Source organism: Cimex lectularius, unplaced genomic scaffold, assembly GCF_000648675.2.
Source record: "Cimex lectularius strain Harlan isolate CLEC.00 unplaced genomic scaffold, Clec_2.1 scaffold161, whole genome shotgun sequence".
NCBI lineage: Eukaryota > Metazoa > Arthropoda > Insecta > Hemiptera > Cimicidae > Cimex > Cimex lectularius.
Window position 1 is genome coordinate 563,458 of NW_019392739.1, and position 72,089 is coordinate 635,546.

The 72,089-nt window shown below is 34.0% G+C and overlaps 2 protein-coding genes across 2 annotated transcripts; one reads left to right on the forward strand and one right to left on the reverse strand.

Moving 5' to 3' along the window:
• The first annotated feature begins 8,668 nt into the window (after positions 1-8,668).
• On the forward strand, positions 8,669-41,341 carry LOC106672311 (toll-like receptor 6). The gene is made up of 2 exons (XM_014403637.2): positions 8,669-12,606; positions 40,374-41,341. Exon 1 carries the CDS (start codon positions 8,734-8,736, stop codon positions 12,601-12,603), a length of 3,870 nt encoding a protein of 1,289 aa, XP_014259123.1. The 5' UTR covers positions 8,669-8,733; the 3' UTR covers positions 12,604-12,606; positions 40,374-41,341.
• LOC112126958 lies at positions 27,566-28,758 on the reverse strand. Its single transcript, XM_024227071.1, has 2 exons — positions 28,668-28,758; positions 27,566-28,456 (listed from the first exon to the last, which is right to left on the reverse strand). Exons 1-2 carry the CDS (start codon positions 28,706-28,708, stop codon positions 28,102-28,104), a joined length of 396 nt encoding a protein of 131 aa, XP_024082839.1. The 5' UTR covers positions 28,709-28,758; the 3' UTR covers positions 27,566-28,101.
• Positions 41,342-72,089: the final 30,748 nt, after the last annotated feature.

Genomic DNA, 72,089 nt, shown 5'->3' on the forward strand with positions numbered 1-72,089 from the left:
CAATGGATTACTGTTAGATAGCAGTAGAATGATTATTGAGTTTATTCTAAGAAGGATTTCTATAATAACAGGAAGCTCGTCAAACATTTACTATTGTAGATGAAAGTTCGAAACCTACAATATAGTTACAAAATTGTAAAATAAAATAAAAACATTACAATTATCAAATTGCGTTACATTCTATGTTAATAATAATTTATTATTATTATTCAAATGGGAAACCTCTGGATGCGTACAACCACGAGCAAACTATGTAGTCAAAACATTTTATGAAATTGATGATTTTAACGTAACGATATTGGTTGTAAAATACAATTTTTATAACAGTGAAAAATGTTTTCGCTTAACAATTCGATATTGTATCATTCTCTTTCGGTTGATCGTTTCTGAGCCTGTTTTTCGATTTTTGATTATGTGGTTGGCTAATTGGTTTAAGCCTGTTTGTGCTAAAATAGGGAAGAAACAAAGATTGAAAGGACTCGGTTAAAGGATAGGACAAAATGAAAACAGGGAAGAAACAACTATTTTTATATATTCATAATATACATACACATAATACATATTTATAATGTATGAATAAAATTCTTACAGAACATTCTTAACGATAAAATAAAGATACACTTTTATTCTAGTACAATATGAAAATCAGGAAAAAACATTCATTTACATATTTAAAATAAGCCATCACCGGAATTGGAACGAAATTTAAATATAAGTATTCCAGGAAAAACCACAAGATGAGCTCCAAAGTTTCTGTCTGACGGGAAAACGTGCTTAAATGGAAATTTTGCGATAATTTTATTAATTGTTTTTCAATTAATTTTTTTATAGCATACATATTTTGAATAAGGTTTTTGGTGAAAGTTATTTTTTTCCTTTTTGAGCTTTAAATATGAGATAAATTTATGTAAAACATTTTATTATTTATAATTTTAACTAAAAAAAGATTAAATGTTTATTTTTTAAATTAAAAGATGAGTCAGATTTTGGAGTTTAACCAACAAAACCAAGCAATTAAATAAAAAATTATTCATTAAGTATTAAATTTACGAATATGCCAACCAATAACTGGTTTTCTCTTCTAGTAATCTAAACGAAATCGATAATCTTTTATCCAAATTTTATCTGTATCTGGGGGAGTTTGGATGTTGAACATTTCAAATAAAGTAGAAGATAAAACTTAAAGCAAAATGTGAAGTTTGAATATTTCAAAATGGTGCTTCAAATAAAAACAAAAAATATGAGAACTATTGAAAACTATATTAGTGATAATAAAAGAAAAAAGTGCTTGAGAGCAAACAGCAAAAAAATCATTTTGATAGACGTTATTCAACGCACTTTCGTATTTTTGTTCAATCAAATAAAGCAAAAATCAAATATAAAAGAAAAAACATCAGCTATAATCTAGTTTATTAATCTGGTAAAACGTTTGGGGAAATACCTTTCATTCATATTTCCTGAATTAAAAGAGAAAGTTATTAAACGGCTCAAGGGAAAAAATACCAAAAATACCGTATGTTCGTATTTGCAGGCCAAATAAGTAATGGACTGGCACAAATTGCATGTAAAATCGGAGGAGGTATGAAACATGTGGGAACATTAATCGTTGGAATAATACTTCTTTTTTTACAAAAAGATTATTATTATTTCATGCCAGAATTTGTAATTAATCGCTTAGATAAAGCAAGGGTTCCGCATTCAAAAGATAAAATTCTTAAAAGGCTAATGACTCGTTTTAAAAGTCTATTTGTTAAATTTATGGTTTGCATTTTTACATCTGAACTTTAAAATAAGCACTTAGGATTTTAAGTTATTCTTTTTCCTTTTCTGAAAAATTAAAATTTGGGTAGGGGAAGGATCCTTTTCTGCAATGTTCGGGAGAACAATATCCTTTTTTCACTGTTTATCGTTCCGGAGTGGATTGACAAATTATTAATCTCCGGTTAATTTCATCGAGATTTATCAGCATTAAAATAAAATGTTAAAAAGCCAAATAAAAACCCGGAAGTTGCATTGAAGGCCTGAAAAAAGGATAAATTGCTAAAAGGCTTCTTTGGTCCCTTTGATTCCCGAGCTTCCTAGGGTAAACACAAGATGGAGCTTGAAGGTTTGTTTCTAACGTAGGGGGAAAAAAGGGCCGAAATGTGGGTTCAATCGACAGGTAGGAAACAACGAAAAACGAGAATAGTAATACATTACATCATACTTGAAAATATAAAAATATAAATATACATGACTGCCTTGAAAAAAGATATAGTAAAATATTCCAGGTCGGTACACAAAATGGTTTATTCGTTATGGAGAGAATAATGGTTAAAATATGGATTCACTTTACGGGGGAACAAAATAAAAATTATGAATAAACATACATTCTATATTTAAAATATAAACACATATATTTCATTATTTTTATTAAACCGTCACGAAAAACCCAACGAAATACCTATTCGAGATTCTTGAAAGGGTCACAAAAAAGTAGTCCGATGGTTTATCCCAAGAGGAGGGTCTGAAATAAAATTTTAAATTGAAAATGAGGATACAATGATAATAAAGAATAATTACAAATATCTATATAATTGGTTTACTCTTTACGTAGAGGACCAGGGCTGAGATAAGGGCACACTTGGGCGTACAAACGGAAAATCAGTGATAACCATTCATTATTTATTTAAAAAAATAAGCCTATATATGTTTGTAAACCACCATGAAAAATCCGACATATCATGATAGATTCCAGGAAGCTTCACAAAGAAGTTGTTGAAAGAGAGAAATGGGCTAAATATGGGCTCACTTGAAGGATAGGACAAGACGAAAATAGGGAATAAACTTTTTTATGTATTTGGAGCCTGTATGTACGAGCTCGATGTTCATTCTTTTCGGAGAAGACAAGGACTGAAATAAGAATTCGGTTACAGGATAGAACACTATTCTGGTATATCTTGTTAGTTAATTGGTTCGTAGGTCTGTTTGTGCTAAAATAGGGAAGAAACAAGGATTGAAATATATCTGAAAGATAGTTGGTATGTGATGTGATATATTTGAAAGATATTTGAAATAAGACATCAAGTGAAATAGGGACAAAATTAAAATAGATTCCAGGAAGAACCACAAGATAGAGCTCCAAGGTCCAAGGCTGACGAGAAAACGTGCCTAAATTGAAATTTTGTAATAATTTTATTAACTAATTTTCAATTAATATTTTTATAACGTAGGTATTTTGAATATGGTTTTGGTTAACTTTTTTCTTTCTGAGCTTTAAATATGAGATAAAATTACGGAAAACGTTTTATTATTTATGGGAAAACGTGCCTAAATTGAAATTTTGTAATAATTTTATTAACTAATTTTCAATTAATATTTTTATAACGTAGGTATTTTGAATATGGTTTTGGTTAATTTTTTTCTTTCTGAGCTTTAAATATGAGATAAATTTACGGAAAACGTTTTATTATTTATGTGTGGTGTTTAGTGACCGTTAGTTAATGATTATTCGGAGATCGTGAGATGCGGTCTGGTGTGACGTAGGTTTTAGAAAAACATTTTCTTTATCGTGCCAATGTTTCGATCTTTTATTGAGATCATCTTCATGGCTCAAAGTGTTTGTTTTCTGTGTAGATGTGTCATTTTTATGTGTAGTGTTGAGACTGAGATATATTTATTTATTTTTTATAATTTTTAATAAAAAAAGTTTAAATTTTTAAAATTAAAATTAAAAGATGTGTCAGATTTTGGATTTTGAAAGCCAAAACAAGCAATTAAATAGAAAATTATTCATTGAGTTCATTTACGAATATGCCAACCAATAATTAGTCTTCTCTGGACGTAATCTTCACAAAATTGATCACCTTTCATCCATATTTTAACGTTACTGTATAAATATATTAACTTTACGCTTAAACGACTTCTTAAGTACTTGTACTTCGCGCAGTTATTCGTTCCGTAGTTAAAACTTCTGAAAAGTTTGTGAGTATATGTAACGTTTCTCACATATCAAAGTTGGCCATTTTACCATTAATTTAAGTCCGTATTTTCACAATTCACACACACACACACACACACACACACACACACACACACACACACACACACACACACACACACACACACATTAAAAAAAAGATAGTTCAGAGTTTATTCTACTCGCAATATTGAAGTAAAATTGAATATTCGCAATGGATAAAGGGTCTGTACAGACAAGTAATTCAAATAAATAGATTAAGGATAGGACACTTAGGAGCTTCCTAGAAAGATCACAAGGTAGAGCTGGACGGTTTATTCGCTTACAAGAGAAAACAGTAGAAAATTGTACAGTATTGCAAAGTGAGACCCGTGTTCTATTCTCTATTTTTCATTCCATAGTAGTTTTTGGATAAATTAAGAACAAATCTGACTCAATTTGCATTATTTTTGATAAAGGAATTCAGTTCGATAAATGTCATTTTTCAGTGGAAATTTAAAAATTTAGGAATACTGAGAACAGGAGCTCATAAAGAAGGCGTAGGTAGATCGATCATAAGATGATCAAAGGTTTTTTATAGATATTAATGCGGAAAGTGTTTACAGAAAAAAAAATTATCCGGCAATCTTAAACTGATCATACTTTGACACGAGATTAAACAAGAATTGATCAACCCTTCTCAACTTTGATCTTTTAGTAAGTTTAATGTCAGTCGAGTTTCTGATTACTAAAATTAGATTTCTGTTAAAGTAGATTATAAATTATACCTGCAACAATTTCCCTAAAAACTATTGAAAGATCCCTGTCTAGATACAAAATAATCACACGGTTCTGCAAAACAATCCATTTTTTGAAGACTTTGTTTTTCCTATGAACGTATATAAATTAGTCTATCTGCATAGATAATCCACTGAATAAGTAAGTATAAAATGGACACTAATGTAGGATTTTTATCATTTGTGTCTTGTGATTTTTTAACAGAACAATTTTAGGAATAGCTATTTATGTTTGGCCTAAAATAAATCTCCTTTCTTTCACAGCAGGTATCTGCTGAAGTACATTTTCTATATATGTAATAATTTTGATGATTACATTGAAAGCAGTTTAATCATCATATCGCATGTTATGTGATAATCTATATTTGCGTTTATGGGTGGCTGGGTGTAATTGAGGCCAAGGAGTTGATAGTGAATATTGAATTTCATGTTTCTAGATATGGTAGCGACAATTTTAGCTAAATTCTCGAATATATAATTGTGAAAAAAATTAATGATAATAATTACAACTTTACTTTCTAAAAACGCAGCTTGATAATTTTTTATTTATTTATAATTTAATTATCTATCGAGTTCTGCTATTTGACTGTTCATAATAATTAATTAAATTCAATTAGCCACACGTATTGCATAAAGCCAAGGGCTGTTTCATAATTAATCACCAATTTCACGGATTTCAATACTAAATTAGTTGAGTAAATAAATGAAATAATCGGCATTTAAGGGTTAGGCCTGTTTGGAACATTTTATAGAGGGCAAGGTAATGAATTAGTAATTAAGTTTAATACATGATCAGTCGAGTCTTTTAAGTTTAGTTTTTTGGGGTTTTGGCAAAATCAGGATTTTAATTGAATCATGCAAAAAATATTGTTTTTGTATATCTATGATTTATTGGAATTTATTAAATTGTCTGGAACGAAGAATGACTTTAAACAATTTTGTTGCTGTTATTGTTGTTATTGCTTCATATAACTGTATAATATAACATATCGATATCATTAATTTTTAAATCTGGCGAAATATACTTTTTAACGATTTCTCTGAAAGCATCATTGGAAAAATTCGCTAACCACAAAGCAAAACATTTGTATAACTCAATTTTTTTAAATTCATAAAATCTTACTGAAGGGTCAAAATTTTTGAATATTTGTAAAATACTTCATAAAACGTTTAGTTTATTTATTATTAAAAAGCAAACAAAATTTGTTAAATATAAATAAATTTTAAAACAGAACGATTGTTTTTGACTAATACAATTTTAATTTGTTAGATAATTTAATGGGCAGAAGGAAGGGAACTAAATTTTTCAAGAAAAATACAAAAGATGGTGGATAAAGAGGTTCAAATTTTCTTATTTATTGGACAGATATTTTATATTTTAAAATTTAAAAGTATCCACCTTGTACTTTGTCCTATTTGGAATATTTCCAGAATAAACTTCAAACTTTGTTATTATTATTATTATTATTCATTTTCAAATAAGCATATCTGTTGGTTGTAAATAGAAAATCATTCGTAGAAATTTTGAATTAATTGGTGAACAATTTTACTACTTAATTATCATCGCATTGAGCTAAAGCAATATTGCCCTGGGGTGTTTCTTGGTTCCCAAGCCTTTCGGCGGGTATATTACTCGGGACTGTTGTAGAAGCTCCAGCACACCCTGCTAACTTATTACCTTCCAGAATTACCACAAAACCTCACTATCTACTCTGTATTCAATTTTAGCAGGTTTCCTACAAGGTAGTATGCTCTTCACACTTTACACTCCCGGACATATCTCTAAAATCACCTGCATATTCTCGAAACCAGGCTAAGACAGTGGAATATCAAGGACAAAGAAACATTCACTCTAAACAAGAAAACCCTACTAGAAGTGCACTTCAACAATGTCCTAATCCCTGTTGCAAACCATTCACGATACCTCACAGAGGGTTGTAACGGAGTACGTCCTGACTTACGTTTATGGATGTGCTGAGGTGGTTGAGATAGTTTTGTTTAATTTGCAGTAACGAGAGCAGATTTGACCTTGAACGAAATGAATATTTAAGTACAGTTACATATATAGTTCCATTCGATACATAAAATGGAGCATCTAGGATTTTTCGTAGATTTAAGTATTGGAAGTTTTTATGAGGTAAATGTTTGACTGTACCTAGCTGGACTTCCAGATCGTTAGCCCATTTAATTATGGTGTTGTAAAGAAGCATTTTATTTTTAGGTGGTTTGTCAGAATGTTTGTCAAGAAGTCATACAAGAGGCCTGTATCGTGCCATAATTTTTGACGTTTCAGTGTCTGAGGAAACCCCTACCCAACCCTTAATTATAAAACCTTCTGAAAAAGGTCAAAGACGGATTTTAGGCTAACAACTCCACCAACCACACAGATGTACATATTCTCATTTAACCCATTCCCGCCGGAAAAGGTTGCATTCCAAATTATCCCATATACAAATCTCTCTATCAAAAAGCGTCCATCCACTGATTTACCCCGTAATCCTCACAGGAGACTGACTGAAGCGTCAGTGGCTCCACGCCAATCTGTTTAAACACCAAAACTGTTTGATATCGGTTTCGTAGAATGGAGCCCATCGATCATGCTGATGTACAAACGGCTTCCAACACTCGATGTTTGCTTTTCATATTTACATGCTATAGTTTGCACGTATAATATTTGTTTTACTTATTGCATCGATACTCCTAGGAATTTCCATGGATGGTTTCAAAAAAACGAAATATAATACTTAGCCATCACATTCGGTTGTTCTGTTAATAACCAAATTTAAAAATTAAACCTTTTTCTGGTGTGTTATATTCGAAATTTATTGGCATTTCGATCCCCTAACTCACTATCGGCTATTAGTTTTTTAAAACGAAATAAAAAAAAAAGTTAATTTCTATTTATGTGCATGTAAATAGTTGGATTACTCCCGCCTGCAAACAAATAAACAAATCGAAAGAAGGAAGCTTGACTATTGGGGTTAATTTTTCTCTGAACTTAGAAACAGGGAACAAGTTAAGTTTGATTATGGTTCATGGTTGGCATTATGGCAAAAGATGTAGACATAAAGTAGACATTATATATTAATGGCATTGTTACTTTGATAAAAACGAACAGACAACTATTGCTAAGAGATGGATCGACCTTGTGTAGATTTTTGTGTGTGATAACCAGTTATTAGGTCACAGAAACATAGAAACTCCCAACTTTATGCCAAGCTTTCGTTTAATTTGTAAACATCTTCAGGGCTGAGTTAGTTTACAATTTCTTTTTCAGGTACATATGTAAATGCTTATAAAGCCTTGATAATACATAAATAACATGTAAAAGCAGCAATTAAAATATCAAAATACGAAAAACGATTATAGATAAATTATTTTTCACCAATGTGGTTAATTTAATAAATAAAATAATTTTGATGATTGTCTAAAATATTGTCTATTCTATATTGTCTATTCTAAAATATTGTCCGATATTTTATCTTATGAATTAAACGAAAGCTCGGCATGAAGTTAGGAGTTTCTAAAGTTAAATGTTAAAGGAAATATTTTGCATGGTTGATTTGCCAAATTTTGCAAATTAGTTTCCATTTGTGCTTATTGAATACAGCGTTCCACTTTTTTTCTACATGTCTCTTTTTCGAAATTTTAATGTTTGATAAGGAGCAAGTTGTTAGTTCATTTTAATGGTATTTTTGAGCAATGATTAGCAATTTCTGATAAGTGGGTAATGATGGATGGCGATCGGAGTAGGATCCAAAAATTTCCCAATGGGAGGAACGTAAAAAGCCAAATCCACGTATATTAATATTTATAAAGGCAAAATATAGGAAAAGAGGGGTTTTGGTGGGGAGTAAGGACCGCCTACAGGTCCGGTCGGTGGCGCAGCCTATCGCGTCGGAAATGTAGTTGCCAGGAAGGGTGAAGGCACTAGTCGACGTCGAAAGTAGTCAGTTCTGTTAAGGCTGTCGAGCCGATCGGTTCGGTCCTGATGCCACCATGGCTTTCGTAGAGATCGCACTCTGTGCATTTATTTTTGCCGTGTCCTCGGCTATCGCGACCAACGAGCCCGACTGCGATTGGGAACGCGTGTTAAGTGTCGCCGACGAACCCGAAGTGACAGTGTCGTTGCAGTGCAAATTACGTACCATCGGAAATGCGGATAGCGTCTTGTCCAACTTGACCTCCGCGCAAATGGATATGATAACGACTCTCAAGTTAGAGTGTAGTGACGTACTTTTTTTCGAAAGCTCCCTCGAGCCGAACAGTTTTATGACCCAGCTTCACAGGTTGAGGGATTTGCGTTTAGAATTTTGTAAAATCCGTTATGTACCCGCGGGCGTGCTCACGACGTCGCGGGAATTGAAGAACCTCGTCTTGAGGACTCATAACACCGACTGGTCGGCAATGACGATGGAATTCCACTCCGACGCATTCAGAGGTTTGACACAATTGAAAACATTAGACCTTTCGGACAATAATATTTGGAACCTCCCAAACGAACTGTTTTGCCCGCTTTATTCTCTTACTCATCTCAACATGTCGCGTAACCGGCTTCAAAAAGTGCTCGAACTGGGTTTTTCCGACTGGGGAGCGGGTCCTACAGCGCCTGGAAAAACGTGCAACGTAGGCCTGGAAGAGTTGGATATATCCGCTAACGAAATCTCGGCGATACCCGATAACGCGTTCACCAGTTTGAGGTCGTTGCAAAAGTTATTGTTGCAAGATAATAACATCGAAACAATGGCGGATCGCGCGTTTGTCGGACTAGTATCGCTGCAATATTTGAACGCGTCCAGTAACCGACTTGTTGCTCTTCCGCCGGAACTGTTCCAGTCTACTCGCGACCTGCGCGAAATCTACCTTAACAACAACACCATCAACGTCCTCGCCCCCGGCTTGCTGGAAGGTTTAGACCAAGTTCTCGTGATCGATCTTTCTAAAAACGAACTGACGAGCTCCTGGGTGAACAGAGACACGTTTTCCGGACTCGTCCGTCTCGTTGTCCTGAATCTCGGTCACAACCAACTTTCAAAAATAGACGCCCAGATTTTTCAAGATTTGTACAGTTTGCAGATATTGAATTTGGAGCACAACCAAATCGAGTGCATCGCGGAAGGCGCTTTTGTCACCCTGAGCAATTTACACGCCCTCACACTTTCTCATAATAGGCTTACGACAATCGAGCCGTTCCACATGGCCGGCTTGTACGTCCTGAACCAGCTGTTTCTCGATCATAACAAAATCGACGAGATTGACGAAAAAGCCTTTAAGAACTGTTCTAATCTCCACGATCTCGGATTGAGTGGAAATTCGTTGAAAGAAGTCCCAGCGGGGATTTCGGAACTGAGATTTCTCGAGACACTAGACCTCGGAGAAAATAGAATCACAAACATTGTGGGCTCTTCGTTTCAAGGGTTGGACCAACTTTACGGGCTCAGGCTTATAGATAACCATATTGTGAATGTGACGAAAGACACTTTTTCTACGCTCCCCTCGCTACAAGTATTGAACTTGGCTTACAATAAAATCGAGCACGTCGATAAATCGGCGTTCGGTACGAGCTCGACGTTACACGCGATTAGACTCGATGGAAATCAATTGAAGGATATCAACGGGATGTTTATCAACTTGCCTGGTCTCGTTTGGCTAAATATTTCCGACAACCAATTACAGTGGTTCGATTATTCGCTTATTCCGCAGAGTTTGGAATGGCTGGACATGCACAAAAATAACGTGGCCGATTTGGGTAATTATTTTGGAAAAGGCGTTAATCTCGAGATAAAGATGTTGGACGCGAGTTTTAACAGATTGACGGAAATCAACGAGAATTCGATACCGGACAAAGTAGAAAGTCTTTTGTTAAACGACAATCTGATAAGAAAAGTCAAACCGGGCACTTTTCAAAAGAAAGCCAATTTAACTCGAGTGGTGCTATACGCAAATCAGATCCAGACGATTGATCTCGCGGCTTTGAGGCTGGATCCGGTGCCCGAAGGTAAAGAACTACCACAATTCTACATCGGAAACAATCCAATTCATTGTGATTGCACAATGGAATGGTTGCAGAGGATCAATCAGTTAAGCCATTTGAGACAACACCCTCGTGTTATGGATTTAGAATCTGTGACTTGTCAGTTGACGCACAGCCGTGGGAGCCCGACAAAACCGCTTATGGACCTCAAGCCCTCGCAGTTTTTGTGCCCGTACGAGACCCACTGTTTCGCCCTTTGTCACTGTTGTGACTTTGACGCATGTGATTGTGAGATGACGTGCCCTGCCAACTGTACCTGCTACCACGACCATACCTGGTCCGCCAACGTCGTCGATTGTTCCAACGCCGGTTACAATACCGTGCCGACCAAAATACCTATGGACGCGACGGAGATTTATCTCGACGGTAACGATCTCGGCGAGCTGGGAAGTCACGTATTCATAGGTAAGAAGAAATTGGAGGTTTTGTTTTTGAACAACAGTAATATCGATTCCTTACACAACAGAACTTTTAACGGAGTCACCTCACTCAGGGTCTTGCACATGGAAAACAACCATTTGCAAGAATTGAGAGGTTTCGAATTCGACCAACTAGAAAATCTGAACGAACTTTATTTGGACCACAACGAAATCAAACATTTGGGAAACAATACTTTCAAAGCCATGAAAACTCTAGAAATTTTAAAATTGGAAGCCAACAATATCGTCAATTTCGAACCTTGGGAACAACTCTCTTCCGAAACTCTCGCCACCGTTTCCTTGGAAGGAAACACATGGACTTGCGCGTGTAGCAACATCAATCACATGGAGGTATGGCTTAAAGAAAATACAAACACTCTCAATGCCGATAAACTGTTGTGTTCTGACGGTAAAACGACCGTATTAGACGCAATGAAAGCTTGTAGCGAGGCCAGAGATACTGCTGCGGCGACTTCCGCCGTACATCGAAATACGTTTTACAACACGGCTATACTCGGAGAAGACTATATACCGTTTGTAGCCGCCAGCCTAGTTGTTTTCATAATTATACTTATGCTTACGATTGTCGGTTTTATTTTCCGTAAAAACATGAGCCTCTGGATACATTCCAAATACGGCGTCAGAGTTTTCGGAGAGGGTTCGGATAGAGAAGACGACAGATTGTACGACGCGTACATGGTGTATAGCGTCAAGGACGAAGAATTCGTGAGCCAAGTGATAGCCTCGAGCCTCGAAAGATCGGGCTACTCCTTGTTTCTTCATTATAGAGATCTTCATGTTATGAGTCCTTCGTACCTCACTGACAGCATCTTAGGAGCTTCTGACGCGGCTCGAAGGATCGTTATCGTCCTGTCACTCTCCTTCCTTCAAAACGAATGGGAGAGGCCACCGTTCAGAGCGGCTCTTCAAGCCTGCTTAGAAAGGACTCGTTCGAGAAGGAGTAAAGTCATACTCCTCCTGACGACCGACGTCGGACCCGATCCGGAACTGCAGCTCCTTCTCAAAGCCTGCAAAGTCATCTCCTGGGGAGAGAAGAGGTTTTGGGAAAAGCTGAGGTACGCCATGCCTGACGTACAACGGAAGAGTCAGGAAGGGCTTAAGAAAGTCGTCGTCGAAGGGAAAGGGCCCGGCGGCGCGAGGTACACCGCAGCACCGACATCGCAAGAAACGTGGTACCGGATGTCGCCGGCTTCCTTGACCCAATCTTCCGCCCCGACGCAGTCGACTTGTGTCTCCGAAGAGTCTTCCCAAAGGACGACCGACGAAGAAGAAGAGCCCCATAGTTACGTTTCTATCGACTACCAACAGCGGCCTCCTCCTAAGGTCCATCATCACGTCTATAGCTGTATACCGGACCCCCAGTGTCCACAAGGCGGCAGGACGTATTTTGTTTAACAGGTCAGTAAAAATATTTCATTTTTGACAAAGGGTGGCCACAAACACCGAAATATTTATTTTTTGAGCGTTACTTTAATCAAATTGTATACGTTTTCCCTAAACAAATTTCATAATAATATAAAATATACAAACATTTTCACTATTAACAGTTAGTTCTTTCTAAAACATTTCCCATTTTTCTAAAACATTTAAAAACGCGAATAAAATTATGTGGCCACTCTGTTGAATACTAATTTCTTTTAGAGTTTTATGGTTTCCTCCTAGAAATGTCCAATCTTGGCCTGGGTTGTTATCCCTGCCTCGTCTAGGTAGTGGTTAAGGGTATTCTTAACTGTCCCTTTCTACGGGCGGTTAATACTTTTCCTTTTATGTTTTTTCAGCCCCCTTTTCTAGTTAACAAAAAAAAAGTTTTCCCACATCTCTAGACGAACACGGACCAGGACCTTGATTTTCAAAAAAAAAAAAAAAAATAAAAATAAAGATAGAAATCGCCAGTTAACGATGATAAAAATCCCAAACTCCCTCGGATTTTAAAATAAACTCAGAATGTGTCCCATGCACACAATATGTAACAACTGTTGTGGCATGGGATGGGATTTGCTGTCTAATGGAGCAAATGATTGATGATCGGTCGGCGGCAGGGGACCTCAGAGGAGAGCCTACACCATATCCACTAGACCGGTATTAATACTCCGTCATACTTTATACATCTTTTATTAATAATCCAATCGGAATCCAGGCAATGATTTTACAAGAATCTTATTACGTTTTGTACCCGCTTCATTAGAGGGCTTTTTTTTACCGATATCGGGAAGGAAACTATAAATCTTAATCTCGAACTATCTACATATTTACTCTTTTTTTTTATCTTAACGAAACAATTTTCATTGTTGAACACGCCACTTAAGGGCTTAGGGTTAAAATGCTGGGGTGGTCTGGGACGAAAATATGATTATAATGTGTGTGGTGAATAGAGAGGGGTCTATGGCATGTATTAGAACAATGGCCTCAGGTTCTCCAAGGCTGTAATTATCGGGAACGGCTCGAAGACTGGAGTCTGTATAGGCCCCTCTATATTGATTGACCTCTCCTTTTGTATACACTAAAGTTTCCCTTTCTGTTTTAAAACAAACAAGTGCTTTATTTCATTGATGAATGCGTGAATAATGAGTTTGCTCATGCGACAATGTCACCTAGCTTTTGACAAAGCTCCACGGCGAGGCCGTTTATTCTTAGATCGTGGGGTACAAGGTTTTAAAAGAATTATAGGAAAGTCGCTCCGGGGTGAATGTACATTCTCGCCTGATTACTCACGTTTTTATTTTTTATTGATCAATCGCGTTTGTATATACTCATTTGCTCTTGAAACATTATAACGCCCTAAAAATCAATGTTTCTGCATAAAAACGTATCAAAAATATACAAAAAATGCTGAAAAATAACTATTGGTAATTAGAAACGTCTTTTATAATTACTAAAATTGGATTATTTTATTCCACCCGCTCTACGAATAAATCGTTCAGTAATTTTGACCCATTGATTATTTCATTCAAATAAATATTTTAAATTAAAAAAGTCGATCTCATTTAAGTTTTTGACCCTTGCTAAAGTCGCACCATGATAAAAGGATTATCAGGTGTAAAAATGCTCTATATTTTGCAGAAATTGGCGTTTAATTTTTTCACTCTTAACTTTCCCTGTTGTTAAGACTTTCAAGACGTAAAATTCACCTCGGAAGTATAAGTATTAATTAAATCCATTAGAGTTCGTGGTCCGATTGATCAAATAAATTCTGAAGTTCTTTTCAGAGGATCTTCGGAAGAGGAAGATCTTGCATCTGGAACCTAAATTTAACCTCTGCCGAAGATCCTCTGAAAAGAACTTCTTGTATCCAGCAGGTCGATAATCTATTTTCATCGTTACAAATAAATTCTTTCAATTAATTAATCTTTATGTAAGGGATTGGTTAAGATAAAAAGTCAGTATCACGAGCGGGATTCGAACCTACGGCCTTCGGCTATTAAATACTTTACCACTTGAGCTATTGTGACTTCGATCTATAAGTATTAATGTGCCTAATTTTATTGTTAGTTTAATATTTATTATGATCATGAGAACTTTCTTGTGAGTGATATGCACAATTCGATTTTTGAAACGAATATCGATGTCAGGCTGTCAAACAACCGGCGTTTCTAGGTTACATCGTTGATAATTTAAAATCCGGCAGGTTTTCTAATAGTCGGATCCTTCCTATCTTGTAAAACATAAATAACACAGAAGCGTCCGCCAGGTAAAAAAGGCCATTCCGGTAACAGTAAATTGGCTGACATGGGAAAGGGCAGGGAGAAAAAGAGGAACCCGACCGGTCTAATAACTCAGCATCTTATAACTTTTTCTTTTTTAGACATTAACCTAGGTGAGGCCGGTTTTAATTATAAAAATCTCAAAAGGACAGTGTTCAGCAATGGCTTAAGAAAGTGAAAAATTACAAGGAAAGAAGAGACAGGTTTTGCCATTGTTTTAGAAGATGAGCCTTTATATTAGTTTGTAGCTTGTGAACAAAGAACTTACCACTTGGGTCCACTCCTAACTTGATCCCGTGCCAAACTTACATCTTAAGGCCTTGATGGTTTAACTTTGGCCTCAAAGTGTATAGCCGGGCTAGATTCCAACCCCTCCCCCGACCAAGGACGAGCGCTTCAACCCCCGATATTTTTACGTGACCAAAATTGCATTTTCCCCTGAGCTACCCCTATAAGGATGGAGGGAGGCCGGGCTCAGAAAATACCCCTTGTGGGTCTTATGAAACACATAAAGTTACCTCCCTTCTTGTATGCTCGTAGTGTTTCGTCCATAAGTCACATTTCAAGTAAATGCTCTTTATGCACTTATATTGTCAAATAGGTTTAAAACAGTTTGTACACTTCACATTTGTTTTTCGCTTGGTTTATTTGAAAACCTTTTTCCAATTTGTCAATTCAGGTAAGACTATGAAGGTGAGGTTGTATTGCGTCTAAGAAGGTCACAATTTATTGAAGTAACAAATAAACACAAAAAACATCTATAGCAAAAGAGATGATCTATTTATTATTAAATAATACTAAGCCATAATGAACAAAACATGTGAAAAATGAACGATATAATTTCCCTTACTAATATTTACAATTTAAAATGAAATAAAGCCATATTTTATTTTTTTGAAAACGATAGTTACTTAAGTTGATGAAATGATTATTAAAATAGATAATCGTGATGATGGAACAGCAGAGTTGCTCCTCCTTCGATTGATGAGCTAGAGAGATGAAATTATCGACTGCGATCGATAATTGTGTTTATTGGTGGGTGAAGATAAATTAAAAAAATGAATGTAGTTGAGACGTTTTGAATGAGATAGACCAACAAAAATGTAAAATTGAACTGAAAGTAATGCAAATAACCAAAAGAAACGAGCGACTAATAATTTATTTACGACCCGGCACACAACAAGTTTTTCTGTCTAAAATGTAATATCGGATTTGAAGGAGAGTCTTAATATCATGAAAGTTTTCTATCGATTAAGTTTTTAGCGAACAAAAAGTCAAAGACTGTGACCAACAAGAATCGAAATAGTGTTGACACGGGTTCGTTGGTATCATCTGGACAATGATCAAACAATCTTGATTCGGAGTCAGTGAGATATCGGCATCGATAAACCCAGACCCCATGAGTAATTAACAACTTCCCATTTGGATTGTAATGTAAGAAAACAACTGGGTTGGCGGTTTAAATCACTGGAGATATCGTTACGTTGAGACATTCTATGAAATCTTACACCTTTATCACAGCACTTTGGAAAATGAATGTTCGAATCGATTATAAAGATAGACTGCAGTAATTTCTTAGTTTTAGGGCCAGAACGAGTTGCGGTTATAAGTTTTAACTCTTAAATTATTTATTCAATAAAGCATGTAATAACACGATTTAGAACAATATATCGATCTTTTTAATTTCGGTCTGTAAATAAAAGTACTGTTTGAAAAGACATGTCAAGAAAGGGGCTATATTTATTTTACTCCTTCACAAAACTGGGGACAACCTGCCTACCGGGTCAATACTGGCATGACTTGGCACTCGAACCCAGCTCACTTCACTTTCTTATGGAACGTGCATTGTCATGTCGAATGACAATCAGGACAGAAGAAGGTACACAGTATGTATGATGATTTCAAAAGACAGAAGGTGTTTAGATTGATTCAAAAACAACCGACACCCATAGGTACATTGGCGAAGAAACATCTGTAATTAAGAATAATTAATGATCACAACCTCACTTTTAATATAAAAATGTGTTCTATGACAAAATATATGATCAAGCAGCGAAGATAGGCAGGCCAGAATGGCCGGAAACGTTTAAAATTTACGTTCATCACCCCGCCGACCTCAGAAAAATATATTAAAAAATTGGCTTTAGGATAGAAAAATCACTGAAAGAAGAGGATAATCCCACAATTTTCACGATTCACAAACCACAATATAATAAAGAAACAGGAAAAAACATTCCAACCAAAATTTTGTACTACAATTAAAATTAACAATTTTGGATGAGTTCTAATCTTGTAGATGCTTCTTATGACAGGTCGTTACCATCTATTGGGCTTCCCATTAGACCTTCATTCAGCGACAATACATGCTCTACTAATGACAACATAAAAATTTAATTTGATGTCATATCCAAAAGAATCAGTAAATGCATCCAAAATCTTCAAAATCTGGGCAAACACAACCTGTCAATATCTTGGGTGCCAGGACATAAAGGAGTTCTGGATAATGAAAAGCAGACCAACTGGCCAGATCAGGATTTGCAACACAGACTGTTCCATCACAAAATGAGCCCACAAAAATCAAAATGAGAAGGTAAGCCTAGAGGTGCCAACTCGTGGTTAACACGTTCACTGCGGATGACGCCATGTTGGCGTCAAAAATAACTTGCTTCACCAGACATGTGACGGTGGCGTCAAGTTTTAATTTTTTTCAAATGTCTCAGAAAATATCCCCCTAATAAACAAGTCAACAACTATATAGATTCTATAGTAAATATGTTAAACAACCCCCACCATACTTGGAAACACAGTAATACAGTTTGATAGAATCAGTGGCATCTGAGAAAACACAAACAACAAGGGTATATTCAATTATTATAGATTATGTCATTTGTAAGCTATGCAATGCGTAGGAAAAAACTTCCACTCATATTAACTTCGAATGTGAAGCAATCGCTTTTAGAAGAGATAACGTAGGGTACCAAGAATACCCGGGAAAAAGAATTGCAGTGATGACCCAATGACTTAAGAGAAGTATCATACATTGACATGAACTAAGGTACTAAGAAAGTTACAATAAGCCAAAAAGGTTACAGTAGTTGGTGAATCCAAAACCAACGCTTCCTAGCATTTCTTTATCTTTAACCAGACTTTAGACTCAGGTCTAATCCAATTTGTATGTGCACCTTATGACAGACTTGTTGGCCTTCCCATAGCCAGGACCTTTCGCACGTTCAGCGAGAATGGACGGCCCTACAACGGCAACGAAAAGTTTAATTTCAAAATTGATTATAGTTTGTTGTTTTAACACTTTTAGTACACATTCAGACCGGGAAATTGAAAACATTCAACTTTCTTCTTGTGAAAGCGAGAATTACGAATTAAAGAGTATGTTGAAGATTAATCAAGGTGATAGTAGATTTCCTTGTCATGTGTTTATGTTGCGAATGTTTACTTTGGAGAATTAGAAGTTAAATCAACGTATTTCGTTTCACGTATGAAAGTTCCTTACAGCGAGCCGCCGGGTTGCAGAGGAGTTGGAAATTAAGGTCCAATTACTTTACGGTTTGTTGACAAACGCATGAAAGTGAAGCCGGCGGCGGATTCAAAGAAGAGGCTTTATAGTGTAGAAATAAAGACGAAAGAAATACGAAGGGTGGAATTATTGTTTTTTTTTTTTTTTTTTTTTTGGTCTGAGGTCTCCGGTTCCAATAAATTGCGGCCGATCGCTCGAGGCGACACGCAAAAAACTTAACTGTGGCCTGGTGACTGTGCAGAAGGGGGAGCCTCGGAGNGCGGCGGATTCAAAGAAGAGGCTTTATAGTGTAGAAATAAAGACGAAAGAAATACGAAGGGTGGAATTATATTTTTTTTTTTTTTTTTTTTTTTTTTTTGATCCGAGGTCTCCGGTTCCAATAAATTGCGGCCGATCGCTCGAGGCGACACGCAAAAAACTTAACTGTGGCCTGGTGACTGTGCAGAAGGGGGAGCCTCGGAGTGATTTCCGCCCACATTTCATGGACCGCCGCTCCCGTGCGCCTTGTGGCGCGCCTGCCATCCGCACAAATACACCAAGGAAATTAAACAGATAACGGCCTCCTACCGATTCCGACAATATTGTTGTCAGTTTTCAACAGGGCAGATCCGGTCGGAGATATCTCGGAGATCACGGTGACATAGGCTATGCCGAGTCATGATGCCCGCTGCCCAATCGTGTCGCCCCCTTAGGGCGAACCAGACCCACCTTCCTGGGAAACACTGTCTCTATTAGAATACGGCATAGAACAATTGTTCTCGAGATATATCTGCTAGAACGAGTTCTCGACTCGGCTAGAACCGGTCTAACTAGGATGAAACTCTAAAGATGGCCATGTGTCATGTTACCAAAACGAAGCCGAACCCGAACGGCTAGTTTTGGGAAAAACTGTCATTGGGTTTCTCGGATATGTGTAAAGACATAAATGTCCGATTGTACGGATATTCTAAAAGGCAGCTTGACGTGTCTAATCATTCAAACTAATTTTGAGTCATAACTATGTAACTGGATTTGCTTCTCATATGTGGAACAATAGGTAGTTTAGGATGGCTGTCGGCAGGTATGTGGAGATGAACACACATGAACAACGGGGATAATAGGTAGACTTGGGTAACCTATGACAAAGTTATAATTTATTTTAAGGCCTTCAGTTTTCACATTATAAAATGTACTGTAGTAAATGGATAAAATTACCAAGTGCCATACAATTCCAATGGCAAATCTTGTGACAAATAAAGACCAATAAGACATATACCAGGGTCACCTCGGCCCAAAAACATATACTAATTTTGATTGTTATCAGAAACAGAGGTATGATTTTTAGATAGATTTTTAGATTTTTAGTACTACATTATCATTGTTTTCCCTCGGTTATCAATTATCGTTCTTTTGCTCCCATTTCTTCCTGGAGTTCTGCCACGCATGTTCGCACTCGCTGGCCTATTTTCCTCCTTCACCTTCACCGGCCATTTAACTTGGGACATGTCTTATATGCATACCACCTTAATTTAGTCTAATGATCCTTTCCAACGGTTTCTTCAATTTCCATTTCTTTCTTGACTTATTTCGCTTTTGGCCCGGCCATGTCTTTTTAATGTACCTTAACCAAAATTCCATCTCAACAGCACCGATTTTGGAAAATATTTTGTTAGATGTCCAAGTTACTGCTGTATAAGTTATGATATTAATTAACGCTTATTGGTTAATGTAATTTCTTTATTTTTAGGTAGTTCATTTTGTCTATTTTTGATAGGAGGTCCATAATCTTATTAAAGACTGGAAGGAAATTTTACCAAGTATTTATTTAGAATAAGTTAGATAGATTATATGTGGTAAAATATTGTCATATATTTACAGGAAATGATGAGGATTTTTTGATTCATAAAATGATCATTAATGATTATTTTTGAAGTTTTTGTGGCCTATTTCAATCTTGCGTTCTTTTAATATGTACTAAAGCCAGACATGAAAATGCAATGCGTGTTACATCCGGTAGTGGCCGAACGTGAGAATTCATTATATCCCACTAGAAACGAAATGTAACTTCATGCAGAAAATCAACAAATCAAAAGCCTGTTTATAAAACTTGAATAATATTATCTTTGTTTAATATATTCCAAAAGTTATGTGAGCAGTACCCAGTGAAGGATCCCTTTGTAATACGTTGGCTTCCAGTCGACCGTTACACGAAACCATGGCTTATCCAGTTCGTGAGTCGGATCATTCTAATCCGGATTCTGAGTAAAGATTTTGATGTTGAGTCGGGATGTTGCTAAAGTGAAACGTTTAGAGGGCCAGGCTGCTGGTATGTTAAGTGGAGGTTGCCTTGGATTATTGTTATTAAGGGGTCCCGGGGAGGTGGTCTGGCTTGTTGGTATTTCAGCCCCCACTCTGATCTCTTCCACCTCTACTCCCATTACTAATCGACAACAAAAAACGTAATGAAAGTGTGTTTCAACAAGGAGATCCTCCAACAAATGCCTTTGATACCCGATGGACACCAATTATGGATGAGTCATTCTATAATCTGACCTGGAAAACTCTCGGGCGCCAGTTCTTAGGAGGTAGTTTTGTCCTTTGAAACCAGTAACGTTGAAAATAAAATTTTTCCTCGAGGAGATTGCATATAATTTTCGTACAAAGATGTAGCTTAAAAAATGCTTGTGCCAATTTAACAATTTGACATGACATCCTGTCGAATACCGCTCGTCCCCGATACGAAATACCACAGGACAATGATGGCCACTAACCTATATCGCGGTCTCGGATGTAAACATACTTTCTCGGGGAAAACTTCATACTAAAAGACAATATAAGTGGAACACCTTACCTACATACACCAGCTTAAATATTAAATCTGGGTAACTTTTTGATTTAGTTGGTGATCAAGCCATACCATAAGGCATATGAATATAAGACGGTTATGGTGCACAAAATGACAATATTAATCAAAGGTCTCCTATCTTTATGTGGTTAATTGTTAACAAATTTTATCTCCTTAATTTTTAATTAGAAACAAATTTTTTAATCTTTACAAATAAAACTTTATAAAATAGCAAAACCTCCATTTATTATCAACATTTACATTGCACTTACGTGATAATCGTTGAGTTTTTGTTATGACATAAGAAAAACAAAAAGTTGAATGGAGCTTAATTACATAATATCAAACATTCACATCGGTTCAAATTATTATTTCATAGGGAATTGATGATAATCAAGCGGATTTTTCAATTAAAATATACACGTTTCAGTTAATTGCTCGATCTCGTATCACTTTGATATCGAGAATTTTTATTTCTATTTCACCGTTTGACTGATCAAAAACTGTAATTTGATGAAATGTAATGAATGTTTACATTTTTATTTTTGAACGCATAGTACGAGTTGATTGGATAGATAGTGATTAGTACAATACATGCAAAGATGCTCTTGCCCACTCATAAATGTGTGAACTTTCTATCTGACTTTTTTTTAATGTTGAACTTATTGATTTTTTTATTTTTAAATTTGAGTGATAAAAGAAAGGTCAACCGATGTAAATATTTAAAACCGAATTGATCAAATTTTATTAATTAAGAATAAACATATGTTGAAAAGCAGGCTGTTTTTAAAAACTTTTTTTTAATTACCGATAGTGTAATTAATTTCTGCAAGCGTTTCTGGCGCCGGTTTTGCTTTTTTTATTAATACAGGTTGTTGAAACAAATTACGATTGGGAGCAAACATTGCCTCATTCTAATCCGGTTAAGGCTATAGTTATGCTGTCCAATTATTTAGCCCAATCAATTTTGAAGGCTTCATTCGATCCGCGTAGATTAATATGCTGTGAACGGATAAAAATAAATATTTTAATTTTCATTCCGTAAAATAAATCGATCATTTTGTATATATCTCGGAGTCACTTGATATTCAAGTACTTCTAGAAAACGATGCTCTAGACTATACAGGATCGGGGGCATAATTAAAATCGCATTACAGGCCTTAATCAAAAGTCAGGCGATTAAAGTTTTTATACCGCTCTCACAATCGCCGTTATACCGGTCCCGTCTTCGCCCTGATAGCCTTAACTTTAATTTAAAGGATTTATTACAATAAATTAATAAATCTAATTTAATTTGTAGTATAAGCCCGGTACGGATGGTGTGATAAGATCCAGTAAAGTCAGCCAGAAACAGGATGTTTTATTGCTGGGTCGGCTTTAACTGCAAAAATGCACGAAACTCGGCGAATCTCTCGTTTTAAATTTACAAAGTGGTTTTAGCCGTGGGGATTTGTAAAGTAGACCGTCTGCTAATCGGTGACCGAGCAATCATTATGTTAATGTAACATCATTTAAACAGGTAACGTAAAAGTAAACGAATTATTTTAATTTGCTTTTTAGTTTCGCCTCTGATCGAACAGAATTCAGATTAGAACAGTTAATTTCTCTTTCATTAATGCTTTACACGACTTTTCAATTCTCTAATTTCCTTAATTTATTTGCTTATATCTGAATGTTCAAAAATTATATGATGTTAATTAATAAAACCAACGATGGGCTGGGGTTTTGGATTAATCTTGGAAACAGGAAAACAAACTCATTGTCGAAAGTATTTCTATATCCTCAAAAGAGAGATTTACTCAGATATAGTAATTATAATATCAGTGTGTGTCTAGGCTTTCTCATTAATGGTTCATCTTTACGTGACTTCCAAATTCTCCGTAATTAACAGCGGAGGGCTGCTCTTATCTCGCCAATTATTGCGTTTGTTGATATTAACGGGTATGCCGGTACGTGGGATAATTAAGTGTATAGGCTCTTTAAACGTATACTTGTTTGTGTGTTATCTTGTATTAGATAAGAGACATGGTTGGTACGGGATGGGATGAAAAAAAAAAAACTAGCCTTCCTCCCTGGGAGGAGGACTGGTTCCGACCCACTCTTTCCTCATTATAACCGAGCCGGGTCCGTAGTTAGCTGAAAATTAATATTAAGCCGGGCCTCGTGTTCTTGAGTAATTGTCTCCTCGGGCTTCTATTTAAACATGGCTTTTTTATGAGAGGGCAAAGGAGAGAATATTATTAATATTTGCGTTAAGGCCCTCAAATTATCTGCATTTGTCAAACGGGACTCCCACTCGCACCAATATCGAAAAGTTGTTTAAAAAACAGTTCACTTTCTTTCTGATTAAAAATAAAAATTATAAAAACCGGACCAATTATGTGTTTTGATGTGGATATGGTAATCATAATCATACACTTATTAGCATATATAAAAAATAAGATCTTATATATGGTTTCCTGGGTATAAGATTATTTCATTAAAGATAGCTGATCACTCATTAGCTTGTATAATTTATGCTTGTCACAATTAGGTTCTACATATAATTAAAAAAAAAATAAATAATATAGACCTGATATTTACAAGTGTGAACAATGAATGATCAGATAATTACTAAGGATTAGCCCTATTGTTTTTAAAAAGCTCTTGTCAAATGATTTTTATCTATGCAAGAATCAGAGATCAATCATTTTCTGGATAGGCTTTGGATTTATATAAGTTGTAACAGGTTACTCAGGTATGCGCTGCTCAAGCCAAGAAATTTCACCCCTCAATAAGATAAGACACTTTGAGCAACCTTTCTCTGTATGCCGGACACATACGCGGGCTTTGGCAAAAAACTAAGTGTCCGTGCAAACCTCGCATGGCCTATCCTTAGTCGGGTGTGGATGATACTTCAACGGGTCATATCCTCACCTAGCGAAAATGCTCTTGATTCGCGAGCTTTCTGGATGGGGAAAATTGCAGAAATCGTGAATATTTATTAAACTAAGAAAACAAAGACAATATTCATTCATTAGTTTGATCGAATTATGTCGAATGATTAAATTTAAATTGTGTAATTGTTTTTAGTTGAATGGATTTATTGTAAATTGTTCCAATCTGATTTGTCCAAAACTTATCTTTACGTTGATTCCACAGTCCACAATGGAAAACTTTGTGGTTCTTTAGCCCTATCCATAATTTGTGGGTGTAATTTCAATAAATCTACATGTCGGCGGGCTGACTTTTATCCCAAAGTCCGTCATACATTTTTATGAAGTAATTTTTTATTTATTGCAGAAGGTACGATTGACTCTTATGAGAATTATTTATAGCGGGCGTATGTCTTGAACCGAATTTTCAAAGCGTTTAATTCGGTTCAAGATGGATTCTCGTGATAGGAGAAATTATTTTTCAACGTACACCCACGTTTTTAAGCCCGAACAAAGCCCTTTCTCACAATAATTAATATTATTCGGGATACGTGTTCCCACCTGGGTTTTGAGCTTTAATAGCTTTTCTTTTAAAAGTCTAATTGAGTTTTACTAATACCTTTTTCGAGGACAAACGGCGGCAGGTACGATGACAGTTCGTAACTGTAAAATCCACATACTGCACCTGATATACGAGTGAAGCTAAGTCAAGTATTGACAAGATAATTTCCCATGGTAAATTGTGTTGGGCCGTAGGCGAAGTCTTCCCTAATGCCCGTCGCTCTTTATCACTGGACCCATTTATCAATCTCAGCTCATCCACCCACTACCTCCAGCGCATAATTAACCCTAACAAAATGTTTTAATTATACAGCTGGAGTGAAATTAATATATATTCATTACAGAGATCCTAGCCCAGATTGCAAATGAGTGAATGTCCAAGGATATCAATGTTTAGTCTCAATCTCATACAATTAATGGTTTAAAATACGGAACGATTATGTGATTTCTAGTTTAGTCGTTTGAAAACATTTTGGTCCCCTAATCTTCTATGTTTTGGTTAAAGAAAGGGTCGGCTAGGAATCAAAATACATCTGACCAAAATATTCCTGAAACGACATAATTTCAGGTTCATCACCCCGCAGACCTCTAGATCAAATCTCACAATTTAAAACCTAATCCTTCGCCTTTTTGTTAAAAAAATAAATAATAAATTCTCACTGTAGGAATTTTGACAGATTCATAAAGTGAAAACATAATGGGAGGAAACGTTGTTTTACCTGCATTCCAAAGAAAAAAAATAGAAGGAACATCAACTAACCCTCGCTAATAAATTGCGAAATTATGCTGGGTGGTCTGCGAGTCGATCGATGCTGATAATCACCGGTCCTGTTGCCTTTAGACGGACACGTTCGTCTGTGCGCCTTCACCAGGAAAAAGACCTCGGACCAAGGACCAAAAGTGATAATAGGCTGACCCAGTTGGATGTACTAGTAACCACTGACAAAAAAATGATTTTCCGTTGACATTGAACAAACCTCTCGTTGACAAGGGAACGTCACGTTTGTTCGTAGAAGAAAACCTTATTAAACGACACGTGTTAATATTATTCAACAGAGCTTTTAGCGAGTACAATTTATTAAATTAATCATTAAAGCAATGAGATTAATTATTTATTAGATGGCCAATTGCACAGTTTTTAAGAGACAGCGAAGATGTTTTAATTTTTCTTATGCAATATGATATTCATACATGCCAGTGTACAGAAACGCTGATAAATATATATGAACTTTTATTATTCTTACTTCTACAATTTTACAATACAGTTGAATAGGAGAATTTAATTGATACCAAATTTTACTGCTTTACTAGAATCAATACTCACAAAAAATGTAGCTGCTTGTTTTTTAAGTTTTCTAGATTTATTTTGCATTACGGAATGCCGTAACATTTTAAATTTCAGACTTTTCTTTAGAAATATTTTCAAATTAGATATCAACACAAAAAATGCCAAAATGGATTATTCGATAATCTTTGGATTGTTTATTCAGCTGGAAAGGTTATACCAATGATGTGCAGTACAAATTAACGTAAATTTTTGTAATAACCGATCACGACATTGATTTTTAAGTAAGTTTTTGAATAAGTAAAAACGATTATTATAAAATGGCTTAAACATAGCTTTTCATAAATAGCGAGAAATACTGATATACTTCTAATACAAGTCCAAAAAACAATAATATTAACAAAAACAGTCTACATAAATAGAAAAACGGGGAGGAACAATGAAAATTCGATTCTTTCATAGTGTTGGCTATGTATTCCCAATTTAAATTGGATTTTTAAAAAGAAAAACTCAAAAAATAACATAATAGAATAAAATATTCGTACGTGGTATACATTTTTTACTATAGTGAAAGACCATACTATTAAATATAATATACACTAAAAGACAAAAAAAAGTTGTTTATTTCAAACTATACTATACGCTAACTATCGCTATATTAATCGTTATACGACATATTTATTGTAGTGTAAATTTAAAAAAAAACGAGATCAGAAATACGTGAGTTTCAATAAAAGTGATTTAATTATGATGGTTTGAAAAAAAAAAAAAAATCAAAACACCGAAAAATCATTTAATGATAGATTAAAATTTAATATAACAATTTATTTTAGCACTAAATGATTTCCCTATGTTTTAGTGAATTTCGTTTCAAGTTATCGTAAGTAAATATTTTTATTAAAACTCATTAAATTCATGAATGAAATATCTAATGATTGATAACATATAGTTTTTAATAAACAAGAAAATACGAGTGCCTGGTTTTTTGTCTTTTTGTATACAAAACCAATCAATAACTTACATTGTCGTTATCGTCAAATATTTGTCAAATGTACACCTGAGTGGTTAGGTTATTATTTTCAAATTCAGTTGAAATCAAAAGTGTTTTCTACTTCTATGTTTAAAGTGTGTATTGACTGAATTAACCTTTTCATTCCTACAATTAATTTATCTCTGTATGAACATCAACATTGGTAGGTTATTCTAAGCAAGCATATTTATTGAGATTGCAACTAATATTTAGATAGTAACTCAATAATTGTATAGTTTTTGTTTGTTTTGTTTGTGTAAGTTACAATATTAATGATAAAAGTTTTGATTTATTTATGTTCAAATTGAAGGAAATTTTAAGTAGATCAATATTTCCCCAACTGTGTAAATACATGACAATGTCTTTAAGATATTAGATAATAATGTTATTTTATATCATGTTAAAATGATAATAAATATAATAAATCATGAAAATAAAGTCCTTAAAATAAAATTACCTGACCATGTAAATGGAAAGGAGTAAGGAAAATGCAATAAAGATTTCTTAATTTTTTAATTTATGTCTTTTGAAGTGCGTTTTTGCGTAAGTTGACGCCATTAGAACTGCAAAAGATTTGATTTAAATCAGATTAAAGTGAATTTAACGATCTTATGATGATTTCTGACCCCTACTACGAAATTATCCAGTTAGTTTTAAAGGACTTGTTTCCGGGCGTACAGATTAGCATAATTCTGTAATTTAGTAAAAAAACCAAAACTCTACTTCAAAGACATTTAATCAGATTGGTACTAAGTACAAATAGTCGAGGTCGTCCTTTTTTCAACCATTTAAAGGCTCTCACATAAGCATTGTTCCAGTTAATAACCGTGTTCACACTTACAAATTAAACCGGAGAACAATTAAACCTTTCGGTGGTCCCTGTTATTTTATGAGGAAAAGAGCGCATTTACAACTATATATAGTATAGAATAAGGGGTCGTTTAGTGGGTAATAATTTAATTTTCCCATTTCATATGTGTCGGCTAATGCGTCGGAATGCCCTGATTGCAGGAAACGGGTTCCGTTACGGGCGGCTCACATGGTCTCAGCCGGTGGTTTCCACAAGTTTTTGCCTTTGGCAAAATCCCGGGAGACGGTCGAACACGTGTTCGAGCAGAACACATCCCTGACTAATTACAAGAGTGGAGACAGGCTCCGGGACTTCGGATAGGCGCGACACAAACACAAAAGGGCCGCCGACCCACTCGACATCCTTGATCTCGACGTACAGACAATTGACTCTGAAAATACCGTCGCCTCTCGACCTTTTCGAGCCTTGCCTTCTCCTTGAAAGCAACATCGTATTAAACAATGGAGTATTCTGTATAATTCTCCTCGGTGATAACCACTCGAGATATTCATCCACGTATCTACAAAACACTTCAACACCGACAAAGAACCTTAAAACAAAAATTCAAATGTAAACAAAAATTATGATCCAACAATATTTTTTTAAAAATACGTGAAGGCACAATTTATTGACAAAATAGTACAAATTATCCATAAAAATACATGAATGACTAGCGATTTTATATACCAATATATTTCTTTACATATTTCCATATTTCTTTATAATAAACATATGTAAAACTTATGTTAATTTAAACTTACTGTATTTTCTGGGGAAAGTTTAAAACGTAAAAAAACCACATTCCTCAGATACAGTGATATGGTATATAGATGGCTCCAAAACAAACGAAGGAACCGGATCGGGTGTTTTTTGTACAAGCCCAAGGTATGAGCAATCAAACTCATCAGGAAAGTACACTTTGGTCTTTCAAGCAGAAATACATGCCATGAACGCTTGTACCCTAGAAAACCTTAAAAGAGGTTACACTGACAACAAAAACCTCGTAACATCTGACAGCCAAGCAGCTATTAAAGCATTTGCATGTGAAAAAATCACGTCGATAAGAGTCAGTGAATCCATCCCAAATCTCCAAAATCTTGGGAAACACAACAACCTAATGATATATTGGGTGCCAGGGCACAAAGGAATTTTGGGCAACGAAAAAGCAGACACACTGGCCAGAAGAGGACATACATATACCCCGAACCTATACTGAAAGGATCCAAATAAAACAAATAGGGAAATGGATAAAACGGCGCTATACACAGTAAATTTATGTTAAAACAACCCTCGCCAAATTCACTGCTGTAGTTGGAGAGGGCTAGACTCAGAGAAGTGTTAGTATTATTAAACCCGTCAATGGCATCTGAGAAAAAAACTACACAACATGGACATATATAACGATGATCCTAACTGCAATTATGAAATGAGAAGGAGGAAACAGCCATCCGTATCATTTACGAATCCGAAGCAACGGCTCAATGGTGATTTAACCTAGCATACAGTAAAAACCTAGGAATAAAATTGTAGCAGCAACAGTGAATGACCTAATACTTCTGAGAAGAAGGATTGGGGATGGTTAGTTAACTAGTTAACCCTAACCATCCCTAAACGCAATAAAAATTATGCGTAGATACAGAGTACGAGAGTAAAATATTTTCTTTTCGTGTGTTTTTGAAGATTTTCTGCATGTGAATCTTGGTATGCCTATTCTCGCCGAGTTGATCTGTCAATAAATTTCGTCATCTTCAATGTGTCTGTGATTATGTTAAGCCTCTTTATTGATATTATTGTGGAAGCAGGGTATCGGTTTTTCTTTTTTTATTAATTATTTTGGTAGTGTAAGTCGATTTTTGTTGTTTGTCATCCCTCTGAACAGGAGGACATTTCACTATTGTAGATGTGTTGGTACTAAACCTTTGGCACATATCAACCCATACTTCTCCAACCCGAAAAAAAGGTCCATTCCTGTTACACAACATGAACGAAGATTGCGTATTGGATAACCATTTTCGATGCCACTTTACTACGCGATATCCTCTTTTGCCAATTGCTTTAAGTTGGACTCTGTTTGCCAAAAGCTGTTAACGAAATTGTCTTGTTTTTTCAGCAGTTGAGGTGGGTGGCTCTGACGATTTTATGCGTTTAAATGAAACGTGTTGGTATAAAGAGCATTTTATTTTTAAAATATTAAACTAAACACTCTCAATTTTCAGTCTATAAATATAAATTTATTATCCTTAAACAAAACGAAAAATCTGTTTCGAATTCATAAAACACGCAGAACTAGCCAATGAAAAGCAAAAATATTTAGTTTTTCTGGAAAATTTTAAATATTCAGCGGTTCAGGTTAAATTGAATAAGCCAAACAAGTTACTACCTGTATTGGCTTTTAACTTAATTAAACATAATCAAAATATACCCTAGTTATGAAAAAAATTACCTTGCTTGAACATCGTGTTCGTAAAAATAATAAACATCCAAATATGGTTGATTTTATTTACAATTACCGAACGTTGTAAGTGTATAATCACTAATTTAAATTTTTTGCAAAAAAAAACCCTAAAAAACCATGTAATATTAGTTACGAAATATTTCGGGATCGTCCAGCTTGCGAAACGTAGCAGATAATTGCTGTTTGAACGTCGAAACCAGTTCCAGTTCAATATCACTTCTATGTAATTTTAATAAATAAACAACAAAAGATAATAATCAGGTATGAGGATTGTTTGCTTTTTTTTCTTATTAATATTTGTTGCAATATTTATTTTTAATTACGGACTGTAAAACTGTTTCAGCAAACTGGTTTGTCTTTAAATTTCAGTTATAATTGTTTACTGTGCTCTATATAATATATGTTGGAAAATAAACATTCACATTGGTTTTCGGGCAAAGGTTCATATATTACACAAACTTATTATATAACTATGTTATTATTATAATTATTAATTGGTTATTTTTAAGATATACAGTGAAATTGTTTGTAAGTTAAAGCTCTAAACAGAAATATTATTTTAGTATTAAAATGGGGCTAACAGGGCGGCATTCTTTTAAAGTAGGGAGGAACTGATTGGCATTCCTAAAAAAAAAAGAAAATATAAGGGCAAATGATCTGAAGTTTTTAATCTTTAATGCGCCTTAAAACATTATATCGAGCTAAAAGAGGTTGAAATGAAGAACAGTCTGTGTGTTTTTTAAAAGAATTATAATAACCCAAAGTAATTATAATTAATAAGGAATACGGCCTTGGTCTGGGCAATTGCTCGTGCCTTCGATTCTTTCCTGTTCGCGGTATGCAGCTGGTCATCGGAACGCCTTTATTATAGTGCTGGGATGTTTATTTTAGATTAGCATCTTTTTCCTATTGTTGGTCTGTTGCAATAAGTTTTTTCACATTTTAACTCTCATGTTATTTTATGTTTTGCCTTGTTTGCCTTGTTTTGCCTTGTTCTCGGGGTAGTTGTTGTGCAGGGCACTTAGCATGCTGTTAGTAGAACCTCAGTCAATATGGCTTGCAGAATGGTTTTTTTTATGGTCATATAAAATTTAATTGCTGACTTTGCTTAAGAAACTCATCCATAGAAGTGAATTAAACTATCATAGAAAAACAAAAATGCTACGATTTGCATTTCATTTAACAACGGGATATGATGTGGACGAATAAACATTTATTTAGATAATGGACTTATAGTAAAATAACTTTAAAAAAAACACATATTGGAAAAATTTTGTTTCAGTTACAATGCACTATTATAAATTTCATTAATCTAAAAGTTTTAATGTTAAAAATCTAACTATAAGAATAATTTACAATATCAGCAAAAAATAAAGTTAAACGAAAAAATTTAATGTTCTTATATAATAAAATCGATTACCTGTATATTTGAAAATTCAAGTCAAACGTTGCATTTTCCGTTTAGAAAGAGATATTTGGTTTGTTGATGTTGCAACTGTTGTATTTATTTATGAGTTATCTTGTTACGAAAAGAAGATAGGGTCATACAATTAGGCCTTGTCAAACGTATTCAAAACACGATACCCTTTCAAATGCAAAGTGATATTGAAAATTACATTTTACCGTTATAATAAACATAAAGAAGTTGTTCGATTAATGTTCAAAGAACGATTTTTTTTAATTTACCGTCAGAATAGCTGCAGTTTCAAAGGATAAAATTAAATCTTCCAAACCATATTGGGCATTTGGCATTCGATATTGATTTAAAGGGAACTGGATTTTTATTGGCAGGTTGTTCATTTCTTTTTTCCTAATCCAAGTTTGGTGAAAGATTGACGAAAGAAATGACGAGGAAAATGTTATAAAGTTTGTATAAGTTAAGAGAAATTATTCTTTAAATAATTTTAACGGACAAGTAGGTTTGGGGAGTTGAGTATGCAGTTATACGAAATGCATGCAATATGTCGTATGCTAAAAATTGAAAAATGTGTAGAACAAACAGCTATTACCACAGGGCCGATGATGAAAAATTCTTCAACGATAGGAAACTATAAAGCTGTCATTATTTAAAAATAAAAAATATGCCAAGGGGGCTATACAAGGTTTAGTGGAGACCCGAGAAGAGTAATCTTTCCGTCGGGGGAAAGATGTTGAAAAATTCGCCCGGACGATGGGATACGATTAAGGCTGTCAATAGTTGATGTTTTCTCCCTTATCAAAGGTCGGCTTCCTACTGGATAAACCATACGACCTGATCTGATCTGGCTGGAGACTAATTGCTTGTAAATGTAATACTGGAACCGACGGCGGTACTGCTCCCACCGAGATAGCCTCCTATTATCCAGCGATAAACGACCAGACACGGGAAATAACACCAAATTATATTCCTGGATAAACATCCATGCTCGGGTTCAAACGGTCTCGTCCGAGATGAGTGGATGATGAACTCCCGGGCCATAAAATAATATCTAATCCAACGAATTTATTCGAATTCCTTTCTTCAATCGTAAACGTTCACCTGTCGGAGAATATCACTTTTGCTTATTGATCCTTTCAAACGGAGAATTCTATACCCTTACTGAAATTGGGTCTCGTTCCAATAGGACTCCGATTACCTCAGAATGGAAACTTCTCTATAAAACTATTAGCTAGTTGAGATTGACTGTGTATGGTATTAAACCGATTTTGTTCGGAGAATCAAAATTAAAGAGCACAACCTTTTGAAATTGAATTTCTGGATGAGAAGGCAAGAAAACAGATCCAATTTTCACTGAAATTTATCTGCACGTAATGTAGTTTTTGTTGTTAATATTTTATAGCATTGTGTTTCGTACCATCGATCGATAGTCGTGTCTATCTATCATTATTGGAATGGTTGTTTGGTTGATTAGGTGAAACCTAGCGTTATCAATAAAAGAATCACTTGTGAGTCTCCTCTTATGGTTTGCGAGGTAATAAAGATGTAATTTAGTCGTTTACAATCATTTTTGTATGCACAATAGTGGACATTCTGTGTGTCAGATTTATTTTCGCCACCCCTCGAAATGTCCAGAGTTTCACAGCTATATCCAAACCTATCTTGGCTTTATTCCTCCTTCCATACGAAATATTTCCTAGGCAACTTCCTTTACTAGTCCATAAATTCTCCTCGACCTTACTCACTATATTTTACAGCTACTTCAATTCAAATCGTCTGTCGACTCTCTTAACACCCGCTCATCTCCCAAAGACCTACACCTTCCTCGTCGTAACACCTCAACATTTGAACGATCCTTCCTAGCTCGAGCCACAAATCTCTGGAATTCTCTCATTTGCCAATCCGCAAAGTCGCCTCCCGTACCTCTTTTAATTCCCTCCTGTACCAACACCTCATCTCCCTCCAAACAGAGCCAACATAATCTTTAATATTATTAGGTCCTTTTATGACATAACAAAGCTTGTTTCCTTCATTTTCGTACCTTTTAAGTTTGTGCTTAAAATCTCACAAGACCGCAGAGTATTCTTTATTACTATTATTTTCCCTAAATAATTATTATTATATTTTGTATTATGTGTTTTATGTCAATTTATTTCACTATATGTTAATGTCAAACCATTAATTCATGTGTCATATTTATAAAAATATTTGTAGCCTTATTGTTATTTTTATGGGACTCTAGACCCAGAATAAAGTATTCTCTCTCTCTCTCTCTCTCTCTCTCTCTCTCTCTCTCTCTCTCTTCTCTCTCTCTCTCTCTCTCTCTCTCTCTCTCTCTCTCTCTCTCTCTTTCTCTCTCTCTCTCTCTCTCTCTCTCTCTCTCTCTCTTGCTTTCTTTTTCTACTGTCTCTCTTTCTTTCTCTCTAGCTTCTCCTTTCTCATTGTGTTGAGTGTTTACAAGCAAATGTCTAAATATCAATCGTTTACCAAAATCAAATTCATCATTAGTCGCTTTTGTCTTTTTCATATCTGATTGAAATAGCACATTTTACGAGATCGTACCTATATCCTACACTATATTAAACAGTTTGATTCTTTCTTCAAATTTAGTCTGATTAGATTATTTTATTAGAAAATTCATTTTCAGCAATGTATTTTTCATTTTCTAACAATGTTGATTTTTCCGAACATAACCACCGGTCGTTTTCTTTTATAACAATATCAGTGATGTTTGGGAAGTATTATTTTCGTCAATAAGCGCTTTTATAATGGTACCAACGTAGCAACTTGTTCAAATCAGACGAGAACAGCATAAAATATTTGGTCGAGTCGTTCCTTTGCAACTGTATTAACATTAATGATGTAATTAATAAATAATTATCAATTCCTGTAATGGAATTTCTCGAGTTTGTTTTCTATTTATGAATCCCCTTTATCTGTTCCAATTATAAAATGGCATATCGCCAATAATTAAAAGACCAAGACGAGGAAGGGAATCGATATGTTATTAGTGTCCTATTTTCATATTGTCTAGGAATTTTCGTTGGGTTCAGATTATTTTTTGTTGTGATTGGATAAGATGGATAAAATAAAGAAATATAAAAAAGGATATGATTAAGGAGTTAAGATGGAATTAAACAACTTTTACGACGGTCGTAACATCTTGTCTTTTAGATATCCCTTATCGATCGTCTTAATTTGTGAAAAAGAGATACCGAAAGCTATAAAAGCTTTTACATCCATTGAATATCGGGAGAAATGCTATATTTTATTTTAACTAGATGGAATATTCCCAACACCGTAAGCGTTTTATTTAGATATAGATAGAAAGCACCAACAGCATTAAAACCAAAGTTAGTCTGAAAAAGGAAAGTTTACCCTGTCGCAGAAGGGTAAAGTATTCGGTCTTTTCGCTGAGACAATGAACAATTCAACAATCTTCTTTATTCATGATCATTTTCCTTGGAATGAGAGTAATGTAAAAGGTTTCTCAATTTTTAAACAGTAAGCACGATTGTATTAAAAGGCTAATCGAGCACGGTGTGTGTAATGCGATACTGCTCATTTTGTTTGTCACTGCCAAAATTGGTCTCAGGCCAAATTGGGTTGAGAAAAGCTCCATTGTTAGCTTGTTGCCTGTTGCACTGGAGGTTTCTTTTTCTATTAAGCAGAAAGAATATTTTTGGTTAAAAAAGACATAATGGCATGGTTGGTTTTCTTATCTTGAACAATTTGAAACGATAATCCGCAAACTGATTATCCCCTCCTTGTTGAACTCTTTTCAATTACGGTCCGCGACCTTTTTTCTTGCATGTACCTAATTGGTTCACCTTTCGACCAATCCTCCTTTGGGGATACGACGTCATTAACAAAACAGGAGGCGGGACCGGATATCAGCTCGCTGTTTCCTGTTGCCCTCACCAAAATACACACCTAGAACAATGGCGTTTAGTTATTAAGATCCCTATCTGGGCTTTTGTCATTAGATCTGGAGAATCCTGGCAGCCAGTTAAGTCTTTCCCACCGAAAAAAGATGGATCGCCCCCTAACGGCCTGCTTCATTCTTTAAGTCATTTTTGCTTTAATTGCGCACTCGGAGAGCTTAGGGAGAGAGCATTAATTATTTTGTAATTGAATACTTCACCGTGTTTTTCCTTCACCGCCTCTCCCTATATTTAGTTTTGTAAGAAAAGACCGAAGATGATTTTTTTCTTAATTTGAAACCACTCACACGCTTCGCGAAATTATTTTCGATGATGAAAAATTATTCAATCGTGATTTGAAGAACCATTTAGGTACAATATAAATTTAACGAACGCGTCAGATTCTCTAGGATTTATATGAAACAAACAAAATGTCCATGTAAGTTGATGGATCCTCGTCGCTTCCGTAATTTATCTTTTATCTTATCTTCATGACATTTATCATCGGACTTCTCCCAAGTATAGTTGTTTTCATGTTAAAACTGGAGGTACTGTATTCACTTATTTCTTTTATACAAAGAAACTCCCATTATAAATATTAACCCAATATACTACACGATTTTCTGAAAGCTTTTTAATATGATTTTCGAAGTGAGAGTTTTCCACTTTCGATTCCTGTTTTTTTTCTCTCTCCAGAAATTTGAAAACATTCATGCTCCATTTAAGGATTACGTCACACTCCAAATTGTGGGAAAGTTGTTCTCTTTGAAACCTGCGCCGCCCGTTGTTTTAAAAGCATCAACTCTTCCACTCGGTTGAAAATGTTTCTTAAACTATTTTTACATTATTTGTTGTTGTTGTTGTTGTTAAGGATTATCGTTTTAGATTAATGCACCTTGGTAATTGAAGAATATTTCTCCGTTTTCATTGGATGTTTGTTGTGACGATTATCTTTTTCACGTTTATCTAAAGTTTTACAAATATTTATTTTTTAATTAATGTAGTTTACTTTCGAATTATCTTTAGTAAAGAGGTTATTGCGATGGTGAAAACACTGAATAAAAAATAATTAAAGAGTGTGTTGTAATTGCAAAGGAATGGAGAGTGTTGGTTTCTAAGGGCTATCATGTGTTTTCTCTCTATTCCGATAATCACTGATTTAAGATAAATCCTTCAAAGGATTTGTTTCACTCTTAACATTTAAAAGCCCGTCCTCACAGAAACCTTTTAAACAGTTCGATTTTAAATAAAATGGCTATTAGAAAGGACTGGCTAGGAAATAAAATAAATTAACCCCCGTGGGGCTGTTTTCTGGAAAGAGGGTTTCGATAACTCACCTGAAGAAACGGCCCGGATCTTGTAAATTCGCGTACCCCCGAACTACCCGAGGGGTTAACCGGACCAATTATACAGGATATTAATCTATAAGAGTGGTCGGGGGAAGTTATTTCATGGGATCCGGCCATATTACCCTCCATGTCCCGCTTCATAAATTCCGCTTCCCCTTCGTTTTCAATTTTGATTACATAAGGACCTAAACAGGTTAGTGGTAAACTTTACCTATTAGACAGTTTATATCGGGCTTAAGTAAAGCCGGGTCCTTCCCATCGCCGATTCCGACATAAATGCGTTATTGCAAATGAACCTCGTTACTTACCTGGCTGTTTCCCTTCATAATGGACATTTAATGATAATGAGTGAATAAACTATTTCACATCAAGTGTAAATCAAGCTTGATCTATGTTCAATATTTTTGGAGTTAGCCAGGTACGGGTATGAAAATTTGTCATTTCCTAACATTTCAGGGTTTGTCAGTTTGTATAATTGTTTGCAAATATGTAGTAAATATGCACGTAGGTTTGATATTGTAGTCAATAAATCCGTTGAAAGTATTGAAATTGGATCGCTCCACGTGGTTTCGTTTGAACGCTAATCGGCGTTTCCTGTTTAATGATTGCCCCTGCATTCTGTTCGTCCGCCGAAGCTGGATCCCTGTAATAATTACTCGCCCCAGGGCCTGGAAAAAATCGTTACATGAGATATTCGAAAGTCGCATGAGCTGAGATTAAACAGTATTACGCTTTCATTCAGATTTTTTCCTCTTTGTAATGGATCGTCCCGAGTTAAATCGGTGGTTAACCGGTTAATTACTCATCCGTTGATGCTATTCCGGGCAAATTCCGTAGGGAATCGGGAGCGTGAAATTAAACTTGGCGCTCGATTACGGACGTCGAATATAGAACGTTATTGATGACAAATCCGGATTGTTATTCCTTTTGTTCTCCGTTCGGTGTAACGAAGTAGGGAGTTTTTAATCGATGAGCCCGACTATTACAAACAGTCCCGGACGAGATCAAAAGGTGGCCGGCCGGTTTTTGGTCCTAGTCCTAATTGGTCACACGGATGGTAAGGAATCAATAAATAACGGAATGTAATGCAATAAAAGTGGTTCGACGGAGGGAGTAGAGAATGTAAGGCGAAAGAGGCGATTTCTCAAGGTTTGGAAGCTAAGTCTGTGCTATTAGTAACTGTGTAGGGCCTTAGGGCTTAGCGCCAGATTCCCTCTGTCTTCCTCCACGGTAACGCAATAAAACTCGGGCCCACCACTACACATTATTCCTCGACGGAGCCTCCGGCCATTTGCCCAACGAATTGATGGTAAAGGGATCCCACCACGCCCATGCTCTCCTACATAAATTATATATATTTCGCTCTCATAAATAATATATTAATAAATATCCTGTGCGACCGCACCGCCGTCGTACCGGCTGTCTAGTTGATGGAACCCTTGAAAGGGAAAGAGAGTACTTTCAGGTTAAATTATATTTCCTACTCCACACTCGCTTCTGCTCTTGTAAATTAAACTTGCCCTCCACATTTACTCTTAATTTAATAACCGGCCTTTTAATTAACGTCCTTTCTTGGATTTATTAAAATTCCTGCAGCCACCCGAACGCAATTTCAAGAAAATTGTTGTGATCTGGAAGTTTCAATCATGAGAGGTGTAAAGAAACCATGACTATTCGTTTAGCATTCTGTGCACTTTTTTTAATCATCAGCCCTCTAAATGTAAATAATAAAACCTTATAATATAAAAAAATGCCAAAAAGACTTATTGTGGGATTTCTTCTTTGAGTATGCTGGGTGATGAACCTGTTGCTTGGTTGTTTCATCATCGGCTTGGTTACAAATACACAATGCGACAATATTTATATTATTATTTTCACATTATTGGCTTCTTTTTGTAAAACTTGTTATAGAACACAAACAAGACTATACGTTAGAGTTAATATATTATGCAGTTACTCTTATTAAAACTTGAACAGAATAGGAATAAAATGTGGTTATTTATTCAAACAATCAATAAAATCCCATTAGGACTGTGAAAAATGGAAAACAATAAAAAATTGAGAATACTATCAGATGTACCATTTTAACCCAATAGGATGTAGCCAATGTAGTAATGAATCTTTATTACGAAATGTGTGGTGATTAGTGACCGTTAGTCGATGATTATTCGGAAATCGTGAGATGCGGTCTGGTGTGATGTAGGTTTCAGAAAAACATTTTCTTTATCGTGCCAACGTTTCGATCTTTATTGAGATCATCTTCAGTGCCTGGGATTTACAAACATTGTTTACATTTAACAAATACATGCAGGATGTGGAGAAAAGTGAATTTATACAATACAAAAATTATTTTTCATATTCAATCCAAGAATTTATTTATTTAGATTTATTACGACCTCTACTTTCTACTACTCTTTGCATTACTCTGTTAGATGCAATTTGAAAATCCATTAACTTTTCTAGTATTCTCTATCCGATCCAATTTATAGCTTCTTTTCTCTTCTTCCAGTACTCCCTCCTTCTTATTTCGTCTCGTATTACCGTCGCTAACCTGCTGTCGTGCTTCCTGTTTAATATAATTATATATTTATGTCTGTGAAAGCGTTAAAATGATCGTTAAATACGTTGATAAATTATTATTATCAACACCGCCTTGAAGTTATATGATTTGGGATATGTAAGTTTTTCAAAAATGAATTTATAAATAAAATTAAGTACAAAACGGTTATGGTTTCATAGTTAACTACTTTGGATTAATCGATAAATTTATGTAGTACGATACCTGTACTTTGTTGTTTTAATACTTGAATATGAAAGATAATCGAGTATTCTTGAGTAGTATCAACTTGATAATCTAACTATTCTTGATATTCCCATGTCTGCATACTTTAAACCTAAATTTAGATCTTTTAGTTGAAACGTGTTCATAAAGTAATTGTTGTAAGTGCAACGTTCATTTTAACATTTGCCACGGTTAAACAAATGCGAACGGAGGCATAAAATTATGTTGACACCGGGCGAATGAAGGCGCGCAGCCGGCAGTCGAACAATTTCCAGGCGACATCTGACCCTGGCAAGCCGTAGCAGGAAATTAAGCCTGAACCCTTCTCGTCGTGTTCCCTGTCGTTTGTCCTTTCCACCTCCTAGTGTTAATCGTATTGTAAATAATGCCAGGAGTTGAAGTAAAACCACAAAAATGGGGAGGCTTTGACAAAATATCTTATCACTCGCGTTACAATTTTATTATACTTGTTACAGTAAATGCTGATTATATTAAACAAATCTGTTTTGAAGTTATTAACGTGTCTTTTGTTTGATTTCAGGTGTGCTGTGAACTGAACTTCAGTACTGTTCGTGCTTGGCATTTGTGATTATTTAGCCTGTGTAAGTTTCCGCTTCTAAATAGTGATATGTTAACGAATTAGACGACTGTAAATAATCTATTTGTCTAGAAGGTAAAAGCCTTGTTATGAGATGAAAAATATAATATTTAAGAAAAAGGAAGGATTCAAGAAAATGATAAACTAAAGATTACCAGTGATTTTTTGTGTGTATATATGTAATTTTTTTGTTATTAATTTATTATTTATAATTTCCCTTGGACTGTGTATATTGTCATCTTAATATATTTTTGTCAAATGTACAACCTAAAGTTTCTCGATATGTATAATATTTCTTTTTTACACTTTTTACCGCTACTATGTACTTTTTATTTTATTCATGTAAGCTTTCATAAGACTGATAAACCTACCTTTTGGTACTCGCCTCTCAACCTTCCACATGTCGTTTTATTATTGTTTATTAATTTTAATATCTAATTGCAAAATTTTGTAGACTCGTCTAGTTGTTAAAAATAGTCGACAGACCTAAGTTTTTGGGTGGTCGTCTTTCAAAACCCTTCCGCAAGTCGTTTTTTATTTTTATTACTTTTTAATAATTTTTAATGTGATTACAAAATTTGGTAGACTTATCTAGCTGTAAAGAAAGGCAGTCATCTCTGGGGCCGTTTTCGACCGGCCGTTGAATTGTTCCTATAGTTTGCCTACTCCCAAATATATTTTTCACTTTTTCACTCAATTTGCGCTTTCGTCTATTTCGCAGTGTTATTAACGACTATTGTACAATAGAATACAAACCAATCAGAAAAAAATATTAAACCGTGTGGAACATGGCCACAATTGGTTATAATCGAATTATAATATATTTTGAGGTAGGTTACTATGAGGAAGGAGATGTTTAAATGTTTAGGTTGTACACTAGTCTCATTGTATAGAAACAAATTGTAAAGTATTGTATAACAAAAAAAAAGTGAAATTGATTATTATTCTCTCTGTTAAAATTTGGAAATTGTCGTTCTTTATTAATTAACATATTAATAAAAATTAAAAAGACTGAATGGAGTTTTCTTGTGAAAGAATAATAATATTATTAATAATAAATAATAAATAAAAGATTTCCAGAAAGAGGGTCTTAGTACTTTAAACTATATGAATAACGAAATGCGCTGTGCTCAATTCAAAATTATATTATTTTTGCTTCCCTTCCTATGATACTTTGAAAAAAAAATATATATAGAAATTATCAATTAAAAAATAAATCTTTTTTAATTGGTGCTCTTTGTCGAAAAGATAGAAAAGTGCAGTTATATGTATTATATTGGCAAATTTGATTTGTTGTTGTAAATTTATATTTATTATAATAAATTGTCGATTTATGTAAATAAATTATTTCCAATTGTACATAATATGTTATAATTTAAACGAAAAAAATTGATGAACAAATGATAAAAGAGCATGCAAACTCGAAATAAAATATTTTCTATTGAATTGAACTAATTTTGTTATGATTTTTCCTGCCTTTCTCTTATTTTTAGCTTTTGTGGGGAAAAAATAATTTGGGGCTCGGCAACATTTGGCCCTTGCAGCTCGCTCCATACAAAGAAGATTACTTAGAAAAATAGAACGATTCATAATTATTCTGAAATACTCATAACTGATAACTTGTAAAGTTCAATTAATCAGAAGAATTATATCTTTTCCAAATTAATTTAGCCGTAACAATTGAAAAAAAAAAAAGATTTTATCCATGTAAAATAGAAATGTTCTAGTAAATAAAGAAATTAAAGTGAAGTCCTCCGAACCTGACAACCGCGATCCGGTGCTCTGACGCTAAAAATGTAATTAAAAACATGATTAAAAAGAAATGGAATCGTTGGTGCGAGGGGTCGGTAGAGAAGCTGTAGCGTATCGAGACCTCGGTCGATAGGTTGCCCTCGGAGGACCTAAATCAAATAAGAAGGATCATATTCACCCGACTAAGAATAAACCAAGTTGACGTACGGACCCTTATGAGCCAAAGCCCCCGTTTTGTCCGGCTTGCAGAGGTTGCTCGATATGAACTGAAGTGTGCCATTTTTTTGGCTTTATATAGATTGCGAGTCGAAATACCACTTGATATGAGAATTGTCCTTGGCCATGTTTTCAATTATTGGAGGAAACAGGGCTATCAACATAATAAATTTTTTTTATGTAAAGAGTCTCATGAAATTGAATGTATTTATTAGCATGATTCTATTGTGAGCGAAGCGGTCTATTGAGTAGTCATCAACCCTAGTAGTTATGTAATTTTTGCTGTTTGCTTATAAGTTGATACATAAGTACTCATAAAGTATTCATTGAAATAGGTTTACTGTTTACATGTTTATAAATATTTATAGATCCATTAGAGTTCGTGGTCCGATTAAAGAATTCACTTTTTTCAATTAATTATTCTTTATGTAAGTATTGGTTGAGATAAAAAAGTCAATGTCAGGAGCGGGATTCGAACTCACGACCTTCGGCTAGATACACCGCTGCTCTACAACTTGAGCTATCGTGACTTCGATCCACTAACTTCCCACCTCAACCCACCTTTCGAATTTTTCCTCTTTTGTGCATTTGTCGCCGAGAATCAAATAGATTACACGACATTTGACAAATGGCAAAAAGGAGGGAAAATTCGAAAGGTGGGGATCGAAATCACGATAGCTCAAGTGATGGAGCAGCGGCGTATCTAGCCGAAGGTCGTGGGTTCGAATCCCGCTCGTAACACTGACTTTTTTATCTCAACCAATACATTACATAAAGATTATTTAATTGAAAAATATTTATAGATATAAAGTAAATTTAATTCCTGTCAAACAAAATGGCTTAACGTTCAACTATCCGTTGGGATGAGTAGCGAGCATTTCGGTGTTTTATTTTGTATTGTATTGATTGATATCTTGTTTTGTGTACATTGGGAGTGATTTGATTTATTAGAGTGAATGTATAGTGTGAACGAGATGATGTTTGATATTGAGTACTCGTAGGTAAATAAGAAAGATTATATTTAATAATAAGTGAGAGTGGACTATAAAAATTATACGATGGGGGGCTAGTTAAAATGACCTAGTTATCCACAGCCCCTGGAGCCGACGAAGGGACGGGTTAGACTTAGGTCACACCCTGGAATAACAAAATCCGAAGTAGGTTTGTACAGCTATTTGTGCTATAATGAAATTACTCTTAACATTTTTACAAATTAAATTTCATCACTGTTTCCAAATGTATGTGTATTTACCAAAAGGATTGATCAATTGTTAAAAAATTTGACATTTCCGATTGAATTGTATATTAAATAATCGAATAAAATCTATTCTGCTTGTTTTATCAAAAAGCTTGTTGCACACCTTATCAGAACGGCATTCCGGACTGTTGTGAACGGAATAAATCAAGCCGGACAAGGCAAGATAAAAAAGGCGAACCATAAGCGAAGTGTCAAGGCCCATTCTAAGATGCAACATGATCCTCGTATGACGACGACATACGAGAGCTTAGTAACAATTCTGACATTTGAAAAACTCGCCCTGTATCATTTTTCCCTATAGTATTTTTCATGTCAAGACGCATATATTTATTTTGGCCGTCTTTGTTTGAAATTTATTTCGCGAAAAATCTTTTTGAAGGCAATATATTTTTGTAATCTGATTAAAATTCTAATGCAATCTAGGATTTTAACAGCTCATTTTCACATTACATGGCTGTTTTAACTATTAAACTTTTTGTTCGTAAATTTATTAACCTATTATCATTTAAAAGGGGACTGTAGGAAAATGTTAATTTGTATTTTAATGTCCCATAAACGTCACATATGATAAATATTTCAGTAAAATTGAAAAGTCAATTCACTTAAAAAAAACGTATCTGGAATATAATTGAAAATACTCTCCCATGCGAAAAAATCATACATCATGATTAATCTACATGCAATGTGTATATAAGGATTTTGGCAGATTTTAACGTAATCAGAATTTATTGGGTTTAAAAAACGGGGAATATGAAAATTGTTGCGCCCACAACAATTACAAAATTCAAAGGGTTACTTTAAAAGCGGCTAGAGCAATTATATCAATTTTACTTCCTCAGAATGCCAAATTATACAAAATTAAAAAAAAATTTTTCGGATTTTCGAAAAAGCCGGAGGATATTAGATTCAACCATACTGAACATAAGGTAAATTATTAATTCCTAAGGGGAAATTTTTTTGGATGGAATATATATAATTTAATTATGAGCTAATTAGAAGATTTTTATTTGGATTAAATTTGGCTAGCTATAAAAGGCTAGTTATTTTGTAAATGAAATCTTTATTATATAATGGAAGAAAATGAGTGTTTTGTTATTATTTTTTAATACGCTCACAAACAAAAAATTAATTAAAAACCGGACACTTTTTTATTTGTTTATTTTCCGTAATAACTACGTATAAAGATGAACAGTTGACTTAAAAGGTAAACACAACAATAATAACGAGTGTGAGTGGGACTTGTAAATACAGTTTGAACGTATTTATTAGTGTGAAAGACAGGAGGCCGCAAGATCACGATAATCTTCCGACCTCCAATTTAGTTGTCGTATAGGTTAGTAAATTAGTATGAATGTGAATTATGAAAATGTGTAAATATTATATCTATTTATTTTAATTTATCACGTGTGGGAGGGAAACAACAAACAAGATAACGAATCCCCTTTTAGGTGAATCGGAAGGCAACTGTTGTTTAGTTGAGGCATAAGAAGACTCAGAAAAGAATATACACATAAGATAGATAAGAAGAAAATGCGAGAAGGTTTATATGTGAGGAGCCGGCGATGACCAAGGTAGTTAGCCGGGGGGGGGGAAGGGGGAAAAAAAATAACTTGTTGTTTACCATTATTTCACCCTCTTTACATTAAAAGTTAAGAAAATAAGTTCAATTTCATCCCTTCCAGACCCAACATGTAGGTTGAGTTGTGTTTTTACTTGGTTTTCTTTTATGAAGCAATAAATTTGAGTAAAATAATTATTTTTCTTAATAGCATGGTTCTAAGTCGAGATCACGCCCGGGCTGTTGCTTTGGCCTTAGTTGGACACATAGCACATAGCCTGGGTATGCCGCGTTCTCCAAGATAGCGTTAGCGGTTTAGGGACACCGGAAGTCTCGATCGAAGAAAAGGTTGTGATCGACAGCGAAATAACGGCTACAGACGATCGTTTTGTTGCTCTTTCCGCACTACGGAACCGACATTAACGGCTTCCTTGATCGGTAGTCAACTCAAATGGTCCGTAATGTAAGGGTGAGCTCTGAAACAGAGATCAGAAGGATTCTCTAGTCTGTAAAAGTGCGGTTCTCTTTACTTAAGATGCAGCGAGTAGAAAGGCGACTATTCGCAAATCAGCATCTCGTTTGGACACTTGAATAATAGGGGTTTGTTAACTTCTTAGATGACTGCTGGTTTGGTTTGTGGCTATCATAATACCGTGCGTGGATAAAGCCAGGAACACACTTACCCGATGCTATCCGACGCCTTGCCACGTTTTGGTGGGGTGTGCACATCTATCCGACGCAAGCACACGTCGCGTACAGTCCACAGCGTTTATCACAATAATAACTATCACAATCGCAACGCATCTTTTGTCCTTAATGCACTATATTGTAATAAATTGTTAGTTAAATTTTATGAGCACAACCATCTAATAAATTGTTTGTTAAACTTAATTGTTTTAAATAAAGTTACTCCTAACCATCATAATTAAACGCTGTTTATAAAAACTTATGCATTTTTTGTCTCGTTTAATTTGGTTTACCTTAAAATAACATGTAATTAATATGACGACAAAATTACATGTACTTAGTTTGAAATAAACTAAAAAAAATATGAGTGTCCTGTTCTGATGCTACCCGACATTACAAAATGGTGTAATTTTACGAGCAAAACTATGAAATAAATTGTTAATTAAATTTTATGAGCAAAACCGTGTAATAAATTGTTCCAATTTTAGTATATTACGCCAATATATTGTTAGTTAAATTCATTATATCAAAAAATCGTATTCCGGTGTTTTGATTAATTTTCTACCAAACCATTAAAATTAATTTTTTAAATAAAAACTAATTAATTTTTAATCACAGTTAATTTGGTTTATATTAAAATAGGTATGTTGTAATTAATATAACGACAATAATGCATGTAGTTTGAATAAAAATATGAGTGTCCGGTTCTTTTGTTTTCGACTGTACTCGATGCGCCCGACGAAAATCTGGACACTGGGGATCGCAGAGCGTCGGGTAGATGTGCACGGGGGTAATGTAACCTTATGGAAAATCGGAGTTTGAATTTGCGTCGGGTAGCATCGGGTAGCGTCGCATGGCGTAGCATCGGATAAGTGTGTTTCTGGCTTAAGACGGGGAGAACATTTTGCTTCACGCGCCAAGCTTGATTCACGGCCTTTTTAGACATCCAGTTATACTATGGGGTCGAATCGACATCCATGCCCTTACCGAATTGATTATGATACAGAGTGAATCTTTCACTGTACAAACATACATAGAGGAAGTTCTTCCCATTCGCTCCATTTTTTGGGGACAACTTAGTGTAATGCTTGATAATGCTCGACCGCATTTTGCTCGAGTTATCACCGATTAATTGGACGATGATAGACCACAATTGGCCAGCACGTTTTTTGAGAACCTATAGAATACTTATGGGACATGGTGATGAGACGGGTTAGACATTTGCTGCCTCCAACAAGCGTAGAACAGCTTTAAATGGCTTTTGTGATAAAATAGGATTCTGTTTCACAAGACGAAGCCCGGTCGCTTATTTATTTGATGCCTAGGAGACTAGTCCTCCGCGAGACCAGAGGATGTAATACGCGTCATTAAGAGCAAAACGAGATAATAAATGGTTAGTTAAATTTTGATATTATATATATATATACACATATATATATATAATGATAATCAAAATACGATTGTTTTGGTAATAAAAGTTATAGCTTTATACTGAAAGGAAATATAAAAATTATAGTAAGTATATGCGTCTAAAAATAACTAAATTTATTATGATATTTGGTTTGTAATTTCCTCCCAACTTTTATTACCCGTTCATTTTTGTAAGCAAATGATACAAAACGTTTGGTGGTATTTCGAATTTATTTTTGAAAATAATTCCTCATTGTGGCAATTGTTTATTTCTTTTCTGTTATACAAGTTGTTACGATATGAAATAATATGGTGTTTTTTTGCAATTATGAATAAGGTCGCACCGAGGTGACGAGCAAACACAGCATATCCTAAGTTTAGAAAATGAATACAAGGAGAAGACCTTATACCTCCTTAGAGTAAAATATTGAATTTCATGAGGCCTCTTGAATATTTTAAGTCCAAAACACCCGAGCTCTGATCCAGGCTTTGTTTCCTGGGATCCATGCCAAGGACATTTTCCTAAATCATCATGATGTGAATCCTACAAGTGAGACAGTTAAGTCATCCTTGTGGTTGAGTCGTGTGGAAATTTGTTATTCCGAAAATAATTTCTAGCTTATAAATAAAAAAGACCCTCCATGAAAGATAAACTTGTTTGAACTATTTCCGGTTGTTGTACCAAACAATTTTTCACACATGAGATGCCAGCCGTTAAAAAACCCGACGAACAATCCCATCTTGGACAATTCTTGTCAACAAAACTGACGTCAAAAGCTAAGACAGTTCAATAGAATTTTTTTCTTGAGAGGTTACAACAGACATTATAATCACGTGTTATGTATTGTGTAAATACAGCTACAATTTTACTTTGAAGGTGATTTGATATTTGAATGTAAATAAATGTAATTAGCCTTGAGATATCCTGTTGATGTTTACTGGGTGATTAACCTATAATTTGATCCTTAGCGATCATCTTAGTCTGCCTATCCTCGCTCAGTTGGTCGGTCAGTCGCACTTCAGCATTGCGCCACTTTCAGTGACTAGTCAAGCTAATAATCGGGGCGAGGCAATACGAAAAATACGTCAGTCCTATTTCTTACTAATATAACACTAGGCTAGCCCAGCGTATGTCAGATGTCCTAACTAAAAAATAAAAGACGCTGAAGATGAGGAAATGCCGAAACGCTTCTGACCGAGGATAGGCGGACCAATATGTAAGAATCCAAATCATGTAATACATATATGTTTTATTTATTCTATTGCTTTACAAATTTCTAAATATCTCAATAATGCACATTTCATAAACTCAATCTTAATTTTAAATAAATAAAAGTAAATTAACACCAGTGCTGACGAGCAACCTCGTAGTTGGATTATAGATAATTATGGAAATTAGTTAAGGTACACTGAACTGCTCACGCACGCGACAGTGTCCGTTGACGTCTTTTAGACTGTTAATTGTTTTATTCTTCGTTCTCAGCTGATAGAAGATCAATACATCATAAATATAAAAAAAAACTTTTGATCATATTTTCATTGGTTACACTTCTATCTATCTATATATTATACTTGTTTTCCAGGTTAAACTTTCTATTTTAATTGGCTTTTATCAAATGGGGGGCAGGCATTCCTAGAAAGATTTGTGATACGAATTATAAATATCTTGCAGATCTTGCTAACTTTTTTAAATTTGTAGGAAGTTCCTAGACAGTTTCCATCCAACAAGGTATTCAATTATTATTAGTATTATTTATTCAATGTCCTTTCGGTTTCTAGTTTTCCCATACTAAGGATGACTCAACTATTTCTGGATCTTCCAGTACTTAAGATCGTTGAAATTCCTCATTAAACATATTTTCTTGTTTCATGTTCGTTCAATTTTATTTTTGTGTTATCTATCCTTTTCCTTTCCATCATGTTTGTCATTGTCAGAAAATGATTCGTTAACAAAACATACAATCAAACTATATTTTTTATAACTGTTTCAGAATTTACTTTAACAGTCATTTCATTTCAATTTACTCAATTAGAAAGTTACAAATTAATAATATTTTAACCGTATTAAAAGAAATGGCACTTTTTTAGAAGGATTTCAGCATGAATAACTTTGTAATGTTTATCACTGAATTTTCAATACCCAATACCAATTTTTTTTCTCTTCAAAATTGAATATCAAAGATGAAAAAATGCACGTGGGAAAATTACTTCATGCCTAATGAATCTTTTAATAAGCATGTAGTGATGTGAATGGCAGCCGTTGATAGAAGATGGCCGCAGGATTGTTCAGCAGTGTGGGAAATGCTTTAAATTCCATCTCTTAACATTTTACTTTAAAAACTCAAATATGCTGTCTGGAGTCGTGTTATATACAATATTTTTTTGCAATTTTTGCAGGAGTCACAGCTTGTCCGTTTGTTGGTTTGAGTACGACCAATGCCCAAAAGTCTCTGGTTAACAATGAAAGTACTCGTACACAAATGACCATCGGATCAGAAACATGTGATTTATTATAACGAGCACACTCGACGAGAAATATCATTGAAATCAATCAAGCTCTCGGCTTGTGCAGGTCACAGTTGCGGCTATGCTCACTCAGAATTTCGCAACGCCTTGCGTCGATTTTCTTCGATCGAAGATCGTAGTTGGCTGTTCTATAAAATAAGTTCCACGGCCTTGAAGCTCACGAACTTCAAACCTATCAAGAAAACCCTCATTTATATGCTCCCCGTGTACTTTTTGTATTATATGTATTAACGTTGCACATTCGACTAATGAATTTATCACATGATAAATAGATCTAATAGTTATGACATGTTACTTTTAATTAGGTTAGCTTAACTTTAAGGGTGCCCCCTCTTAGAATGAAATACTTATTGCACTTCGGACCTCGGTGGCTGACCAGGGTGACCGAATCGTTTTGTCACGCTAGAGGTTCTGGGTTCAAATCCTGGCACAGCCCATGAAATTCTAATTGGTAATAATGTGCACAAATGTTGTAAAGTGGTTCTAACCACTCCCTAAAATCCGATGGGTAGTAGGATGTTAAACCATCCTGTGTGACTGGAATGACGATTTTTTTTTTCAATAAATATTTTATAAACAACCTTACTGGGAGTATTTTACATTCTTGTATCACCTTTATATAAAATATAAATAACTGTAAATAATATTACTACCAGGGTCTGCCTTTCACTCCCTCCCATTACACACTCATGCTAAGAAATACATTCACTTTTACAAAACAATTACCAAACTATTTATAGACAAGTTAATACATGCATAGTTATTTCTTCAAAGAACATAAATAAACAAAATAATTAAGGAACAAGGTACTGTGCGCAAGAAAAGAGTCCTATGCTTAGTCCCGTCTGCTGAAATTATAAAATAATTGTACAAAAAAATAGTTTTCTATGGTACAGATTAATTACTTATGTTTAAAATAAAATTATTGTGAGAGGAGGATGCATCAAATATTCGGATATATTCGGGCCAACAACATCTTTCAATCTCAAGACATTTGACACCATAATATTTTTGATATAAGGAAAGCTTGTTATTTTTAAAAAAATCGAGATCGGTCGTCTAGAACTTTTTTTAAAATAAACACAGTTTTTTTTATTGTGTATAGTCTCTTTATGTAATCTTTTTTTGCGATTACCTGGTTGATTGGCATGCCTATTTGCTCTCTGAACAGAATCAAGGCATATCACGATTCTTCAATATATGAGTACATTGAGCTTAATAGGTTGAGGTTAATACTTTACTTTCACATGAAGAACTGATCGAGAGTGACCAATTTACAGAATCCGTCTATCCTCGCTAGTTTAAGTTTTGATCATTCGGGTTTCGCTCAATGAAGTAATTAATCAACCCATACTCACACAGTTCTCACCAATCAACACTAAAGCATTCATTCAATCCACTTAACTGTACGCAATTTTGACCAATGAAAAACGGCGAACTCATCAAATTCTGACCAATGAACACTAATTTATTCATTACTGCTGATCAATAAACAGCGATGTATTCATCAACTTCTGACCAATCAACACCAATGTACTCATCCACTTCTGACAAACGAACTCCAATATATTCATCTACTTCTGACCAATCAACACTAATAAATTCACCCACTTTTTAACAACCAATTCCAATGTACTCATTCAATTCTAACCAATGAACTCCAGCGTACACATCCAATTCTGACCAATGAACACTAATGTATTCATTACTGCTGACTAATCCACACCAATGTACTCATCTACTTCTGACCAATGAACACCAATAAATTCAACCACTTTTTAACACCAAATCCAATGTACTTATCGAATTCTAACCAATGAACTCCAGCGTATACATCAAATTCTGACCAATGAACACTAATGTATTCATTACTTCTGACCAATGAACACCAATGGATTCAACCACTTGTTAACAATCAAATCCAATGTGTTCACCCAATTGTGACCAATTTACCCTAAATTTAAATCCATCAGATACAATTAAAACTATAATTATACCTTAAGATTTGTTCTATTTCATTATTTTAAAGTTAATACATCGCGTATTACAATGTATATTCAATAAATTCTCATTTAGTAATGATGGAAAGTTTAACAGAACGTTTTTTTCATTTTAGTTTTTCCTTGTAATACCTAACTTGGAAGATGTGAAAAAAATTTGTTTTATTCTCGTCCAATGACAAACTACGATTCTGGGATAGAAATAAATGACAAGCTAATTACAGATCAGAGATGGAGTTTATTTTTTGCGTATAGAATACCCTAAACCTACCTGAACATAACAGGAAACATAACAAGAAGATTGCGCTTAATAGAAACCTTGAAAATAAAAGGCATTATGTCCCGGAATAACTCCGCGCCGAGTATTATTTGAAATTCGCCGGGATGAATATATATTGGCCTCAGCCCGGAGAATCAAACAATACTGTGTGTGTTTATATTGAAGATGAACAGGTGTGCCTGAATGTATTATTTTTTTACTAACTTTTCCGCCTGGAGACAGGAGCGTACCGACACATTTTTCGTAATAACATGGCCTTTCTTCGTTCATTGGGTTATTTCTAAAAAAATAAACCGTGGATGCGTTATTTATCAATGTTAATAATTTATTATGGCCAGCATGACGTTCAATGTTTTCAAAATGTTCTATACCAACTGCTAAATAAAATATAAATGTTCTATCGGATGGCACTAAAGATAGATAAGGGTACGTAGGGTAAGGTTAAGGATGACTAATTCGATTTCTGCGAAATATGTGTCGAGAAACGTCTCCCTATTTCATTATTGCGTTATCAACGCTGATCAAGGTGATATTTATAAAACCACATATTATCTAACCGTTGATAGCCTATTATAGATAAAAAGTTTAGAGTAAAAGGGCATCCTAGGGCAAGTTATAATTAAAAGAGTTTATTCTCTATCTTTATAATTTTTACGAGCTACTCTTATAACAATTCAAGTCCAAAGGATCACATCGTTCCAGGTTCATTATCTTTGTCACTTACGATTATAAGAATGCAAAGCATATTATGTTTTTGGGAGGTTAGTTTTCAGGTATCGTTATAATACTGTCTTTCTTCGACTTTCGTACGGCAATTTTTTAATAGAAGGTAGCATATACTGAAATCCTCGTGTTGTTCATACCGTGCTTATACACTAGTGTATTTCAGCACCATCAACCACTAAAATGTGACTAATCTCGAAGGATACTGTTTCAAGCGTTGAAACTTCTGGACCGAAACTGAACAACGTTCCAGTACGTACGCACTTACATAAATTGCTTTACCTGCTGCCATGAATCTCGTACCTTTTGCTATTGAAGAAGAATTACGATTTCTTCCTCACATAAATGCAGGCAGCAATTTATTCTAACTTTGCTATAATTAAGTAAAATGGAATGAGAGTTTGGAGTCTTTAGTTGACTTTATTCCGAATAAATATCAATAAAAGTTATAATGAACAAACGAGCCAAATGAGAATTAAATTTGGGTTAGAATTTACTAAGTTTTAATGGGCAAGACCTATTTTCATGTAAGCATTCTTTGCCTAGAACTCACTCACTTTCTCTCTCTCCCTCGTTCACACACTCTCACACTCACTCACTCACTCTCTCTCTCTCTCTCTCTCTCTCTCTCTCTCTCTCTCTCTCTCTCTCTCTTTCTCTCTGCCTTTTCTACTATGTTTGCTATTTATATTATTTACCCAAAACTTAAGATGGCGAAATTTCGAAACTCGTCGTGTCTGACATACCATTCCAGCGAGGATATAATAACCAAATAAAAGGTTCAACACCTCGCAGACCACACAGAGAAATCTCCCAATTGAATAATGAGTAACATTTGTAGCCTTATACAAATTTGTTTTTGGTAACTCCCCCTTTTTGCACTAAATTTACCCTTTTTTATTTCAAATTTTTAACTCAAATTAACCTTCGCTAATTTCAAACTGTTTTAACATGGAAATAACGTTTTTAATTGTCAGTTAACCCTTTTTAACTTGACTTAACTTGTAATATTTTTTAAACTTCAACTTATACCTTTGTTTAAAGCTTTACAAAAAAGTTAGGTGATATTATGAAATACAAGCAAATAAAATAAAATTCATGGATAATCAAGAATTGTTTTTATTATAAAATAATTGGCCTTTTCGACGACCACATAAAAATGATATATTTAATATTTCAAACTAATATAAAGTGAAATATAAAAACAAATGATTTTTCTTTTATTTAATGGTTACACAAATTTTATACTGGTTTTAACTTTAATTGAAATTAAATTTCATGAGCTTTTTGATACCCCAATTATTTTATACTTAAAAAAATCTTATAATAAAAGAGGAATCATTTGTATATTTGTTTTTAAATTTAATTTTATGTTATTTTTAATTTTATTTGTAATTAATTTTCTTATAGCCGTCTTAAGAGTTGTATTATTTATTCGAATGCAAGGATTTTACTTTGAGTCCTTCGATTTCACATCATCTCACAAGTTTTTGCCCTTTTAACGTTAAATTTGATATTAGGATAGAAAGGGGTTATTTGGAATTAAAGAGGGATAGTTTTATATTAAAAATGATTAATTTGAATTTACAAAGGGTTAATTTCAAATTAAAACGGTTAATTTGAGAAGAAAAAGGGTTAGTTAGACGAAAGAAACCTAAATAAATTTAAAGATAAAATGTTGTATGTTGTGCTATTTATTTTGTCATAATGTGTTCAAAGTAAGTTAACCTAAGAAGCTTTCTAACTTCTGTATAATTTGTTTTTACATTTTGTGTTCCATAAATGGTGTCGCTTTATATATATTTTATGAAATGGAAAATTTGTTCCTTTACATAACATTATATTTGCTTTAGGAAAATACTTCAAACTACTGGTTATAGACAAACCTAAGTATGTTGTCTGATTTAGTTCTTTCACGCCTTAGGCAATTCTATTATGTTAAACATGTATATTTATTTTATTTCAGAAAGAGTCAATTGTTGGGTTTCGTGAAGGGTATTACAATAGCAATATTTACTCTATAGAAAACCTAGGTCAAACAGTTTTGTTGGTTTTATTAATTATATTGATTTTCCTTTCAACGAGAGGAAAACATGGGATCTAATTTTTTCCTATACACTCGCCTCATATAAATGCGTGTGAGGAAACCACAATATATTCATAAGGTTTTGTGGCCAGTGTAGGTAAGAACGGTTAATAAAAGAAGTCGGCTCCCATTAGAAACATCTGCTGGTTAATAATGCCGAAAGACAAATATAATTACATAAATTGGATGTAATTTGAAAAACATACAGAGGGGAGGGGCGGAGATAATATATTCAGTAGCCTAGGTAGGGATGCAGCTGGCCGAGGAATATCCCGAAGAGAAGAAGCCTGAATAAGGAATGAGTTTCGAAGGAATCAACAATGGCGGAGTGTAATCAGGTTGGCCTCAGGGGCCTCGGTAATTATAGCAATTAGAGCATCATCACGTGATCCTTGACGTGGCCAGAAAGATGGCCGCCGCTACAAAACAAACATAATGTCATAATTTGGCCAGTTTCATGATCGGGGATTTGTCTTTAAAATGCTCCTTTCCCAAATCTCCGCGACCCCTTGGAATATGTATCAAAAAGCTTCGCCTCGCACATTTAAACTTATCCTTGGTTGTAACGACCAAGGACATCTTGTACTTAATAATTTCCTGTTATGTGAGGGCATGGTATACGCAAGTACATCCCAATTGCTAATGGCAGTGGTTTACGTCCCTCGGATAAACTTTGAGGTGGTTCATGATCTATTAGGCCGACTAATTTTTCAAGTTTCAGTCCAACAATTATAATTGACTTACCTTTCACTTTCCAGTTTAATCAGCTTTGACCATCATATTGAGCCTCATTCCTCATAGGTCGTCCATTAAAAACAATAAAATGCCGGAGTTCGACTTAACAACAGCGAGAACGGGCCAGCAAAGCAGGCTGCAAGTGGTCAGCAGGCCAACGAAATGCGTTTACACGAAATGTATTCCAAAATGTATTTACACAATGCAGCAAGTAATCTATTAAAATGCTTTTAACTTTATTTATTTTATCTATAATTACTCTATTAGACCCAATTAAGGCATATAAAGGAGGTTGGATTTAATACAATGTATGTACAGAAAAAAAATCAAACAAGCAATACAAATAAAAGTAACATAAATATACTATATAGGGTGTCCTTTTTAGATGGTACGGATAAATTTCTCTTGAACCAATGACGCTATAAAAAAAGTGTTTAATATTTTTTAGTCTAGCCCCAAATTTTTACATTTTTTGGAAAAATAATTATACAGGGCACCTCAGGCCCAGTTCAACTTCAAAATTTCCAATTTGACCCTACACTTCCTAGCACACCATTTTAAAGGATGTTTTGTGCTGAAAACTATGGTGCAATTGAATTTTAAATTTGTCAAAAAATAACAAAGTTATGGCCAAAAGTTTGAAGAAAAAAACGCATTTCGTTTGTTTCGTAGTTAATTCCCATAATTTGTTTCTTCACTAAAGTAAACATTAATTGCGTTAACTTGTGATGGGGAAGAAAGACTCTTTCCTCTGAAACCTCCTATACAGAACATAAAAATATTTCTTTTGTTTGTCACGTCAGCAAAATAGTGTGTGTTTTCTAAGTCTGACTGCAGAAATATTTTTATAAATATATTCATCTGAAAATAATCAAATAAGGCAGTTAATTAAAAAGCGTAAATAGGCACATTTTATCCAGATTAAAATAAAATAACAGAATTGTGTAATTAATCTAAATTTGATTGATATTGTTATCGATATTTAAAAAACTCATTCAAATTGAGGTCACACAAAGAACGATAGGTATTAAACTATTCAAGGCAGACTCTACTCCTAGACTGTTTAGATAATTTTTACAAGAAGCAACCAAATATTCGTATGTTTCTCAAATAATTTCAACTTAGGAAGTGATTGTCTATGAAATTTCTGTGTTCTCTCCCTCGGTTGAAAGAGGTTTTTTATTTCACACATCTTTTAACCCAACCAGTCTTAGATAAAATCGTTTGTTCAAGTGATGGACCGGCATTCTCAAAATTGTCAGGCCACAACCAGGCATTCTCTTAAACACCTTGAATTTTAAATGGCCATTCCATATTCTACCCTGGTGTACAGGTCGGGATGTTCCTTGGAAGATGAACAAACTTCATTCCTTTTCAATTTCGTTCCTGTATTTAGGTACCTAATTGTTCGATGTATTCAGTCGCACAATTTCCGAGATAGAATCGTTCAACTTGCACTTTGTATACCAAAAAATAATATTTTATGACTGAATGGGTCGCAATACTATTTTCCCCCAAAAATATAGGACATCTTGGGAGAATTTAACTGAGGAAGAAAGCGGAACCAACGTAATTAGACTTCTTTACTAACGTAATACAATCACTTCCGTACTGTAAACCTACTTTCCACATAGTACCCAGATCTGTAAATAAAAGCCTATTTTATACTTATTAAGTTTCATTTTCTTCATTCAATCAATTCGATAGGGTTAGTGAAGTTAAGCGTTCTTGGACAAGAACAGGGAAAATAATAAAGGAATTAAAACCTCGCCTTGTAACACCAGATATCGGCTCTCGGGGGAAAGGACTCTTCATCTACGCACATAACTGTTTTTTTCGTAAAAAACCCTAATGAGTCAAATTTTTTCCATTTTGGTAAAAACTAAAAATTATTACAGATCAATAGGTTTAGCACGATATACCAGATAATCATCCACCCCACTTAGCCCTTTCTTCTTATATATGTACGTTCTTTCTCATTTACATACCTCTATTTGAAGTAGAGGTGGTGGTGTACTACAATGCTCCATTACCTTCTAAACATCTTACATAAATATAAATAATCTAATTGGGGGTCGATGATTTACTTGATATTCCGCATCAACGCCCTTATACCACAAACACATTCACGCTAATAAATACATTCTGAAGAAAATTAACACCGGATACATCAATAACAAAGTTTGTTATTTATTCAATTATAAGATTATCTGAGTAAAAAAATTATAAATCAGAAGAACCCCAGTTTTATCGAAAAAACGAAATAGGGGACCAAAACATTCATCAAGCACAGTTATCATATCGAGTGTTACTACTCTTTCCCTACATAGGAAATTTTATCCTTTAATCATATGCGATACATTAAGGAAACGTTTTCTGATGTCAGACAAAAAAGGTCTTTGACCGAAAATAAGTTTCCGTCTGTTAGCCGCGTATGGCCAATTCAGAGTCGAATTAGGTTATTTTATATAGTATGTACAACATTTATGCAATCATTGTTTATAAACCAATCGCCATTACGGTATTAAAATACTATCTACTTAACTGCTTGCAAAGGAGAAAATGGCTTCTGTTTTGTAAAACATATTGACGAATATATGACAAAATGTATTCAAACAATGCGACAACTAATCGAATAAACCGCTTTTAGATAAGTTGAGAGTTTCTTCAATTTATTCTTGGTTAAAACAAAAACAAATTATTGTTATTATAGACAGTAATTCCAATATCTATCTGATTATTAGTCATAATCATTTCACCATTACAGTTTTAATATAATGTGTACTTATCTGTTGCCTGGGGGAAAATGTCTAACGATCTTTCATTAAATAAGATCTCCCATTGTAAACTTATAAAATCACATTGTTTCAAACTATTATTTTCAGTATTGTATATATATGATATATTTTCATATTTGATAACGTTGTGAATTATAAATTAAAGCTTCAAAGTCCTGATGATCGCCTACTTATTCCTCGAAAGGTTGACAAAGGAAATGGGTTTTTTCTTCTTTCAAATTGGTTTTATTCTATATTGAAGGACAAAATCAATTATACTGTGATATAATGATAAGTAATGCAGCACTTTACTCATTAAAATACAACATTCACTTTCAATTTCTATAATTAAGGTTTAAGCTGTGCATTGATAATACGAGTAATAATTAATAAATAACCTGAAGGAATAATTAACAATAACAACGTATTTCTTGGTAGTTTATTTGCTCTTATCTGTAAAATTAATTGCAATAGTAAACCGAATGGGCTCAGAAAAAGAGACATTATAAACTTGCTAAATATCAAAAAAATTGTTGCTGATATTGGCAAGTTATTGAATAATTTATTACTGACAATATCTTGTTAAAATTTGTTATTTTTTATATCTTCAAAGCCAGATAAGAACCAAGTGCATTAGTTTTATGTAGGGTCTGTCTAGTGGAAGCGTTTCTGTTATTTGCCTTATCAGTAAACTATTTCCAGGCCTACTTAAACGATTTGTAAACGAAGCAAGAGTCCATTCGCACATTACCGAACAATCCGTTTCAGTTCCAACACTACAGAAAATATCCTAGGGTTGCTTATTTTAAAAGAAAGATCCTTTTAATGGACCGAGGAAAGAGCATGGAATAATGACAAAACAAATATATACCATCATTGTAGGTTCAGTCTATATTTGAAAATACATAAAAAATAAAACCATGATGATACTTGACAAATATAAGAATGAACGGGTATGTATTTCTGAACTTGATAAAACAAATTAGATCGAACATGGAAAATTGACGTTGAATTGTGTTTGTTTTTTCCATGAACTGTTTAAACCTCGGTGAAAATTAAACAAACAACAATGTAACTGGGATTACAGTATTGCTTACTCCTAATTAAACTCATCAACTAATTTAAGTTCGCCTTTCATTTCAATGCTATCCACAAATGAAATGGGCTAATTGCAAAGCGTGTTTTTCTGGTTATCTTTTTCCCCCCAGATAAAATGCCAATTTGTAAATTACCTGAATCACATGATATAAACTTAGATAACTAAATTACGTAGATTATTTTTTGTTCTTTTAGACATGATGTATTTGGGGTTTGTAGTCTCTCTTTCTTCCACAGTGACCTGAAATATCTGTTTTGACTGACTTGTCACTTTTTTTCCCTTCTCTTTTTAGTGCACTACCTTAAAGATAGTTGAGCACTTACCGGGGTTCATTCATAAATTTCTCTAGCCGTTGGTGTAGCCTTTTCGATAAAAGGCCGGGCTGTTCCTGAGCTTTACAGTCACATAAGGCTTGCTGTGAAATTTTATTTGTTTTTTGAAGAAATATTGTGAAACTTCTTTGACTGCTTTGCACCTGGTGAATACATCCAGTGTGAGTTCTTTGCATTGTGGAGTTCTGGTTTTACCATGTTTTAGGGCGTGCTAATTTGTGGTTCTGGTCCAAAGTGTGAGTGTGATGCTCCTGCTAGTTTGTCCGTTCGTTGCTTTCATTCCCTCATGTCCTACACATAGGTCAGTTGACCCCGATTACGTTTTAACGGGAGATGGAAATATTTTAGAAATACCGTAGGATTCTAAGGACGTCACTCTTAGTAAACATACCCGCAGTGATCATTCATTTATGTACATAATGATGATTAGTGCGTTTCTGCTAATCTTAAATCTTTGCTAAAAGGAAGAATTTTTTCCCGACTCGCTTTGAAGTTTTATACTCCTAATTGTATTGGAATTCCGCGTCGTTATTGGATTTCTCTAGTTACGCTGAGCGTCTAAATTGCTTCTTGCTCCCCGCCCAGGAAGCGATAAAAATTCGTTAAAAAAATGTCCTCGATAGAAATGTCTTATTAAAATTTTTTCCAGAGATGGTTTCATTTTTTGTATATAAAATAATTAGTACATCTCAACTTTCTTAGGTTATTGATCTTCCTCGAACTCTGCGAAATACGCTCTGATTTTTCATAAAATAAATGATTCTTCTGCATTACAGCTGAGACCGTCACTAATGCGGCCTGGAAAGCGGCGAATGTCGCATAAATCGTAACGCGTTATGACAAAAAGAAATGATAACAGGGCACGGATCATTTCTGTGACAATCTCGGCGAAACGTCCATTCTCCAGGGGAGCGCCCGTTACTATTGCACGTCAAGCTCACGACAAATTCCCTCCCCGGTTCTCACTCCTCCGCGACCATTCACTCCCCGGAAATCAATAAAAAGCTAAGCGAATTAAATATTGACGTTACTATTCCATTAATTCATTTTCGAAGAGTATGCGTATTAAGACGAGCATAAAAGAATTAGATGAGTACATTATAATAAAGTCATCCGTTTATATCAATCGACGATTGAGAAGGACTTCTTAAAATATTTTATCGTTTATTAAACAAACGATAGCTAAACAATAAATTATGTTTTATGCTTTTTGTACGGAAAATAAATATTTAATTAACAATGGAAAAGAATAGGATATTTTTTAGCGAACAATAAAATTATCGATTGAATATGCCAGTTACATTTTAATTTTACGTGCAGCCTACATTGGCCTCAAAGATTTCAGATTTATAAGTGAAAGCATAAAGAGAGTTTGTAGCTATTTACCAATTATGTTTTTATGTTGAATTGCAAGTATTTACCGTATGTTTGCGGACAATTAATTAAACAGTTTAATGTCAATATATACAAAACTGTGACTATTTTTTTCCTTCTTATTTATGTGATGTAGAAACTTACATTCTTGATTTATGTTTATATACATTATTTACATATTTTCATTTAAATATTTTTCTGTATATACAATAGGAGCTATAGGTGCTGAACTTAGATAGACCAAAAGTATAGGGAGAGAGAGAAAGAGAGAGATAGTTAGATAGATAGTGGGATAAATAGACATATATATATAAAAGGGAAAAGTATGAGACGTACATGAAAGAGAGAGAAAATGAGAGAGAGGGTAAGAGAGCCAGGAAGGGAGAGAGAGAGAGAGAGAGAGAGAGAGAGAGAGAGAGAGAGTGAGAATATCATTTTAATAGAAAGCAAGTAAAAGTCTCTTTGGCTTTTCCATACAAACTTTGCCGTTTATTTTTATTTGTTTGATTTTTCGCACAATATTTGTATTAATCTAATATTCTCTAACACATTGATTTATATCATTAAAGCATGTTTTTATTATGTAAAATTATGAGAAAGAAAAGCTGTTGTAATAAAGGTACTTTTCTCTTGGAAATATTTCAGGGCACAGAATTGTTTTGGCTGATATATTGTATAAATTTACAAGTTTAAAAAAGTTGGAATTGTGGAATAAACTGTGTTCTACCTACGGGTAATGTAAATAAAATAAAATTGTTTCCCCTTGTGTCTTCATTTTTCATGATTCTTCTATAGTATCGAAGGAAGATATATCTTATTAAATTTTATTATTCGATACTGCAACCAAAAGCGCTCATTGTTCCAAGAAATAGACGTATATTGCTTCATTTTTTGGTTGGTGTGAATTCAAAAGGATGGTTTAGAATAGTGCTTTCTTTAATAAAGCGAAATGATCTTTATGGAACATAAATTAACATTAAACACTGACTCTTCATTCCGGGGATGTGTTAAATTGTTGATGTTGATTGTTTCGATTGTTCTCCTACGCCAATCTAGCAGTATTTCGACCGTGTCAACATTATATCCAAATGGTGAAACACAATAGAAGTTTCCTATTCTCAAAATGCGTTCTGACTATTCTCAAAATATTGACACGTGTATTACTGAATACTTGAAAACTTTATTGAAACTTCTGGGATATTAAAATATATTAATATATTATAACATATATAGTATAACTAATAAATATCATATACAACATTGTTTTAAAATTTATGGGTTTTTTTACACGTCATTTTCAATTGACCTCTTTCGTTAGGTAGTTCTTTCGGGTAGTTCTTGCAGTATATTAAAACTATTTTCGATTAGATAACAAGTATTGTTGAAACCCATAAATTTATTTCGCTAGATATAAAGAAAGTTCAGAAAACCGGTTTCTGTTGGAAAAAACGTAAAACATACGTGACAATATATGCCTCTCTTAAAAAGTTGTATATTCAATTTGGTCTATTCTGATGATAGTACGAAAATCATGCCATAAAGTAATTTTATCTCATCTGAGTAGATATTTTTAACGCGTCTAGGTCTCTCTTCTCGTAAAAGCTCTTGAGCCCGTAAGATTTTATCTATATTATATGCCATCACATGCGAAACTATGGTGGCAGGAAATCTCTGCCACTATATGAAATAGCGGGTTACACCGTATATGATATGAAGTGAAAATTTGTAAGCAAAGGAGTGCTAATTTAGGGCTAGTTGGAAATATTGGCATATGCGATCTTCTGTAAAGATAGATTGCGAAATTGCAAGTCGTAAAATAGCGTAAATGTGTGTTATTAGTTGGATGATTTTAAAGAATTTTAATGCTACATTGAAAAATTGCGAGTTCAGTAAAGGCGTTCGAATAACCGTCGAAGTGATTAACTTGTAAAACCAACAGTGAAAAAGGGGGAGCCGCGCTTGGTTAAGGTGTTAAAAATTTCATAAAACGTGAAAATATTGTTAAAAAATAAGGAAATTATCATTCAGGTGATAGTTACATAAAAATGTAAGCAAAGAGCATAACTAGACTTGTTCCTATATTTTACGGTCCGAGTAGACATTAAGTTCAAAATGCAATAAACACTAAAAAAAAAAGAGGAGTCCATCCATATAATTAAATTGAATTAAATATTAAAATATAGAACTATAGTGCTGAATTTATTAAACTTACGATTGAATTGTAGAATAAATTGTACACAGAATTATTGAGAGCAGACAGTTCCCGATCATTCTTTTCGTTGCTTTTTTATATAAAGAAGTAGTTATAGAGCGAAACTAAACAGACTTAATTAGTTGTAGACGAGCGGCAAAATGTAATAAATTAAACAAAAGTCTCTATTTTATTACAACTTTTGGAAAATTTTGGGATATTGATAAAAGGCAAAGAAATTTTTTTCTTTATATTGTCTTTTTTTTTTTACATTTCAACTGCTTAACAGTTATTTGTCGGTCAAACTAGATCAGATGCTTCGTCATCTTCATTGTTCAACGAGCTGATCGTAGGGTTAGAAAAAAATGTAAAATATTGTTCATCCCATCATCACTACTAGTTATAAATCTAAAACGTGCACACATATTAAACAAAAATAATAGCAATAATTTGAAAAAAGTAGATAACATACTATTGGTTTTTATGTTTTATTAATTTTTGTAAATTAGTAATTAGTTAAGGTATTTACAGAAAATAGCCTACTCTTTACATTATACGCCAAAATGAACTTTCTCCAAACTAAAATTTATTTAAAATGAAATTGGCAGTTTTTAAACGAAAATTGATTTAAAAAAATTAAAATTAAATTTTTTTTCAACACTAAGTGAACACTTGATAACCAAATTTGAACGTTTTCCAACCCTAATTGATGTTCACAAACCTCTAATTGAACTTTTGCTAACAAAAATTCAACTTTTTTCCAACTCCGACTGAACTTTTCAACCCTAATTGAACCTCTTCTGATCACAATTAAACTTTTTCCACTGTTAATTGTTTTGTTTTCTATATCTAACTGAATATTTACCTAACGCAAAAAAAAAGTTTTTCAACCCAATATGAACTTTTTCAAATCAAAGTTAAACTTTTTCCAAATTAAATTGAACTTCCTTACATTTAAATTGGAATTTTTCCAACTCTCATTGAATATTTCTCTAATCAAATTGAACATCTTCTTACGAAAATTCAACCTTTTCAAACACAAATTGAACTGATTCCAACTTAAGTAAACTTTTTTCAACATTAATAATTATCCCCATTATAATTAGTGGTCCGATTTACCAAATTACTTTTTTGAATTAATTAATCTTTTTATGTGCGGTCTTCGTTGAAATGAAAATGTTAGCGTCATTGAAAAATGACAAAGAGGAGGGAAAATTCGAAAGGCTGTAGGATGAGATGGGGAGTTGGTGTCCGTGTGGATCGAAGTGGGTTCGAATCCCGATCGTGACGCCAACTTTTTCATTTCAACCAAGACCTTACATAAAAAGATTAATTAACTGAATTAATAATTATTTTATTTGTAGATCTTTTTCTAACAAGAAATAGAACTTGTCCAACTCAAATTGAACTATTTCCTCCTTATTTTTTCAAACCAAAATTGATGATTTTCCTACCCAAATATAACTTTTTCAACTATAATTGAATTTTTCCTAACTCTAATTGATCTTTGAGTAACGCAATTGACCTTTTTCTATGCAAATTCATAATGTAAGTTTTTTCTTGTTTCTTGTTTGACTGTTGCTTCTCTTACTTACAATGTCTTCACGTTATTCGTTTATTACATTAGATTTGATTTCACCTCACTGCAGTTAAGTAAACACTCAAAATTTGGTATTGGCTTTTCTTTTGAAACTGCGGGACTCCGGTAGGAAATAGGGTGTACAAGCCTCTTTCCCATGCTAGCAGTTCTGAGATCGAATCCCGGCAAAGCCCATGAATTTTTTGTTGATAATAATTTGAAAAAAGAAAAAGTTCGACGTTAAACGGTCCTGTATGCATATTTGTTTTAAACTTCTTAGATCCAATTATTAAATGAAAATCAACCTTTCTAAACCTAATAACACCCGAAATAATTCTATCATTTATTGTTGAATTTAGTTTTCGTGCCATTTTTTGCTTTATTTGTGTATTTTGTTATGCAAATGTGTGGCGGTAGGAGAACTGATGTTGAAACATAAAATCACGTGTAATGTAACTCATTCCCATTAGTATCGTTTAATGGGTTGTATTTACATACAATCCTTTGACAGGTGTTTTACATTATTGACAATGGATGCGTTAAGAAGGTTTTTAGAAAGGTATCAACAATTCGGCTTTTTAGAGATCACATTAACGTCATTCTTTGAGAATTCAAAGCTTATTGTTTTGTGTAAGAGAAAATATATCTAGGGCGATGAGGTATTCGTATAAAACGTTGATATGATGTAGTTAAAGTTTACGGGTTAACTGTTTACATGGGTGTAATGTGACAATGGAGTTATTGCCCTACGCCCACTCTTAAAGATCTCAGGAAGTAATGGATAGTCGGATATCTCCATGGAAATTAACATCTTTATTAAAAACTGGCTTGCGTGATTAAATATAATTTGTCCGTTTCGAATAGCTATATTGTTTTCGAAATAAATTTTCCTCCTTTTTTCTTTTTTTTATGAAGGAGGATGGTAAGCGATTTCCGATAAATTTTCTTCCAGGGGCGACGAAGGCAGACACACGCGTGATAAACCATGGCGTGGGTCGTTGAAAATAGAGGAAACGATTAAGCGAACGTTAAAAGGCCTAAGAATTCAGGGATAATCGATCTTTTTAATATCTTTAATTTGTACCTGTTGAGTTTTAATCTATTGGTGATCTTTAGCCGAATGGCTGTCAAGGCTGAAAAACAATCGTTTTATTTTATTATTCAACCGAATCCGCCTCGGTCAAAGGGTGGCTGTATTTCTGTGACTCGGAAGTGGAAATTCCTGGGAAGTTTGTACCAGGGGCTTGTCGATTCTTCGGCCTTAGAGTAGAAAACTCCTGAAAAGCTCTTTATCGAGCAGAGCTGGATGGTCGACGAGGGGAGGATAGAACCAAAAGGCACTTTGCATAAAACCTTGTAATTACAGACCATTAGCGCGCTCGTCCATGTGAACTCGTCATCCACTTTTTTAGAGAGTTAATGCAAGAAAAAAAAAATTAAGCAGTTTTACTATTTTACCCCTTTCATGCATAAATCATGTGTGGCCTTAATTAGCACTTAATTTTTTGTTTTAAATTGATGTTTTTTGACGTTTATTTCATTGAAAAAGCTTTCATCATCATAATGGACGAAGAAGATGTCAGAAAGTCATTATGTTTCTCCCGAATATACCTTTTATCATTATTTAATGGCCTTTCAAATAATAGCTTACTAAGAAACATTTCATTTTGACTGCAGGTCATAATTAGTGAACAAGTTTGTAATGAAATGTTTATGACGTTTGGAATTTAGCGTTTCGGTGAGTAGTAGCACTATATGTTTAATCGATAAGACATGGTGCTATAAAATAAAATGAAATATTTTATGTTTGTACAAACAATTATTACGTATTATTTAAACTTTATCATGCACATCTGAGCGTTTAAAAAACCTATATTAACAAAAATATATAGATAGATAGATAGACAAGTGAATGAGTGTGTGCTAGTGAGAAGAGATATAGACAGACGGAGGGAGGAAAAAGAGAATTATAGTTATTTTGTGAGAGAGAAAATGGTACTTAGAGAAAATGAATGACAAGGAGTGAAAAATAGAGTAAGTGGGTGCGAGAAAAAAGTGAGAGTGAGTGGACAATGAGGAATTAGAAAGAAAAAAGTAAATCTGATTTCAAAAAGTAACATAGTTGTTCTCATTTGTTTGTTCGTGTTTTTTCTTCGCTTGTGCATGTGTATGTGTTTGTTTCCGAGAAAAATAGTGGGGAGAGAGAGAGAGAGAGAGAGAGAGAGAGAGAGAGAGAGAGAGAGGGAGAGAGAGAGAGAGAGAGAGAGGGGGGGGAGTGAAAGAGAGAGAGAGAGAACTATGTAATAAGTTACCGTAATACCACATACTTTTTTACAAACTTAACGAACCAAGAGGCAGATTTTGTGGAACGCCAGCCACACACACAGGTTGGGTGAAAATTTTACGTGATTTTTTTTTACGAAGGAAGAGACAGTATGGCAATTTGTGATTTTGTGTTTGACTGACATGGTGCAATGAAATCATTCGGATTCACAAGTGTCATTTAAAAACCATCATGGTGATCTCGCCATCCATTATTCTCTCCCCATCTCTCAATCCACGTAACATGAAGAGCCGAGCACAATAGTTCTTCAGCCACTATCACATGTCGACAATAAATTTCCTGCATTGTCCTCAACAAACCCGTTCCTTAAAATGAAGGCTTAAAGAATTAAACGTTTTCAGAACTGGTTAAAGTTTTATCTCAGAGCAGAAGGGTTCTCTATAACGGTATTACTAGCCATTCATCTTACCGACCCGAAGTGCTGCTACATTGATAAAATAAATGGATAAGGTTGTTCCATTATGTTTGTATAACTGCACAGCCTTATCAGGATCACGTTTACCGCTGGAGATCGCAGATTTTGAAATTTATTTGAAAAGGGGATCACTAAATTCTATTAAATACCTAAAGTTTGTTTGGATAAGGTCTGCATATGACTGTATTTAACCGATATTTTAGCCAGTTACGTGGAAATTCATGTTAACACTTGTATGTTTTATGAACAGATAAGTCCTGGTGATCAAATATTGATTAACTATAAATATACATTTTTATTTTAGTTGTTCAGATATAACAATGATAGTAATAAAAATAAGGGTATATAATATAATTCTTTCAACAAAATGTGTCCCATTAATCATCTTCTTTCACTTACAATAAACGTATTATCAAGCTGGTAAACGTGACAGAGTGTTCCTCCTTCAAAGAAACCATTTTCGCACTAAATAAACTTTTTCTAATTTGAAATTAAACCTTTTGTAATTCAAATTTACCCTTTCCTAAAAGCATTAAAAACTTAAGAGATAGTACCAAATGTAAGCGTGTAAAGTAAAATTCCAATATAATTGAGAAATTTTTAAAAAATATAAAACAATTCGCCTTTTAGAGGAACATATGAAAATTAATTTTGTACAATTAAAATGAAAAAATATATAAAACAAAATATAAAATTAAAAGATATTTTTTGTAATTTTAAAAATGTGAGAAATTCTGGCTTTGGAGAGGCCATTTTTATAGATTTTTTCCTTTAAATTAACCCTTTTCTTCATCCAATCAACCGTTCAAAATTGGAAATTAATCCTTTTTCGCATCAAAATAAACCTTGTTAATTTCAGATTCACGTTTTTACCTTCAAATTAACCATTCTTTGTTTAAAATTAACCCTTTTTCCAATGAGCTCTTTGTAATTTTAATGTAACGCTTTGTTAAAAGCATTAAACAACTGGGTATGAAATGTAATCATTTAAAGTAAAATTCCTCTATATTTCAGATTTTTTTTAATAAATGAAACGTATGGGCTCATAGAAGGCCACATCAAAATTAATTACAATGAAAAAGAAAAAATATATAAAATGGAATATAAAAATAAAGGATTTTTTTAAAGAGTCGAATTATTTATATGTAAAATACTTCATATTGAAAGATGATGGATTTGGTTTCTTATTTAATATTGTACCACTTTTCCTTCAAACTAACACCATTTTTAATTTGTATTTAATTTTTTGCATCAAATTAACCCCTTTTAAATTTTAAATTTACCATTTTTACTTATAAATTTACCCTTTTTGATTTAAAATTAACAGTTTGTAACGTCAAATTTGCACTTTTTAATTTTTCAAATTAGTTCTTTTTGATTGCTTCGTCGGCTATAAAAATTGTGGGACGAGAAGATTTAAAGTTTACAAAAACCTTCTTTCAACAATTTAACTTCCAATCCAGGGTGCATAGATTGTAATACATTAGCTTAATTATATTTTTACATACGATCACCCGAGGTAACAATAATTGTAATGAAGAATGTTTGGGAGGTAGATTTTGCTCAGCTAAACTCATACATTAATTTTTTTTTTTTTTTTTAATTACTCATAACTATCCTTGTTAAAAAAGAGAGTTCTTACTCACAGTAGTTGTTTTGCAAGGATCCGGATTTCGAGCTCTTTAGCTCATCATCAGCTTGAAGGACGTCTCTCGACAAATTGCAAAAGTGAATCTGCTGATACCCCCGCCAACGCGACATTCCAATTACAACGGGAATCTAGAAATATTTATTGATAGGTTGCTAGTTAAAAGAATAAAAAATTAACTTTAAACGAATCAACAATAGGACTCAGCCACCCAACCACAAATGAATCATTAGGTTTCCATACATTGGTGAATTAACGGAAAAAGTTAGTAAAATTTTTAAACAAGAAAGTTTCAGAATAGTTTTTAGAAGTACGGGTTCACTTAAAAACATCCTCTCAAAACCTAAAGACAAGGTAGACAACTTGGCAAAGCGGGGTTTTCCAACTCAATTGTAATAATTATGATATTAAATATATAGGGCAAAGCGGTAGAGAAAAAAAAACAAGAGTAAAAGTAAAAGAACAGCCAATTTTCGGAATTTAAGGGCCATCTCAAAGAAAAAAAACATAATTTCAATTCAAATTTAAATACAAGAGTGTTACTTAGTTTAAACAAAGGGAATGAACTAGATTGGTTTGAGAAATTTGAAATTAAAAAATGTAAAATTGAACATGGTGATAAACGCATTAGTAATATAACAGATTTTGATCTACCTTCCATTTTAGATATGTGCATAAATAATATTAAACGTCCAAATAATTATTATTTTTATAGTGATACAGTGATATTAAGGTATCATTCTAATTGTCTACCTTTTATCTTTAATCAATAATTTATAATTAATTTCTTACAGATTTACTATTATAATATTTATTTATTTGTGTGTTTCGCACGTCCAAATTCAGCGCCATTAAAAAACCAGCTGCTAATTGGAACGTTGCGTTGGCGGGGGTATCAGCGAGTTCACTTTTGCAATTTATGTCGAGAGACGTGGTTGTAGAAGTTCTTCAACCTGATGAGGAGCTAAAAGACTCGAAATCCGGATCGTTGCAAAACAACTTACTGTGAGTAGGAACTATCTTTTTTAAAAAGGATTGAACACCACACTCACTCCATCATTTATCATTTCTATTACTCATAACTATGTTAAAGGTAGCCATGACCCGAAAAGGGGTTAGGTCCACAATATTAATATATCAATAGTATTTTTTAATTTTTGCTTTTAATTTTATTTGTAAGTTAAAAGTTTGATGGCATGATTTTTAATATTGAGTGTAGATGTTTATATTTGCTAACCGTTTAAAAGTAGTTTTATAGTCCTGATGAAATGGTAATATTCCTTGAAATTTTGAGAAAGTAACTGAATGTTTTTTCTTTCAAATTTTCCCTACCTCTGATTTTATATATATACTTTGATAAACATTATTAGCATTATTGCTGTTTTCAGCTAACTTTAATTCAATAAAGATGTTTCTAACGAGATTTGTATTTGCTTAATTTTTTATTTCCAACTTAGAGCAGTAATTTGTTTTCGTTTACACATTCGGCTAAATGTTTTGGCAAAGATGTGCATACAAATTTAAGAATGTGTACATTAATGGATGGGTAAAGTCAACCGCCTCCCCTTTCCAAATAAATTATGCAAGGGTTGTGCGGCATTTTTGTGGTCCCGGCCCTCAGCCGGTCAGAAGTCACTCCCCGCCCAGTTTCTCCTCTTAATTTTTAATGCCCCTTTGAGACAAATTAATGCGGATTGTTACACATTACCTTCGGCCTTATCAAATGGGGCTCGGCTCAGCCGGAGCGATTAATTTTGGACGATCCAATTAAAAGAAAAAAGTACACAAAAAGCGGAGGGTCAGAGAATTTAATGGTGATGTTTTTTACTGTTTATCTATTGTATTTAACAACTCATAACACATGAATCGTACTATTGTATCTTTAAAAATATTCGTTTTTAATTTTTATTACATTTATTTGATATGTACTACTACAAATATTGTATTAAGCGAATATGTTCATACATGTTGAATTTGTCATTTGAGTCGCGTATAAAAGTTGTCCAGTGGCACCACTCCTTTTTATAGACTTTTTATAGAAGGCTTTGATGAGTTCTTGTACAAATGAGGTGTGCAGGTCGTTACGAATAGTGTAATTTGAAGCATAAAAAAGAGCACTGAAATTTGACGGTGAATTTTGAATTGATTGGTGTGTTGAGTATTGGAATCCTTGGTTGACCCCCACACTTCTCAACCGTCCGCCCAGAGAGGTCTTATCTTAAAAATATTCTGTAAAATAGAAAAAAAATCAGTAATAACGCAATTTCAAAACATGAATATTTTATTCCGATATCAACAAGGGACATTCACTGACAGGGGGCGAGGATGATTCGCAACCTTACTTTTATGACTCGGTGTGGCCTTATTTATGTCATCTGTTGGTGAACACATGTCACCCGATTAAATAGGAGAACGACCGCTATTAAATAGGGCATAAATTAAATAATATATCTTATAGCGGAGACACATGTCATCCGCCTTTTTAATATTCTTTAACACAAGGAATTGAAATTTTGCGGTTAAAGTGCGGTTTTTCTTGTCATGTAACAAGTCGCATACCCTGCGTACCACTATGGTTAAATTTTAATAAGTAATTACTGTTTTACATTCTTTGAGAAGAAATTAATGCCAGTTCTAGAAATATTGCTTTTGCTCAATTTACCAGTATC

What these genes read in the sequence shown, in the direction of transcription:
- LOC106672311 (XM_014403637.2), top strand. Translation starts at nt 8,734, where the DNA reads ATGGCTTTCGTAGAGATCGCACTCTGTGCATTTATTTTTGCCGTGTCC.
- LOC112126958 (XM_024227071.1), bottom strand. Translation starts at nt 28,708, where the DNA reads ATGTGGTTTTTTTACGTTTTAAACTTTCCCCAGAAAATACA. An exon ending in AACTTTCCCCAGAAAATACA is followed by an intron (nt 28,457 to 28,667) that starts GTAAGTTTAAAT and finishes TTTTGTTTTAAG; the next exon opens with GTTCTTTGTCGGTGTTGAAG.